The sequence below is a fragment of the Lissotriton helveticus genome, chromosome 2_1 (genome assembly GCF_964261635.1).
Source record: "Lissotriton helveticus chromosome 2_1, aLisHel1.1, whole genome shotgun sequence".
Taxonomy (NCBI): domain Eukaryota; kingdom Metazoa; phylum Chordata; class Amphibia; order Caudata; family Salamandridae; genus Lissotriton; species Lissotriton helveticus.
In genome coordinates, this window is record NC_136059.1 from 52713477 (window position 1) to 52774424 (window position 60948).

At 48.4% G+C, this 60948-nt stretch overlaps 1 protein-coding gene across 1 annotated transcript; it reads left to right on the forward strand.

The window, feature by feature from the left end:
* Positions 1-9702: 9702 nt before the first annotated feature.
* Positions 9703-59866, forward strand: LOC144820057 (uncharacterized). The gene is made up of 3 exons (XM_078677712.1): positions 9703-9848; positions 12771-13303; positions 58491-59866. Exons 1-3 carry the CDS (start codon positions 9703-9705, stop codon positions 59012-59014), a joined length of 1203 nt encoding a protein of 400 aa, XP_078533838.1. The 3' UTR covers positions 59015-59866.
* The last annotated feature ends 1082 nt before the right edge of the window (positions 59867-60948 follow it).

A 60948-nucleotide genomic window follows, 5' to 3' on the forward strand; every position in this document is an offset into this window, starting at 1 on the left:
TGAGGTTCAGTCCAACACACAACGCATCGTAACATTAGAAAAGACTGTCCTCTCTCTGCAGAAACACAGGGAAGATTTGGAAAATCGCAACAGAAGAAACAACCTTCGTATTTACAATCTGCCAGAAAATCTTGAGGGGGACGATCCAGTCTCTTTCTTCACTTCCTTCCTTCGGAAACTTTTGGACTTACCCCCCTCTACGTCCATCAGTCTTCAGAGAGCACATAGACTTGGCGCCAGACAATCTTCATCTGCCAAACCCCGTGGGGTTATTATCCTGTTTTTGAAGTTCACCGACCTTCTTTTGATCCTCTCGGCAGCAAGAACCAAAAAACAATTGACTTTTCAAGGTCAGCGAATTTACTTCTCTCAGGATGTCTCTAATGCTACTGCCTCCAGACGCAAGGAATTTTTGGCAATGCGTCCCTCTTTGCGTTCTCTTGGTGCACGTTATGGCTTATTTCATCCTTGTACCTTCAGAGTCACTCATCGGAATAAGACTTGGACTTTTCAGGAACCTGGTGAACTCCGTAATTTTCTTCTTCTGCAGAATGAGGAAGGAATGGAAGCCTCCTCCTCTCCTTCAGATAGTGGCTGAAATGTTTCTGTTGTATTCATGTTTTGCTCTCTAGCTCTCTTTTCTCTAGCTCTATGTACTCTTCTCGACTTTTTTCTTTTGCTCTTTTTCATTTTTCTCCTCTTGAATTCTTTCTTTTCTTGAGTCTCCTTGACTACGCTCCACATTCCTCTTTTTCCCTTCTCTCTTTTCTGGTTATATTTCTCGTGTATCTTGTTCCGTATGTCCCTAATTAACTTTCTTTTTCCATGCGCAGATCTTCTCGGATGTTCCCTTCACCATCTTGTTCAGTCCTTCGTTCCCCTTTTGTGAGGTCTTGGTGTGGCTCCGCTCCTGTTCCTGGTCCCCCGTCTTGTAACGCATCACCACCTCCCCGCCTTCCCTTTCTGTATTTACCCCTCTCAGGTATGTTTATTACAGTCATCCTTTTGGATTTGTACTGTCTTCTATGCCTTCTCTCTTTTCCTTCTTCACCATCCTTTGCTGACCTTTTTTCCTTTCCCCTCGCCTTTTCCCCTCCCCCCTCTCTTTTTCCTATTCCTCCTACTCTTCTTTCTGCCTTTTCAATGGTTTTAATATTCTTCGATTTTTTGCAGTTTAACCTATTGCTCATACAATATGTTTATTCAGTTTTCCATTCCCTAGTTCTACTAGCTTATATTGTTTCAACTTCACCTTATTACATGTACAGTATGTTTTGGCGCCTACTATTCCTAAATAATGTTATACGGTCTCATGTTTAACGTCATCTCCTGGAATGTTAAAGGCTTTAATCACCCTATTAAGCGGCAGAGAGTACTTTCCCACCTCTCCTCTTATAATCCTGATATTGCTCTTATCCAAGAAACACACCTCTCTGACGTTGAGTCTTTGAAACTCAAAAGACTCTGGGTCGGCGATGTTTTCTTTTCACCTGCTTCTCATAAAAAAAATGGGGTTGCTATTCTGGTTCACAAACGTCTCAAATGTAAACTGCTCCTTGAGGAGAGAGATGAAGAGGGTCGCTGGATCTTAGTTAAATTGCTTGTCAATGCTATCCCGATTACTGTACTGAATGTTTATGGTCCTACATGCCCTGATTCTTCTTTTTGGCCCGTGATCACAGCAAAATGTATCCAATACAAGGACGATGCCTTTTTACTAGGTGGAGACTGTAACCAGATTGTAGACCCCTTTTTAGATCGTAAATCTTCTGTTCGTTTCATTCCTCATAAACCACACAAGCAGTTTCTTGACACTATTTCTCAGGTTCATCTCATAGACTCCTGGAGGATCACACACCCGGACACTTTGGATTTTTCCTTTTTCTCTCCCCCACATTCTTCCTTTTCCCGCTTGGATTACATTTTCCTTTCTTCCTCCTTATCTCAAAACCTTCTTTCCTCTTCCATTGAACCTATTGTCATCTCTGATCATGCCCCTATTCTTACTGTCTTTGATCTTCTCCCCCCTACCCCTAAATCCTCTCGCTGGCGCTTTAACTCTTCTCTTCTCACTGATCCCACTTTTTCTTCAGCATTTCGTTCGTTCAACTCAGAATTTTTCCACCTTAATTCTACTCCTACTACCCCTTTGCACATCCTCTGGGATTCGTTTAAAGCCACGGCCCGGGGTTTCATTATTGACTTTGTCTCTAAGAAAAAGAAAGCATTTCTTCAAAAACGCAAGGTCGCCCTACAACATATTAAGTTACTTGAACACCAATTTTATACCTCTTCTCCAAGTCAGATGTCTTCTGAGCTTCTTCGCTCTAAACTTGCCTTTAATAAGCTTACCACAGATTCGGCCTCTTCTTATCTTCTCCGCAGTAGTGCTCGGTATTACGGGGGTCGCAACAAGTCCGGTAAGCTACTTGCTAATTACCTTAAATCACGGAAGGAGCGGACTGTTATTGATGCTATTTATTCCCCTTCCAATACTCTCCTCCATACGGATAAAGATATTTTGGAGCAATTTCACTCTTTCTATGAAACTTTATATACTCCTGAAAATCCACCTACCCCAGATCTTCTTCAGTCATATTTTGCCCGTCTGCCTACACCTGATACCTCCCAGCTCAATTTCTCGACTCTAGATTCTGACATTAGCCTTTCTGAATTATCCGCTGCATTGACGTCTCTTACCAAAGGCAAAACCCCCGGCCCCGATGGCTTTCCGGTTGAATTTTATCTCCATTTTTCCGACATTCTCTTACCTCGTCTTCTTCTCCTTTTTCAGTCCTTTTGTTCCGAAGGCCTCGCTCAAGGGTCCTTCCAAGATGCTACCATCTGCCTCATCCCTAAAGAAGGTCGTGATCCCAAATTTTGCAAAAACTATCGACCAATATCTTTGGTCAACGTAGATTATAAACTGTTTGCTAAACTTCTCGCTCTCCGCCTTGATCCCCTTCTACCTCATCTCATAGGGAAAGAGCAATGCGGCTTTGTTAAAGGTCGCCTCACCTCGGACAACTCTAGACTATTCCTTAATGTCCTCAGTAAAGCCCCTTCCTTATCCATCCCTCTTGCGGCCATCTCAGTGGATGCTGAAAAAGCTTTCGACCGAGTTGATTGGTCGTTTCTCATGGCATCCCTGAAATGGCATGGTTTTGGCCCAAAATTCATTTCCTATGTCTCCTTAATCTATTCCATGCCCAAAGCCTCTATTTTAGTCAATGGTAAACTCTCCTCATTCTTTACTCTTAAACGCGGTGTCCGCCAGGGTTGCCCTCTTTCCCCTCTTTTGTTCATCCTTGCTCTTGAACCCTTTTTGACCTCTATTCGTAATAATTCTTCTATCTCTGGCTTTCCATATGGACCCAATCACCTTAAACTGTCTGCATATGCTGATGACATCCTTCTTTTTATTTCTGACCCTGCTACTTCAGTTCCCTCCCTATTGGCTGAATTTGAACATTTTTCTTTGGTCTCCGGGTATAAAATCAACTCGGATAAAACGGAGATTCTTCCCCTCACTAAATTCTGTCTTCCGCACTTCTTTTCTTCCACTGGCTTCTTCAGAGTAAGAAACTTAAATACCTAGGTGTACTTTTTTCCAACTCTCCCTCATCATCTGTTCGTCTTAACATGAACGCCGTTATTTCTAGAATAGATTCCCTCCTCTCCTCCTGGAATCCCCTTTTCCTCTCATGGTGGGGTCGTCTCGACTCCATTAAAATGATGATTGCTCCAATATTAATTTATTTACTTTCCATGCTCCCGATCCATATTCCGTCTCTTTATTTTCGTCGTATTGACTCTGTCTTGTCCAAATTCCTCTGGAAACAGAAAAAAGCACGTATCTCACTCTCCTCCCTTCGTAAACCCAAAGTAAATGGTGGTACTAATTTCCCGGATTTCCGTCTCTACCACAAATCCTTTTCCCTCCGTCAAGCTTCTCGTTGGCTGTCACACGACATCTCCTTTCTGTCTCCACTTTGGCTTTCTGTTGAGCGTGATCTGTTGCTTCCACATTCATTTGAGGAAGTTCTCCTATTCACCGCTAAAGCCCAGTGTCTTGTCTCCCCTATATTTCGACATACCACATCTCTTTTGCGACCTTTGCGACCCTTGACCTCATCTGCTCCTATTTCTCGGGAGTCCTTTCTGCTAATGCCCATTTGGTATAACTCGCTTATTCTTATACGGAATAGACCTATTGCTTGGCCTACCTGGAGATCGAGGGGTGTTATTTGGGTCCATCATCTTTTCGATGGCTTGTCCCCTCGCTCCTTTCCTCAATTTCAGTCCTCCTTCCACTGCCCTTCCTCCTTCGCAAAGAAATACTTCATTCTTATGGAAACTGTTCTTGAACGATACTACTCTCTTGATTCTGACACCACACCCCCATCCTCTTCTTCTTTACTTACCCTTCTTTCCACTGTCCCCAGGGCTTCCCTTGTTTACCGATTTTTCTCTGCTTCTGACCCTGATCGCCCCAAATCGAAATTAGAACTCTCCTGGGAGAAAGATCTCGGTTCTATGTGGCCAATTTCTCTTTGGGATACAATTTGGGCTAAATCTCTCAAAACCTCCCGCAATGCCTCTCTAACTCAATCTCTCTTTTTCTTTTATCATAGACTCTATTTTTCTCCACTTTCCTTATCTCGTTTTCTATCCTCTTCTAGTGCTGACTGCTGGACCTGCAATGCTACCAATGCGGATTCCTTCCACCTTTTCTTCCTCTGTCCTTCCGTCCGCCTTTTTTGGTCACAGGTGTGGACCCGTGTTTCTCATATCTTTCACTTCTCTCTCCCTTTCTCAGCTTCCTTGGTGTTTCTAGGCAGTCTGTCTGATTCTCTTGACCTCCCACCACACTCGAGAGGTCTCTTTGACCTCATGCTTGCCCTTGCCCTCCAACACATTTCTTCCAATTGGAAATCTCTACACAAACTTTCCATGGTCTGTTGGTGGAATTTACTATGTCACTCCCATAGGCTTGACGTAGCCATCGCAGCCCTGAGCAAACCCTCTCGTAATGTTGATTTATACTGGTTACCTTTAACTTTACACTTGGATCAATCTGCCAAGACAAAACCATATACATTTTCCTCTGCCAACTTTAAGCCCCCTTGAATAAGTGTACTCCTGTATCTACTCACTTTCCTTACTCTCTCGCTTATGCCGTTTTATACTTCATAATATGTTATTTACTGCCTTTAGACCATATATTTTATCGTTATTTATAGTCATTGGTGCTTTTACTGTACTTTCTTATGCATGTTGTTCATAATTACTGCAATCTTCCGTTTATGACTTATTGCCAGGTTTTCTCTTACTCCCCCCCCCCTTTTTCCCCTCCCTCCTTTCCCCCCCTCCCTTACAAAACAAAACAAAAAACGCTTAAAATGCTTTGTTACTCATTTGTACCATCAGCTTTATTTTTATCCTCTCATCATATTCCCTCTTCCTCATTTATATATGCTGGTGTTACCTTGTTGGATTGATTATTTACTTTAATAAAGCTTTCAAACATAAAAAAAAAAAAGAGTGGGGTTGAGAGGGTCAAGAGTGGGGAGAGTGAGAGGGTCAAGAGTGGGGAGAGTGGGAGGGTCAAGAGTGGGGAGAGTGGGAGGGTCATGAGTGGGGGGTGAGAGGGTCAAGAGTGGGGAGAGTGAGAGGGTCAAGAGTGGGGAGAGTGGGAGGGTCAAGAGTAGGGAGAGTGGGAGGGTCATGAGTGGGGGGTGAGAGGGTCAAGAGTGGGGAGAGTGGGAGGGTCAAGAGTGGGGAGAGTGGGAGGGTCAAGAGTGGGGAGAGTGGGAGGGTCAAGAGTGGGGAGAGTGGGAGGGTCATGAGTGGGGGGTGAGAGGGTCAAGAGTGGGGAGAGTGAGAGGGTCATGAGTGGGGGGTGAGAGGGTCAAGAGTGGGGAGAGTGAGAGGGTCAAGAGTGGGGAGAGTGGGAGGGTCAAGAGTGGGGAGAGTGGGGGGGTCAAGAGTGGGGGGTGAGAGGGTCAAGAGTGGGGAGAGTGAGAGGGTCAAGAGTGGGGAGAGTGGGAGGGTCAAGAGTGGGGAGAGTGGGAGGGTCATGAGTGGGGGGTGAGAGGGTCAAGAGTGGGGAGAGTGAGAGGGTCAAGAGTGGGGAGAGTGGGAGGGTCAAGAGTAGGGAGAGTGGGAGGGTCATGAGTGGGGGGTGAGAGGGTCAAGAGTGGGGAGAGTGGGAGGGTCAAGAGTGGGGAGAGTGGGAGGGTCAAGAGTGGGGAGAGTGGGAGGGTCAAGAGTGGGGAGAGTGGGAGGGTCATGAGTGGGGGGTGAGAGGGTCAAGAGTGGGGAGAGTGAGAGGGTCATGAGTGGGGGGTGAGAGGGTCAAGAGTGGGGAGAGTGAGAGGGTCAAGAGTGGGGAGAATGAGAGGGTCAAGAGTGGGGAGAGTGGGGGGGTCAAGAGTGGGGGGTGAGAGGGTCAAGAGTGGGGAGAGTGAGAGGGTCAAGAGTGGGGAGAGTGGGAGGGTCAAGAGTGGGGGGTGAGAGGGTCAAGAGTGGGGAGAGTGGGAGGGTCAAGAGTGGGGGGTGAGAGGGTCAAGAGTAGGGAGAATGGGAGGGTCAAGAGTGGGGAGAGTGGGAGGGTCAAGAGTGGGGGGTGAGAGGGTCAAGAGTGGGGAGAGTGAGAGGGTCGGGATGGGCTCAGACTGTTGTGAAACATCTGTTACTGTGAATGGAAAGTTGTCAGGAGGAGTGTGGGAGGGTCAGGGGTCAATGAGAGAAGGGTCAGGGTATGGAAGCGTGAGACGGTCAGAGAGGCCAGGCTTCGGAGGGGTCAGGGTTGTGAGGGTGAAAGAGTCACCCAAAGATGTGCAGGAGGGCCAGAGGGTGGAGATGTGAAGTGTGAAGGGAGGTGGTTTGTGAAGGAGTGATGAGGTGTGAAGGGAGGTGACTGTGACGTGTGAAGGGAGGTGACTGTGAAGTGTGAAGGCGATGGAATGGAATCACCCAAGGATGGAGGCGAGGAGGCCTCAGCTGGAGCAGGCATGCAAAGCTCTGGCCTGTGACTGTTCCCTGTTTCTGGGGGGAGGGGCTCAGGTGAGAGGGTGTTGGCCAATGGGCAGCTTCTTCCTCCTGACACGTTACCTTATTTGCCTCTCTGCCCCTATAAACCCCCGGGGCTCCCACTCACCCTCACACGGCGAGGCGGAGGCGAGTCGACACTCACTGCGGCTGCGCGCGCTGAGGTAGGTGGGTGCACGAGCAGGAGTGCGGGGTCTCTTGATAACTTGATATTGACTCTGCCCAGGCCATGCAGGAGCGCGGGCTCGTCAGCGTGTGTGCGCGTGCACGGCCCTCACTTTTATTCTACTTCCCTTAGGTCACAGCTCATTACTTTACTGTACTTTCACTAGAGCCCTGAGCCTCGTCGGGACAGGGCTGTTGCACTCCTATTTGAAGTGCGTCTCTGCGTGTTAGGGCGGGTGGGTGGACACGTCTGGTGGCCTGAGCTGCTGCCGAGGCGCGCGCCCGCCTGCATCTGGAGTCTGTGCCAACTTGGGTGGGATTCTGCACCACAAACGACCTTCACGAGCAAGCGGGGTTTAATGGGTCGATGTCTGGCACACGGGAAGAGACTGGATGCTGAGCGCGATGGATTGTTCACAGGAGCGTTTCCAGGTGACTCGAGTTAAACGTGACACCTGTGCGCGTGCACCCGCAGGAGGTGAGGATGGTTCATGTACATGTTAACACCCCTCTCCTCGCTGGCGTTGCTATCAGGGCGCAGGGCAGAGATCACAGACGTCTGGAAGATGCTGCTGGTATCTCTGGATGTTTCCTGCCAACCAAGGCGCTGTTTATTTACTCACTGTTGCGCGGGTGTAGCATAGCTCACTGAAGCCCCCGTGCGCCACACGCAGGCACCCTCGATAGGGGCACACTTCCCGCAGCTCGGGATGACCCATTTTGGGATCTGCAGGGAGCTGTAATCATCTTTAATAATATTTCATAAATCCCAGCGCATGAATCGTATTTACTGCTTTGCGTGAAAGGGGCAGTGCTGCGCCCTATCTACTAAGATAGCGCACTGACGCGCATATCCCAAGCGCTAGTGCACGAGCAGGGACCCCAGTTCCACGCACACACCTGTTTTGTTGCATTCATTAGTTGTAGCCAGCTCCAGATGCTTTCAGTTGTAGATGTCACTCGGACACATTTATGGAATAACCAAAATATGTTTGCCCATAATATATTTATTAAAACTTTGGGAGAATTTATCAACCCCCATTGCAGTCAAGTGTCTCCATGTCATGCCAGCCTGCTCGGTTTTTCCGAAGAAGCACGCTGCATTCTGGGACCTGTAGTTTTGCAGGTATCACTGGACCAATGGCTCAAAAATAGAAGCATGCAAAGTGCTGTTTGTTTATTAGCCAGGATTGGCTGTAGGGTCCACTTGGCAGCTAGTGACCTCACCTGTGAAAAACACCTTATAAAATATAACTGCGCGGACAATGTTTTAAGTTCTTCAAGACTAGCAGTGAAATAACAGCAGGAGTGTATCCAGAGTGATGGCACAAAAGGCACTCTTCACCTGCCTGCCCCGCTCCTGTGCCCTCTGCGCCCCCCGTGGGCACAGCATCAGCCCGCAGTCATCCAGCAGTGGCAAACGCAATTGCCTGTTGCCGAGGCTTGAGGACTGTATATCTCTCTGCGCTCCAGACTCCAGTAAAGTGAACCATGTGCGCCTACCCCAATGTTTTTCAGGCCTCATTTATTGATCTCATACGGTGCATTCCTGTCCTTTCTGCCTGTGCTGGTACCGCTTTAGCAGCCTAGCACCAACACAGGAAGCCTTACACCAAAGTGCAAAGCTGCCTGTGTTGTTGGCAGGATTGTTTTTGTGCAGAAAGGAGCATCCTTAGAGGCTTTTTCCTCTCTCGAAGTGTTTCTCAGAATGCAGCACACACGAAAAGAGGAAAAAACGAGGAGAAATGATTATATTTCTCCTCGTTAACCCTCACCTCGGTAGGAGTACAGATTTGAAGCCTCCCCAGTTTACATCAATTTATAAATCTGGGGCAGCGTGAAAATCCATGGTTTTGTGTGGAAAAACCTGTGCCGCGCCCATGCAACACCTCCCTGACACAGAGTAAAGTGATTCAGTGATCTGCAATGCGTCGCCCTACTCGTGATCTCAGCCCACTCAAAGCCACACAAGGTGGCTTCGCGTGGCTTCATGAACCTTTATGAGAGCCCCACGTCACTCATGTACCACTTATGTGGTGCAAATGTGGCACAGGGCTTTCACAAATAAGCCCAGAACAGAGATTGGAGTATTTCCTTCATTTCTTGCTGACCTGTGGGTAGAAGTTGTCTGCAAGACTAGGGTTCTACTGCAGCTGGACTGGTTTCTCCAGCAGCCTCGATTGTGGGTATAGGGGGCAGGCATTCTTCCATGAGGGAAGTTGCCCTGGGGCGGATTTCTTTTTGCCCCCGTGAACTCACCCCGCCCCTGCATGGAACCTCTTCATCCATGCAGAGGCACAGCCATTCCAGTTCCCCTGTTTTTGCATAATGAAGTCCACTCTTTGGAGCAGTCACCCTTAGAAGGCCACTAAGGTGTCTGTGTACTAGTTGCAATCCGCGGAGGGGGCGGGTGGAGGGAGTGAGAATGCTACATGGCAGGATCAGGTGGGATTCATAAAGTGAGGCAGCATTTCAAAATTGAAGATGAACAAAATCAGTTTTCTGTTGCTTGTGATTGTGATGGTGATCTTCTTCCAGTCTTCTGCAGGAATCTGTGACCCGTTGGACCCAGAGTTCGTCCGCCATGAATCCCGCGATGCTCCGTTCCTTTGCAGTCTTCGTCATCGCAGGTGAGTCCGCGACTCCGAGGTCCATATTCTAGAGACCCTTCGAAAGACCACATCTAGATAAATCATTTGTGAGGAACCTACTGCTCAGCAGGCTTTGACGTCAGCGGATTCAGAATTAAGATCCTTGCCCTAGAAACAATTTGTGTATTTATTTGTTAGTTCATCAGAAGGTTCTACGCCACCAAGTAGTATTTTACAGCTTACCAGAGTCAATTTTCCTAGCTCAATTTTTCCTCCATTCACCTACATTTTTCCGTAACATCATTTTTCCGATTAAAGGGAATTTTTATTCATCATCTCTGGGCCAGAATTAGCCAAAGTAGTGTGAGCCTGGGCACCAATATATTCAGCTATTGTCTTAAAAATATATCAGAATATTCCCAGGTCAGAAAACTCACTCTGGTTCAAAGTCTGCGTCTGAACAAGCCGGAAATTTGGTAGATCAATGCGTCTTGTGTTGGGCCTGTGGCCATCATGAGCAATGAGCAGGAATAAAGGTCCTGATACTGTGGGAAGATGTCCCAGGACTACCTACATCTCTCTCCTTAACATCCTACTTTCAGATTCACCAAGATATTCCATTAGTAGGCATGTCTTATCCCCTCCCTCTGAGGTGTGGATTGCTCCAAAATTAACAAAGCCTTTCCTATGAGTAAGTGTGATTTCTCCAGTCCTATGGGTGTCCTTCCCATGACCTCCAGCAGTAAGACATGCTTCCTGACAGAATAAAGGTTTTCTGCTATGTGTCCTTGAGTAAACATCTCTTACGTTTCGAAGGTCGCGAGTGGATCCCATGTGAGCCGCAGTAGGACACTACTAACATCAATAAGTGATTTGTGAAACAAGCAGTATGCTTCTGCCAGAGAGGTCTGTCACCCAGATCAACTGCCATATTGACTAGTTCTGCAGAATGTGCGCCTACTTTGCCAGAATTAAACGCAACTGTCCTAAAGCGAGCCATAATTATGGCACATTGTGGCGTTGTATTGCCAGACGTGTCTGGGAATTTCTTGCCACAGCTCCAGAAGGCTGCAGGCCTGTGCCCCCGCTCGAGCCCTGCAGGTTGTCACATAACCACAAAAACGAATCCACTCCACCAAGTTGATGTGCCACACCTGGATCAAAACAACCCATTTGTGTTCCATAGCTGTACTATAATGTACACTTATTGTGGCACTGTGACAAATAGAAGTGGAGCAGAATTCTCCACCTCTGAGCTTGAGTACTCCACCCCTGTGGCAGAGGTAAAACTGGATCAGAATCCCTCACCTCTGGGCTTGAGTACTCCACCACCCCGGCAGAAGTAAAACTGGATCAGAATTCTCCACCTTGAGTACTCCACCACTGTGGCAGAACCCTCTGCATCCTAATGTAGGACCCCCTGCTCAGATGGAGGCATTATGCATTTCTTTGCTGTCAGGGGAGCCCCTTGGTAATCCCGAGCAACAGATGGGTGACAACAGGGCCTTGAAAGTACTATGAACTCCTCCTAATTAGAAATAGGAACTCAGAAATGTGAGAGAAAATGAATGAGAAGAGAAACAGCAGACATCTGCGACCTCCCTCTCACACAGGGAGGGGCCCACTATCCGTGAGTTTATTAGCCCTGCAGTTTGGGAAGTTAGGCCTCATTTATGGGGGTTTGCTGTAGGGAAGCACAGCAGTCACCTGGCTGCACTGCCCTATGCCAAAGTGAAAGGGCAGGAATGCACCATATTTATCCTACATGATGAATCCCCACCCTTTCCCGCTGCGCTGGTGCAGTTTCAGAGGCTTAGTATCATGGCATGCATTGCATGCACCCTTGCACTATGGTAAGCAGGATCGTTGTGTGCAGGAAAGGACAGCTTCCGGCACGAATACAATCCCGAGAGGTGTTTTTCTCCTTCTATGTTTTCTGTAGAATGCAGCACATGTAGAAAGAGGCAAAAAATGGGGGGAAATAAAGATATTTCTTCTCGTTACACCTCATCTCAGAAAGAATAAAGGGGCATATTACCAACAACTAGCGATAATTATCGCTATGTTGGTTTAGCGGCAACATTAACATAGCCGAGCTCCGCTGATTTTTATCGCTTAGGAGCCTTGCTATTATCAAGGTTTATCTCCTAAGCGATAAAAATCGGCCGAAATGCATGAATATCGCTGTAAAGTCAGCGATATTCATGCATTACCGAGCAAATGCTCTTAGCCATGTAATCCACCTACCATTGGATAACATGGCTAAGAACAGCTCTGGGCAGGCGTTAGCTTTTGGAGATAATCGCGCTTAGCGCGATTATTTCCAAAAGTTGGTAATAGGAGATAGCGATGTTAGAACATCTTGGCACGCCCACTTTGCATGTCATCAGTGATAATTATCGCTGACATGCAAAGTGGGCACCTGAATGCCCGCTATCTCCTACTAGCTGTCGCTAACTGGTGTTAGCGACAGCTAGGTAATAGGGCGATACAATTATCGCCGCTTTAGCGGGAAAAATTCCCGCTAAAGCGGCGATAAGGCCCTTGGTAATATGCCCCAAAATGTTAACACATTTCCAGGTTTACAAGTCCTTGCATATCTGGGAATGCATCAAAACCCATGCGAGTTGTGTGGAAACACCCACCGCAACACCTATGGAATGCCTCTCGTTCGCAGAGTACGGCAACGCAGCAATTTGCGCTCCATCTCCTTAATCATGATTTATGATGACATTCAAAGCCACGCAGGGTGGGTCTGCGTGGCTTCATAAATCTGACTCAGAGCCTTGCATCAAACGTGTACTACTTTGCATCGCGAAAGGTGACGACGCAGGGCTCTTATGAATGTGCCCCATGAATTTGGGCAAGGTTGTCCTTCTGCAATGGCCTTGCTTCCCAGTTTGTAACCTCCCCTCATGTGTCCCCTTGAGTTGGATGTGGTGTCTGCCTTTGTTGTCTTAGAGTGATCTGCTTGTTTTTTGTTCTAGGAACCTTTGTGTGTTTTTGTGACCCAACGCTGGCTCCTGTTACTGTTGGAAGCACAGGCTTTAAAGGAGCAGTTCGGGAGACCTTCCTGACAGGAGTCAGTGCCCTGGAGAAGCTGGCAGAGAGCCTGCTCAACACCAACATCACTGGTAGGGTATACAGGAGGATTCAGTCTCACATAGGTGAGGCTCACACCAACCTTCGGAAGGCAGAGATGATGGCCCTGAACAAAGAGACTGCACTGCGCTCCCAACGCGCCACGCTCATGACCGAGCTACGAAGGCTCGCGGAGCAGCAGAACGCGCTAGAGCTGCAGGTCAACGGCACGAGCACTGAGCTGGACGTGCTGAGTGACCTGGAGAACAGGAGCCGCGTTGAGCTTCACAGAGCGGAGCAGAACCTGGAATATTCAAATGTGGACCTGAAGAAGATGAAAAAAGAGAAAGCTGCCCTGGAAGCTGATAGAAAGGAGGGCAAAGGTGTCTTTGCTTCTACCAGCAAGGTTGTGGGTAAGTGTGCCTCATTGCAAACAGGTATGTGTAGACATCAGTGAAGTTCCACACCAGGCCTTTCAGTGGAGATCTTTTCCCTTCTGCCCAATGATTGACATGGTTTTGGTACACAAAGGCGCATACTGTGCTTTGGCCTGAGATGTCACCTGAGGGCCAAGCCTTGGCCAATAACCATCTTATCTGCTAGGGAATGTCATTGGCTCATTCTTACAACATGAACCTGCCATTGGTTCATGAACTACCTGCTCATTACAGTGAGTCCCACTGAGGTGCTCCAATGGGTTCCTATTTCAGGGTCAGTGGTAGCACCTTTAAGAGATCAAAATGTATTTACTGCTGCCACATACGTCCATAATGACCATATATATTGTGTCAGACATTAACACATAGCAGCTGTTGGACTTTGGCCCTTAGGGCAGGTTCACCCCTAGACTTTTTGCTTGAAATGGTGACCTGGAGATGGTGATTGTTGGATTGTGCGCACTTTCACTGTGTCCCAGTGGAAAGTGCGTGCGCACTCTGATGAGTGCATGTGCTGAGCTAGGCCTGCCCGCCCATAGGAATGCATGGGGAATGTATGTGTCCCTGGTAGTTCCTGATGCGTGGGGTGTACAGGCTTGAGTCTGGTATGTGTGAACTCGTGTGAGTGAATGCTGCGCAACGGTGTATGCAGCATGTATGTGTCTAGTAGCGAAGCGCCATTTCTAGACATGGCTGTACGTGTGCTGTGAGGGTGCTGGCGTGTGATTGGCTGGAGCTGGCTGGCATGCCAGGCTCCAGGAAGTCTGGATGGGTCTGCCCGGTGGTGAGTGGGAGATTAGCATGAGTGATGTGTGGGAGGAGTGTACCTGTGTCCTGGATGGGCTGGGTTTTCCCCACACAATGCTGGCTCCGCCCCCCTGTGGTGTGTCTAATGACCCAAGCCCTGCCAGTGAATAGAGAGGGTGGTTGAGGTAAACAGAGTACTCAAGAACCAGCTGCGACTGGTTCCGCCCCCACTCTACACCCTTGAACAAAGGCATGCACTGTATAAAAATGGGGCTGTGTCCCCACAGAAGTTGTTCTCTTCCAGGATCCAGAGGGGGCTGTTGCTGCTGGGCCAGAGGACCGCCACTTGGGGTGTCTCCCTGCCTGGAGACCCAGTGTGCTGGCTCTGGGCCCAGCTTTGCCCCTTACCTGCCTACAAGGACTTTTGCTGGGTCCTTTCCTGATTTATAGCGCTAGGAGCGCTTGGCTTTTCCCTCTAGCGCTTGAGAGCGCTTTGTTTCGTCCTAGCGCTGGGAGCGCTGGGGTTTGTGCCCACTAGCGCTGGAGAGCGCTTTATATTGACCCCGAGGCGCTTGGGAGCGCTTTCGTAAGGCAGGTGCCCACCCTGCATTCTTGCTGCTCTAGCGGCTGCCCACGCCGCATATTTGCGTGATTTATCACCCCCGGATTGCCACTACAAGACGAGCTTCCCTCGGGCCGCCGCTCTGCCCACGGCGACCCGGAAGCACCTCTCTGGCCGGCCAATCAGAAAGCAGGCCGACGGAAGTCCCGCCCCCACAGCCGCGACCCGGAAGTCAGGCAGGCCGGGGGCAGGACAGAGAGGCAGGCGGAAGCTGCTGCCTGCCGGGGCTCCCATGTGAAGGGAGAGCCCCGAGAGAAGTGCTGCAGGGAGCGAGGCTCCTGTGTGAAGAGGAGAGCCCCGCCCGTCCCGAGGAAGCCGAGGAGCGGGAGCCCTCGAGGAGGAGCTGCAGCACCTGTCCACAGAGAGCCGGTGAGTGGAAAACCGGCTGGGGGAGCGGGAGGGGGGAGCGAGGTCGCGCCCCCCCTGTGCTGTGCTAGCTTTATGGCCTTGGGGTGCTAAAGCCCCTGAGAGGCTCCTGGGGCATCTAGATCGTTTTTGAGCCTGTCGAGGCTCCACCAGTCTGGGGGCAGTGTCCTTTAAGTGCAGAGTCCCCCGTGAGGGATTCCAACGAAGCGCTATAGTTGTGTAGAGCCACGAGGCTCCAGGGGCATTTTAGGCACAGCGAGTCTCCCGAGCGGGGCTCCGATCTAGCGTGGGCCATTGTCCTCGAGTCCCCCAGAGGGGGGACTACCACAAAAAGGTGCCACAGTTGTGTTTGAGCCTGAGAGGCTCAGAGGGGACATTTTCTTGCTTTAAGAGCCCAGAGAGGCTCTGAGAGGGCCATTCGTTTTGTGAGCCCAGAGAGGCTCTGCAGTGCCACAGTGGTGGTTCTTGAGCCAGAGAGGCTCCAACGTTGCCCTAATTTCCCTGCACCAGTTGCCCAGCACTTTGTGGGCAACTGCCACGTTTAGGCCCCCCCTGACATTGGACACAGGGCGTCCTAGCCCCAGAGAGGCCAGTTGGCCTAGGGACAGTCACAGGTGGTGACTTACGTGAGTTTGGCGCAGTTGTACTTTCTATGCACCTCTGAATGTATTGTTTATGCGTCATGTGCCTTTACACCTCTGAATGAATGTTGTTATGCATTGCATCATGTGTTTTCCTCTTACACCCCTACAGGTATTGTAATACATAGGTGGTTGTTTTCTCCCTAGTACAGGTGGTGCTAGTGAGATCCTGGTTACCAGTAGATACTGGTTGTGTGCTATTTTGTGCTAAAGATTTTACATGCAAAAGTGCTATTTCTGAAAGTGCTACTTCTGATTCCTGACAGTGGTCCAGGTGGCCCTGTCTTGTAAATAATCCCTTGTAAATTCTGCCCGTGCCTCTGGCACATTGTAAAGTGTGTGTTTTATCTAATGTGTTTTGGTGTAATACAAAGGCTATTTTTTATATAACCTTGTGTGGAGTTTCCTTTGTGGTGGGCCTTTGGTTGTTGTTGCTGGGGTGCGTGCGCAAATACTTAGCCTACATCGCCTCCAAGTTTAGCCTTGCTGCTCGCGCCACGTTACCTAGAGGGTGAGTAGGGGTTATCTTGGCGTGTAACTCCCTTGCCCTGACTTGGGAGTGGTGGTCTCTGACTGACTTTGGCGAAAGCCCTGGCCAGCCGGGGATCCCATTTCCAACATTGGCGGCAAGCGGCGGGATAAGGATTTGTGTTTGCCTTGTACCTTAGTAGCAGCTGGCTGCACCACAAAACTCTGCATTTTAGATGACCACATTTTTAGGGGATTGTATTGTTTTGAAATTCCATTGTTTCTTCTCCTGAAGAGTGTCATTTGATTGTGTTCAGTACATTTGTCCCCCACCCTGCTTCCAGAGTTTGGTACCTGTGTCGCTTTTGGTCAGGTTGAGAAGTCAGGGGTGGTAGAAACTGCCTTACCGATCCGAGGGGAGGGTGTGTGTGGATGAATGGTGTGTTTTCCTGGACGCATGAGTATGAGTTCTCTTTGATAAGGAGATTGTTGAAGTTTTGGAATTGTGTCCTCTTACTTCAGATCGTTCAGTCCCCTGTGTTGCACGTGTCTGTGAGCATCTTGCCAAGATGGAGTCTGCTTTTAATGTCTGGGGTCTGTTTTTGCATGAACTGAGAGAGTTTTGCGAAGAGAGAGACATTGAAGTGAATGAGTCAGACACCCAGTCCCAACTTAGGGGTAACCTGATCCAATGGCAGAAGGATGACTGGGAGCGTGAGCACAGTGAGGAGAGGGCCCGGGTCTCACACCATGAGGGTGGTGGGTCAGAGGGGAGCCCTGAAGAGTCTGAGGAGGAGGGAGAAGATGATAGCACAGGGACGCCAGCAGAGAGTGAGGACCCCATAGATAGGGAGTCCCTTGCTGGGTCCAGTTTAGGAGGCAGCGCCTCATCCCTTTCCCTGTCCCCAGAGGAGCTGGAAGATAGGAGGAGAGAAAGGGAGCACCAGCTGGCTTTAGAAAAGCTCAGGTTGGAGCATGCCCAGGCTATGGCACAGCTGGGCATTAGAAGGCAACAGCTGGAGACCGAGAGGGTCTTAGCGCAGGACAGGATAGAGGAGGCTGAGAGGGCCGCCACCAGAGGCAAAGTAGCTCTGGAGGGTAGACTATCCCCTGCGCGCAGTGTTGAGTGTCTGGATCCCCCAGGGAGGGTTGGGTCCAGTGGTGGCAGCTACTTAAATCACAGTGTAGAAATTCCCAGTTCCCAGAGTATGGTTCCTGTTTCCCCAGAGGAGGAGAATAGGTTGAGGTTTAGGAACCTTAGGAAACCGTCTCACCAGTCTTGGGTAGACTTTGAGGATGACTGTTGTGGAGCACTGTGGGCTTGGGTAGAGGTTCACACTGACTCTGATTTTGAAGTCTTGTTTGATCTTATAGTCAAAGAGCAGGTGCTCAGTGGTTGTTCGCCAGAGTTGCGCCAACACCTGTTGCAAGTTGGATTTACTGATACAGAGTTACTGGCAAGGGAAGCCGACCGCTGGGAAAGGGCCAGAGGTTCTCTAGGGTCATTGGTGAGTGACTCCAAAAGTAGTGGTTCAGGGATCTTCCAGCCCAGCGTGGTGGAAGAGGCTCAGTGTAGCCCAGCTAGGTCCCAGGATAGCGAGGAGGGTGTAGGGGCTCACTGCCTGGCTCAGTGGAGCAGGAGTGAGGGGGAGACCGAGGTTCCCCGGACGCCCGAAGCCCTGCCTCAGGACTTGGATGGTTTCTTGAGGGAACACCAGGTTGGGGACCTAGGCTGTCCTGTTAGTCCACTTGAGGAAGATCTCCTAGTGAGTAGAGGACCTGGAGTGTCTGTAACCAAAGCTCCTGTGGTTCTAGAGTCTGGCAGTACCGCTCCGGTAGGGAGGGTACAGGAGTCCAGAGTGAGGAGTGATTGGGGGAGTTCCCCAGTGGCTGGACCAGTGGGTCAGGGACTACCCAGTTGGGCTAGGTTCCCGTGTAGTGACCATGGTGACACCACTTCTGGTCTGGGGGATCGTCACGCACTGTCAGGTGGACAGAGGGCGGGAGATCTGCGCCAGACAGACAGTCACACGACACATGGGCCATGTGTCAGCCTCAGGGAGATTGTGTGTGAGTCCCCAGAAGTCCTGGAGTGCCAGGCAATTGTTCCACCGAAGGTTTTAGACCAGAGGTTGGAAGGCCAGGTTCAGGATCAGCCTGACCTGAAGGGTAGGACAACTGTAACCAGTGTCCTGACCGGTTCTTCTTCCAGAGGAACTTCTCCAGGTGGGAGAGGGCAGACCTCTGGAAGGGGGTGCAGAGGGTGGGAGAGCCCACCTCTGACCGCGGTGCAACCTGAGTGGATAAGTCCTGGGTTGGAATGGCGTTCTAGGGGTACCCCTCGCAGAGGGAGGAGGAACCCTAGGAGAAGAGGTAGGGGGAGGAGAGCCTTCCCCGAGACTCCTGGTCCGCCTGAGGTTGTAGGCCCTAGGCTGGAGTACCAGTGGCAGTCTAGTCCTGTCTTGCAGACAGGAAGAGTGGAAAATGGCTCCTATTTGCCAGGGTTTACTACCCCCCGCTCTGCGAATTGGCATGGACCAGTGGCACCTGGGTGGCCCAGGGCCTGGCCCTGGCCGCGGACAACTTGGGAGTACCAGTGGGGTAGCCCAGTTGGTCCAGACAGTGTGTTTAGAAGGAATCCCATGGGTTCACCGTGGCGTAGAACAGGAGGGTGTCCCTGCAGTTGTGGGCCCGCGTCCGTGTTCTATCGCCCCAAGCAGGGAAGTCCATCACGGTGGTGATTGGTCTCCCCTGCGTTTTGGCTGGAAGGGGGTTATGTTGGACTTTGGCCCTTAGGGCAGGTTCACCCCTAGACTTTTTGCTTGAAATGGTGACCTGGAGATGGTGATTGTTGGATTGTGCGCACTTTCACTGTGTCCCAGTGGAAAGTGCGTGCGCACTCTGATGAGTGCATGTGCTGAGCTAGGCCTGCCCGCCCATAGGAATGCATGGGGAATGTATGTGTCCCTGGTAGTTCCTGATGCGTGGGGTGTACAGGCTTGAGTCTGGTATGTGTGAACTCGTGTGAGTGAATGCTGCGCAACGGTGTATGCAGCATGTATGTGTCTAGTAGCGAAGCGCCATTTCTAGACATGGCTGTACGTGTGCTGTGAGGGTGCTGGCGTGTGATTGGCTGGAGCTGGCTGGCATGCCAGGCTCCAGGAAGTCTGGATGGGTCTGCCCGGTGGTGAGTGGGAGATTAGCATGAGTGATGTGTGGGAGGAGTGTACCTGTGTCCTGGATGGGCTGGGTTTTCCCCACACAATGCTGGCTCCGCCCCCCTGTGGTGTGTCTAATGACCCAAGCCCTGCCAGTGAATAGAGAGGGTGGTTGAGGTAAACAGAGTACTCAAGAACCAGCTGCGACTGGTTCCGCCCCCACTCTACACCCTTGAACAAAGGCATGCACTGTATAAAAATGGGGCTGTGTCCCCACAGAAGTTGTTCTCTTCCAGGATCCAGAGGGGGCTGTTGCTGCTGGGCCAGAGGACCGCCACTTGGGGTGTCTCCCTGCCTGGAGACCCAGTGTGCTGGCTCTGGGCCCAGCTTTGCCCCTTACCTGCCTACAAGGACTTTTGCTGGGTCCTTTCCTGATTTATAGCGCTAGGAGCGCTTGGCTTTTCCCTCTAGCGCTTGAGAGCGCTTTGTTTCGTCCTAGCGCTGGGAGCGCTGGGGTTTGTGCCCACTAGCGCTGGAGAGCGCTTTATATTGACCCCGAGGCGCTTGGGAGCGCTTTCGTAAGGCAGGTGCCCACCCTGCATTCTTGCTGCTCTAGCGGCTGCCCACGCCGCATATTTGCGTGATTTATCACCCCCGGATTGCCACTACAAGACGAGCTTCCCTCGGGCCGCCGCTCTGCCCACGGCGACCCGGAAGCACCTCTCTGGCCGGCCAATCAGAAAGCAGGCCGACGGAAGTCCCGCCCCCACAGCCGCGACCCGGAAGTCAGGCAGGCCGGGGGCAGGACAGAGAGGCAGGCGGAAGCTGCTGCCTGCCGGGGCTCCCATGTGAAGGGAGAGCCCCGAGAGAAGTGCTGCAGGGAGCGAGGCTCCTGTGTGAAGAGGAGAGCCCCGCCCGTCCCGAGGAAGCCGAGGAGCGGGAGCCCTCGAGGAGGAGCTGCAGCACCTGTCCACAGAGAGCCGGTGAGTGGAAAACCGGCTGGGGGAGCGGGAGGGGGGAGCGAGGTCGCGCCCCCCCTGTGCTGTGCTAGCTTTATGGCCTTGGGGTGCTAAAGCCCCTGAGAGGCTCCTGGGGCATCTAGATCGTTTTTGAGCCTGTCGAGGCTCCACCAGTCTGGGGGCAGTGTCCTTTAAGTGCAGAGTCCCCCGTGAGGGATTCCAACGAAGCGCTATAGTTGTGTAGAGCCACGAGGCTCCAGGGGCATTTTAGGCACAGCGAGTCTCCCGAGCGGGGCTCCGATCTAGCGTGGGCCATTGTCCTCGAGTCCCCCAGAGGGGGGACTACCACAAAAAGGTGCCACAGTTGTGTTTGAGCCTGAGAGGCTCAGAGGGGACATTTTCTTGCTTTAAGAGCCCAGAGAGGCTCTGAGAGGGCCATTCGTTTTGTGAGCCCAGAGAGGCTCTGCAGTGCCACAGTGGTGGTTCTTGAGCCAGAGAGGCTCCAACGTTGCCCTAATTTCCCTGCACCAGTTGCCCAGCACTTTGTGGGCAACTGCCACGTTTAGGCCCCCCCTGACATTGGACACAGGGCGTCCTAGCCCCAGAGAGGCCAGTTGGCCTAGGGACAGTCACAGGTGGTGACTTACGTGAGTTTGGCGCAGTTGTACTTTCTATGCACCTCTGAATGTATTGTTTATGCGTCATGTGCCTTTACACCTCTGAATGAATGTTGTTATGCATTGCATCATGTGTTTTCCTCTTACACCCCTACAGGTATTGTAATACATAGGTGGTTGTTTTCTCCCTAGTACAGGTGGTGCTAGTGAGATCCTGGTTACCAGTAGATACTGGTTGTGTGCTATTTTGTGCTAAAGATTTTACATGCAAAAGTGCTATTTCTGAAAGTGCTACTTCTGATTCCTGACAGTGGTCCAGGTGGCCCTGTCTTGTAAATAATCCCTTGTAAATTCTGCCCGTGCCTCTGGCACATTGTAAAGTGTGTGTTTTATCTAATGTGTTTTGGTGTAATACAAAGGCTATTTTTTATATAACCTTGTGTGGAGTTTCCTTTGTGGTGGGCCTTTGGTTGTTGTTGCTGGGGTGCGTGCGCAAATACTTAGCCTACATCGCCTCCAAGTTTAGCCTTGCTGCTCGCGCCACGTTACCTAGAGGGTGAGTAGGGGTTATCTTGGCGTGTAACTCCCTTGCCCTGACTTGGGAGTGGTGGTCTCTGACTGACTTTGGCGAAAGCCCTGGCCAGCCGGGGATCCCATTTCCAACAGCAGCTATTACTGGCTGCATGAGTACTTCAAACCCAGACCTATGGTAACCCCAGAGGGGTTACCATAGGTTGGCAGTGTCCAGCCATGTGTGGTGATTGAATTACCCCCTGCCCTGAAGAAATTGCCGACCATTTCTGACAGGCAATGAAACATGTTGGCTTCTTATAATTCAAAACGAAGCACAACGGCAAGGTTTTGGTTTTAACAGGAGTAGACACCCGGCATGGAATAAAGTTGTTCAATCAGCCAGGGTTACCTAACTTCATTTTTAAACTTGATCTCACTGAGTAGCAGTGTTGATACAATAGGGGGTAGATGCACAAGAGTGCTATAGGGATACACACCTTTAGGTTGATTAGGATTTAATTTCATGTATCTTGTTTTCCATCTTCTGTTTTTTTGTTTTTTGGTGGGAAGGAGCCGATGATGAGAAAAGGAACAAACTGACGAGAACCGGTCAGCAGTTCCCAGGTGGTTGCTCCCGTGAGGTTCCTACCCACCACCCACACATTTTTCTTTGATCCTATCTGATTAGTTCTCTTATGTGACCGGATGTATGTACTTTGTGCACGGGGTTGCTTGAGTCTGGGACTGATGTTGACACTGTGGATGTAGATGCAGACACATAGAGAAGTGGCGAGGATGTTTTAATGATAGGCACACCTTGTTGTAACTTTTTCAAGTAGGTGTTAGGTTAAGTGTAGCCACACCAACGAGTCAACAAAGGATGGTGTAGAAAGCACAGCCTATAGAGTGAAGAACCAGGTTGGTGTGATTATAATGTTATGAGTGGAGGGTACCTGTGTTCTATTTCCCCTCTAAGCTCCTTTTGTGAGAGAAACCCCAGAGGGGGAACAGCGTTTACAACGCAACTTTTACCACGCAGTACCTACCACGCAACTTTTTCAACGCAAGTGTTACAACGACTTGTGCTGGGGGGCGCTGTAGGATAGGGAATAGTTTAATTTACTATCCAACTCCTTCCCTACTATCCACGGGGAGTGGAGTTGGAATAGTAAATGAAACTATTCACTATCCAGCACCCTCCAACGCAAGTTGTTGTAACGACTTGCGTGGTAAAGGCATACGTTGTAAAAGCATGCGTAGTAACGACATACATCTAACCCAGAGTACTTTAAACTGGTGCTTGACAACACCTAATGCCTCCAGAGTTTGCACTTCGATTTGCTTGAAATGCTGTCCTCCAACACTTATCCAGCCAGAGTTTACATTTCATTTTACATGACATAGTATCCCTACTTCACTTAATATTGTCATAGTCTGCATTTCATGCTACATGGGAAGGTACACTACAGCACTACTGCCAAAGACTACACTTCTTATCACATCACAGAGTAAAGCTACGTCACTGAATACTGCCAGAGCTAACACTTCAGGCCTCATTTATGAGGAAGTCACGCAGTGCTGCACAATAAGACACCTTGCGTGACAGGGATAGGGCAGGAATGGGACATATGTAAGGCAATATGCCATCTTCCTACCCTCTCCCTTGCACTGGCACCCTTTTGGCAGCCTAGCGCCATGCAGGCACCCTTTGTCCCTTGCACCTTGGTGCAAGGATGCCTGTGATGCATGCAGGATTGCTTGTGTGAGGGAAGGGGCACCCTTCTGCACAAAAGCTATCCTGGGAGGCATATTCCTCTTTCTATGTGTGCTGCAGCGTGCAACTCAAACAGGAAGAGGAAGAAACGAGGAGAGATGGAGCTGTTTCTCCTTGTTACACCTCCCTGGGAAGGTATAAGCTTTCGGAACACGTCCAGGTTTACAAGTTCTTGTATATCTGGGGATGCGTCATTATCCATGAGAGTTGCGTGGGAAAATCCACACAACGCCTTTGGAATACCTACACAGGGCAGAGTAGTACAATGCAGTGATTTGCTCTGTGTGGCGTTACTCCCGATTTTTGAAGACACGCAAAGCGGCTTTGCGTTGCTACAAGAATCTGACTTAGAAGTTTGCATCATGCATCTACTACATAGTGTGTTGCAAACGTGACGCAACCCTCTAGTAAATGAGACCGTTCAAGTCGATAAAAACAGTGCCCAACAGCATTTAGTACCAACCAAATTTACATTTGCTGTTATATCACATAGTAACCCTAATACTTTTTATATGTCCAAAGTTTTCATTTCATCATGCTTCACCAGGTGGCCAGACAATGTGTATATTTCATCTTGCACCACAAATAATCACCCAGCAAGTTTACATGTAATATTTGCTCACAAGATAACCGCACAGCAGGTTTACATCTTTTATAACCATCTAATCACACAACAAATTAGCATATCATCATGTGTCCCCAGTTAACCACAGAGCAAGTTTGTATTTAATCTTTCATCACAAGGTAGCCACACAACAAGTTTACATTCCAGCAAGTTTGCATTTCATCTTGATCACAACCTGACCACAGATCAAGTTACATTTCATCTTGCATCACCAGCTAACCTCACACCAAGTTTACATTTCATCTTGTATCAACAGGTAACCTCACACCAATTTTACATTTCATCTTGCATCACAAGGTAACCTCACACCAATTTTACATTTCATCTTGCATCACAAGGTAACCTCACACCAATTTTACATTTCATCTTGCATCACAAGGTATTTACATTTCATCTTGCATCACAAGGTAACCTCACACCAATTTTACATTTCATCTTGCATCACAAGGTAACCTCACACCAATTTTACATTTCAGCTTGCATCACAAGGTAACCTCACACCAATTTTACATTTCATCTTGCATCACAAGGTAACCTCACACCAAGTTTACATTTCATCTTGTATCATAAGGTAACCTCACATCAATTTTACATTTCATCTTGTATCAACAGGTAACCTCACACAAGTTTACATTTTAGCTTGTATCACAAGGTAACTACACAGCAAGTTTACATTTCACCTTGTCTAACCAGATAACCTCACACCAAGTTTACATTTCACCTTGTATCACCAGATAACCTAACACCAAGTTTACATTTCACCTTGTATCACAAGATAGCTTCACACCAAGTCAACATTTCATCTTTCACCACAAAGTAATCACACAGCAATGTAACATTTCATCTTGTATCACAAGGTAATCGCACAGCATGTTTGCATTTCACATTGTACCTCACATCAGTTTACATTTTATCTTATATCAAAAGGTAACCTCACAGCAAGTTTATATTGAATAGTCACAAGATAACTACAGAGCATGTTTACATTTAATCATGTGTCTCACAGCAGTTTACATTTCATCTTGTATCATCAGGTAACTTCACACCAAGTTTGCATTTCATCTTGCATCACAAGGTAACCACAGATCAAGTTTACATTTTATCTTGTATCACCAGTAACCTCTCAGCAAGTTTACACATCACTTTGTACCTCACAGAAGTTTATATTTAATCTTGTATCACAAGGTAACCACACAGCAAGTGCACATTTAATCTTTCTTCACAAGGTAAGACCATAGCATATGTCCATTTTATGTTTACTCGCAAGATAACCACATAGCACGTTTACATTTAAACGTGTATCACAAGGTAACCTCGCACCAAGTTTACATTTAATCTAACAGCACAAGGTAACTCAACATCACATGATACTAACAGTGTTAAGACTTCAGCTTGCCACAAGAAGAAACTTAACTTATGCAAGTTGAAGTTTACTCATGTTTTATATGAAAGTTCATTAAGCCCATATTACTGCCTGAGTTTACACTTCATAGCATAAGCAGGTCAGGGGAAGCGCAGGGGACGATTGGGGAGATAGAAGGATAACCGTTTCCTCAGATAAAAAGGGCCCTGACCGTAGATGGCCCTGTGGGCAAAAGAGTCTTGAAGATAATTTGTTGCGAAACCGGAAGCCAGTGCAGACTGCGCAGATGGTGTCGGACGCTAGTTCGCCCGGAGATGTTAAACCGGAGTCTGGCAGTCGTATTTTGGATTATCTGGAGACGATTGGTCAAATATGCCGGAGAGCCACTGAGCAGGGCGTTAGCATAGTCAAGACGCGAGAGAATAAGCGATCTAGCCACTGTTTCTCTCGCTGTTCTGGGAAGAAGAAAAAACATTTTCGTAGAGCATTAAGAATGCCAAAGCAGACACAGGTAAGTTTCTTAATGTCGGCCTCAAATTTTAGGTCTTCCCCAAACCACACCCCCAGATTTTTAGCCGGGATGTTCACAGAGCTCGGAAATGGGAAGCCAGCAGGCCATAACGGTTCTCTAAAATGTGGTGGAAACTCCCCATAAAGAAGGATTTCAGTTTTGTCTTCATTACATTTTAACTGGGCAGAAGCCAACCAATTAAAAACAGAGGAGAGACAAGTCTGGATGGCAGCAGTGTCCAAATCCGTAGCAGGCCAGGTGAACAACAGTTGTGTGTCGTCAGCATAAGCTATTATTTTAGCACCCAGTTGTTCGGCCAAAACAATCAGAGGGGTCATGTATATATTAAATAACAGCGGGCTCAAAGTTGACCCCTGAGGCACCCCAGTACAAAGAGGCTTAGCTGATGACGAAAAAGGAGGTAGCCAGGCCTGCTGAGACCGAAAGGAAAGGAAAGAAGTCAGCCACTCCAGAGCCAAACCAGTGACGCCAATGGCTGACAGACAGGAAAGAAGGAGCTGACGGGGCACCAATTCGAACGCGGCAGAGAGGCCCAACAATATTAGAGCCGCTCTGCTGCTAGCATCCAAACAGTCCCTAATGGCCTCCGAAATTTCCACCAAAGCTGATTCCGTGCTGTGGGCAGCGCGGAATCCAGCATGGGCAGGGTTGAGAGCATGAGATGTTTCCACAAATGTGTGTAATTGACGGAAGGCTATTTTTTCGCAGATCGTGGCCATCCCAGGTAGTAAAGAGATCGTCCGGTAATTAGCTGGGACTGCCGGGTCAAGACCAACCTTTTTCAGCAGTGGCAAGAGTTTGGCCTGCTTCCAGTCATCCGGAACAGTTGCCGATCTGAAGGAGAGGCTAATAATATCGGTAACCTCCTGACTGACCACCTCTGCCACCCCCCCAAGAATACGCGCTGGACAGGGGTCAATAGGTGATCCTGATTTCAGGGATTTAAGGACTGCTAATGTATCATCTCCAGAAGGTGGAGAAAATTCCTCAAAGGTGTAAGCCCAGGAAGAGGGTAGAGAGGAGGGCACAGGAGCCAGGAATCCCTGGCTAAGACAGGTAGTCGTAGGCTGGCCTGGATCCCTGCTATCTTTTTTATCAAAACATGAGGACAGGCCCTCACACCAGAGCGCAGAAGATGGCACTATTGGTTGCTCGGCGCAAGGGGAAAGAAAGCTATTGACAATGGAAAAAATTTCCCTGCTGTTACTGTTAGCCTTAGCAATCCTATCCGCAAAGATTTCGCTCCTAGCTGCTCTAATACTAACATAATATTCCCTCTGAGTCACCCATAGGGCCTCTTTAGCGATGGGGCAATAGGAGAGACGCCAACGTTTTTCCAGTCTTTTGCAGCTGAGCTTGAGCTCTCTCAAGGACGGCGAGAACCAAGGTTTGGAGGGGGTGGAGCGGATTTTGGGTCTAGCACTCCATTTGGAGGAGGACTTCACCCCCGCGCAGATACAGGTATTAAAGATCTGCACAGCAGCGGCACTGGACAAGGTAGACAAATTGATCTTCTGGGGGCAAATAATAGATTTACAATTGAAGGGAATTTTATCAGAAGACCAGGAAAACCTGATCAACCTATGATCTGACCACGAAAGGATTTCAGGGTCAGATACAGATAGGGGAAAATTCGAGCAGACCACATCCAGGGTATGGCCCCCGGAATGCGTAGGTAGCGTGACCCATTGGGTTGGTTGGGCAAGGCTGAAGGACTCCAACAGATTTTTGAAGTCTGGTAGCTCGGCCACTTCCGTATGAATGTTGATATCACCCAGGAGGAGAAATCTAGGAAACCTCAAGGCGCGGGGCACAATAACACCAGCCAGTTCCTTAAGGAAAGGTCCAGTCGGACCCGGGGGGTGGTAGATCAGTGTGCCCCCCAGGTGTAAAATGTGGTGAAAGGGTGAGAGAAAAGTTAAAAACTTCACCATCCCCCAACTCATCAGAGGAATCACTGTGAAAAGACCATGTGTCTCTAAATGCAATGGCCGCCCCCCCCTCTCCCCAATGCACGATCTCTCCTAATTATTTTAAAGCCTCTGGGATTAGCGTCTGGGAATAGCGAGTTCAATGACAGGGGCACTGGAGTTATTAAGCCACGTTTCTGTTATAAACAGAATATCAAGATGACCATCAGACAAAAGTTCGAATATGTCGGCGGCATGTTTGCTCATAGACCGAGCATTTACGAGAGCCGCCGCAATTACTTGTGAATGATTGGTGGCGTGAGTGGAAGCAACCAAGGTTTGTGCAAGACTAAAATCACACACGGGACAGGGGCTGGAGATGCCGTCGGTAAAAGCCCATGGAACAAAGCCCGAGCACTCAACAGTTTTAAGAGATAAAAGATTCTCTCGAGAATAGTTTATTGGGGCATCAATCAAAGTGGTAGGGTTTTGGGCAGTATGACCAGCGCCTGTGGCGCGGACGGGCCAGACGGGCAGACCTTTGGCTTACCTTCGGCGCACCCGCTGCGTGCGACCGCTGCACGTTCGAAAGAGCATGTTCAATTTATGGCTGCACCTCCCCCCCCCAGCTAGAACGCTGCCACTGGTCCAGCCGGGGTCCGGGACTACACGCAAGATGGCCGCCCACCCTCCACTCAATCGGCACAACAACCGCGGTGGAACGGGGCAGGGAAGGCACATCTCAACACACCAGGTAAGTGTATCACCCCCAAAATAAAATTAACTGAGCGATGCAATCAAGATAAAAAATTAGTCAAGGCATCTCAGCGCAGGACTCGAACACAAAATTATTTAGCAAAATTGATTAAAATGCAGTAAAAGTTAAGAGCTTAAGTATGGCCTCAGAGCGTTAAACGGGTCCGTATGGGAGCTGCCACCACCCACACTAGCCGCCAAGATCTCTCAATGAAGCTCAATTTATGGCTGCACCTCCCTGCAGAACTTAATAAATTGCATCTAATTCTACCTGGCCACGTCTACAACGTTTACTTGTAACTCCTGAACAAGTGGGACCAGTCCACTACAGCCAAGACTGGAGAGCGACCAGTTTCCTCAACTCATTTAGATTATCATCCATCTTTCAAGAGCTCCACAAAGCAATGAATTACGGGTTCTTCCAAGTGCTTACGATTTAAAAAGTCTCACTTAGAACAGCATGGGGGTATCTACAATGATGGAGCTCATTATCAGGCACACTACAGGCACTCCTGACAACCAATTACGGCCTCCGTGGCAAATATGGGTATCCACAATAAAGCAAATTATTGACAATTTTTCTGTTCTTCTCATTCACCATAAGACTAATCACAGAAAAGATGCACCCGGGTTCACCAAATCGCTCTTAGGAAAAAAAGGAAAATAAATAAGGAGATAAGAAAACTCTGGAAACAAGACTCAATGCACAGCTCAGACACAGAACAATAAATCAGAATACTAAGGGGTCTCTATAAAAAGGAAACCTGGTCAGCCAAAAAACACATCAATCAAAGACTTGGATAAAGTTGCTGCATACGATAAAAACTAAGAAAAACAAACCCTTATGTTCAGAAATTAACATCGTAGCAAATGGCAATTTCTGCCACCACAATGCAAACATCTCGGAGGCAGACTGGTCAAAACCCCTGGAATCTTCTAATGCACAAGCACCAAGAACCAAAGATTTCCATGGTCAAAAAACCCAGATAAATATGTATCCTGATTATCAGCTTGAGGGACAATGGCTGAATGAAACACAAGTCTGGAACAACTTATAAAGACAGGGAGCAGACGGGGGTCCTTGCCCAAATCGCCTTCCAAACACTGTATTTAAACTCAACCAACCATTTTGTGCCATGTACCTTACCCATTTGTTCAACCCCTTCTTCATAACTAACAGCATACCAGCATCATAGAGTGTAACATCCGCCACCCAGTCTTCATAGCAGGTAGTAGATCAGATCCTTCGAAATACCAACTGATTGTAATCATTGACTTCAAATCCAAAGTGTAAGCCTCTGATCTTCTTTTAGATCTTGAGACATGGGCCACGGGAAAGAACATCGGGGCATATTATCAAGGGGGTTTATCTCCGCTTTTTTGGCTTTAAAAGCCAAGAAAGCGGAGATAAAATTATCTCCCTATTACCAAGCTGTCGCTAACACCAGTTAGCGACAGCTAATAGGAGATAGCGACCATCTTGGGCCCCGCTTTGTCAGTGATATTTATCACTAATGACATGCAAAGTGGGCGTGCCAAGATGTTAGCGACTGGAAACAGTCGCTAACATCGCTATCTCCTATTACCAACTTTTGGAGATATTCGCGCTAAGTGCGAATATCTCCAAAAGCTAACACCTGCCCTGAGCAGTTCTTAGCCATGTTATCCAATGGGAGGGGGATAACATGGCTAAGAGCATTAGCTCGATAATGCATGAATGTCGCTGACTTTTCAGCGATATTCATGCATTGCGGCCGTTTTTTATCGCATTTGCGATAAACCTTGCTAATAGCAAGGTTTATCTGCGATAAAAATCGCCGATTTGCGGCGATAATTTTTGTCTCTAAATAAGTTAGAGACAAAAATTATCTCTATTGGTTGGTAATATGCCCCATCATTCTAATTACACAAACTGGCTTCAGACTGGGTACCAGCACAATAAGCAACCATTTTTCCCTCACCCTTCTTGTTGAAATAGCTTTCGACTTGGTTCCAAGAGAGTGTCTGTGGTCAAAGATGGGTAAATGGGGTATTCCCCCCAAGCTATTCAATGCCATAGTCAATCTTTATTCATAGTCATGCCTATTTAATATCTACATGGCCGACATAGATACTCAGCTGTCGAACCCTCGAACCCTGTCGGACCCTCATAGAGATCCGCCCAAGCTAGCTTATCATCTACTGAGGGGCCTACAATTTGCGAAAGACATAGTCCTATGCAGACAGACACCAATTGGTCCTGATAGATAAATTACACTATAGTGAGAAGCTTGGTTTCCAATTAAACTATATTAAAACAAGAGTGATCTGGTTTTCTGCAAATTTAAGATGATGGTAGCAAGGAAAAAAACTAGACCTGGTCGAATTGTACAACTATCTAGGGGTGGTCCTGGATCCTATATTGAAATATAAAGTACATCTAGTCCAGAGACGGTCCCAGGAGAAAAAAAAACAGATTTGCACTGATCACATTTTGAACAAAGTAGGGGTGCTTGTCCTAAGCTCACATCATACAAGTAATCACAACCAAATTTCTACCCACTCTCACCTACAGATTAGAACTTTGAAAGGGAATGGCTGTGACGACTTTGAATCAACTGCAATCCACTATGTTTAAATGCATCTTCCGCCTCCTGCGATTCATCTGTCAGGCACGGGTGCGATTGGAATTTGGCCTATTCCACCAATCCTCGGTTAGGATGGCCGCACTTATCGAACTGTGCTGGAGATTGAGAGCAGCACTGCCAGAATCATTGGCAGCCCTATGCTGGACAGAAATAAAGAGTTAGCCGAAATCCAAGAATGACTGGACAACAGGAATTCAACAGACTCTAACCATTCTCTAACTGAATGAAGCATGGGACCTTAAATCTGCTTTTCTGCCATCAAAAAATATCACCACCAAAGCATCTTAAACCCAACCCTGGTTACTTAAGAATGCTGAATTGGCAAGGAAAAATAACAGATGGGTGGTAGAGCATTCATATGAGAGTTGGGGTCCACAACCCAACCTCATAAGTCATAAATCCCCATATATACAGCATTCTCTTCTCCTTCTTCATCTAGGAGCTTTTTCAACAAAAGCCCAGGTCCCATCTTGGAAACAAACATGGCTGAATCTCCTTTTCAGGCTTTGCAGAAATTCTGAAGAAAGTATATTAGATCTTTTGTGCATCTGCCCCGCGATTTGCCCGCTGAGACGAAAATGACTCTTACCAATACTCTGGTCTCTTCCGATAAGATCCAGCGGACCAACTGTAATGACACTTTTCAATAGCCAGTGGCTGCCTTACTTGTGGCCAACAAAGTTTCTCCAGGTAGTAAATAAACAGCTACAAATACAGTGGAAGGAGAGCAAGAAGTCTGACAGTGTCAGTACATCACATGGAAAGGAAATTAAAATTAAACCCGTATTAATTTAAGATTCAATGTCACATCAATAACAACCGGGAACTTGTATCCCCTTAAGTCGTTCAAAAGTGCACAAGGTCAAATCTGATCAGTGGCCATACTCAGAGTAGAGTTGTTGGGTGACCAACCAAGCTACCTGTAATCACACAGCTCATGAAAGGCCACTGACGAAGGCACCGCGGCAAATTGAACTCTGAGTGATTCCCCTGATGTGAGGCATACTCATTTGTGTGGGACAGTTCTACCTTCATCGAACTATTATTCACGTCTCATAAAGCAAAGTGACATGCAATATGAATGGGTTTGGACTTAGCCTTCTGCAGGCCCTTGCATTTTAGTTTACTAAATACATCACCACGGGCAATTTTAATATTTTACCCTTGTTATTAGTATATGTTTTTTATTTTTTTGCTATACCATTTTAAACACTAGCTCTTATGCAAATGTGTTATGTCTTTGTAAAGGTTTTAATTAACCAAACTATGATGATATCGTCTTCACAGACATTGCACATCAGATTAGAGGGCAGGGTCCCTCCACACCACTTTAGATTTCTAAACATTACACTTTTAATTGCCTCATCCAGCATTTAAATTTGTCTTCATATGCACTTAACATTGTGTCTTACTATCATAAAGCAACAATTGGGATGTATTACATTTAACTATTACCTATTACTATTGGAAGGCTGTCTGCCTGTTGTTCATGTTTTCATGTGCTACACTTTGATTTCAGACAGGAGCACAGCACTTTAAGTGACCAGATCTAACACTTCCTGTTCTATTAGAGGGTTATACTAGGAAATGCCATGTAAGAAAATACAGTTAACATTGGATCAATGGTTAACAGACAGCATGTTATGCCCTTATGCTATGCATCGAAGACTAAGGGCCGGATGACTAACCTGTTTGGCAGTCCAGATGATACAATTTGCAAAATAAGTGAATGTGCGGCAGCAAAATAGGTTTAGTCTGTACACTTTACCTGACTTCTACAGTGAGGTGGCAAATAGAATGAATTAACAATTTGAATGGGCTATGTTTAGGTGCCCCTCACAAATTGCAAGTTGATACTATATGTAAAAATGATGCGTGACCAGAATTCTGGACACAAACAATTGAAAGATTGCTTACTCCCAAGTTTGAGTGGCAACACATTGGTGCTCTTCCCCTTTGTAAATTGTGAAGCGTTTACAGCGGGTGGGGGAACAGTCGTCCTCTGCCAGCTCTCAGAGAAGCTTGTGTTGAAAAAAGATAAAAATATATTTATTGAAAAGCAGTCCTGTTTTCTTTAAGGTAAATGGGCTGATATATAAAACAAATACTATATATAAAGCACTCACAAACATGGTGGCCTGCTCAACCTTGCAGGCCATCCTCCATGTGGTCAAGTTGCGATTTCTGATCTACCTCATAAATATTAATTATGTAGGTATGATTGTTCTAGCAAAGTGCATCTTTTTGCATGATCCCCCCCCCCCACATTTTACCTGACCTCTGATACAACCTTACTTGATGTGCCCTGGGTACCAAGCCCTTTGAGAGTGTAAGAATGGATATAGTGGGTCCACTTGAACCTCCCACACCCTCGGAAAACAAGTTCATACTAGTAGTAGTGGATCATGCTACTAGGTATCCTGAAGACATTCCCCTTATGACTACTACAGCCCCTGTGGTAGTCAAGGTCCTCATTAATATCTTCCCCAGGATAAGGTTTCCTAAGGAGGTAGTATAAGAAGAGGTTCCAACTTCATGTCTGTATACTTAAAACACATGTGGGATGAGTGGGGAGTGATCTACAAGTTCACAACACCTTACCACCCACAAACCAAGGGCCGTGTTGAAAGATTCAAGAATATATTAAAAGGCATGCTAATGGGACTCCCTGTAAAACTCAAAAGGAGAAGGGATGTTCTGTTGCCTACAGAGATGTGCCTCGGAAGGGAGTAGAGTTTTCACCCTTTGAACTCCTGTTTGGCGACCCTTTAAGGGGACCACCCTCACTTGTGAGGGAAGGATGGGAGAAACCCAATCATGTACCGAAACAAGATGTGGTGGAATATGCACTTGGCCTTTATTCAGGATGGCAAACACATGCAGGAAGCATCAAAGAATCTTGAGGCAAGCCAGTAGCTCCAGAAGCACTGGTGTGACCAAAAAGTCGCACTAGTTGAATTTCATTCAGTACAACAGGTGTGGGTTTTGGAGCCAGTAGCACCAAGGGTTCTCCAGGACAAATGGAGTGACCCTTACCCTATCCTAGTAAAGAAGAATGAGGTCACCTACTTGGTAGATCTGGGCACTAGCAGATCTCCTTAAAGGCTGATACATGTGAACTGCCTCAAACATTATTATGATAGAGCTGATGGGACCATGCTGAATGGTTACTGATGAGGACCAGAAGACAGAGAGGGAACCACTCCCTGACCTCCTATCTTACAGCTCCCAGGATGGGTCAGTAGATGGAGTTCTCTATTTAGACACCCTCGCTGTCCAATAGCAGACTGATTGCACACAAGATCTGCAACAGTATGCACAGCTCTTTTCCTTAATCCCTGTTCAGACTTCCTGGTGTACCCATGACGTGGACATTAGAGACAGCTTGCCTGTCGAAACCAAAACCTATCGTCAGTCTGATCAAGTTAAGGAAAGCATCAAAGCTGAGGTCAGCAAGATGGTGGAGTTGGTGGTCATTGAGCCTTCCGAGAGTCCGTAGGCCAGCCCAGCGGTCATAGTCCCTAAACTTCATCCACAGAGTGGAAAGAGAGAAATTAGGTTTTGTGTGGACTACAGAGGCCTCAATGCTGTCACCAAGACAGATGCACACCCCATCCCCAGAGCTGATGAATTGATGGATAATTTAGGGCTGCCAGATACCTAAGTACCTTTGACTTAACTACAGGGCACTGGCAGATTGGAATGGCCCCAGGAGCATAAGAAAACACAGCATTCTCCATACCTGACGGGCACTTCCATGCCAATGTGATACCCTTTGGTCTAAAGACTGCACCTGCCACGTTCCAGAGGTCGGTGAATCAAGTCCTTGCTGGGTTGGAAGTGACCCTGGGTGAAGCACTGCGCTACGCTCGCGGAGTTTGTGAAGTTTGCGCAACTTCGCACTACGCGAGCTGCACGTAGCACAGTGCGAGCATGCGTAGTGCAGCGTAGCGTAGTGCAGCGGTCATTTTTTGCTTGTTCGCGGTCCTGAACGTCATGTTCGTGACCGCGAGCAAGCAAAATGACATCCTGGCGAGATTCTCAACGCGGGGAGGTCAGGTTTCTCATTGTGAGTGGTTACGCATGCTCGCGACCGCTCTACTGTTCGCGTTGAGAAAGCTGCCGCTCGAGTAATAATCTACTCGAGCAGCAGAAAACTACAGCTCGCACTGTGCAAGATGCCGTTCTCAATGCTTGCACAGTGCCGGATGCTTGTCCGCACTGTGCAATCATTGAAAACGCATCTTGCACAGTGCGAACATGCTACTACGCAGCTCGCGTAGTGCTACGTGAAGTTCGCGTAGTGCGAAGTGCACTTCGCGTAGCTTCGCGTAGCGCTACTTCGCGAACTACGCCCAGGGTTAGTTGGAAGGCATTAGTGCATCTTATCTAGATAATATTTCTGGATCACCTGGTCCTGCAAGCTACAGGCCTAAGTATCAAGGCATCCAAATGCAAGATAGGGGAGGGAACTGCTGTGTACTTGGGCCACCTTGTAGGCGTAGGCCAAGTCCATCAACTACAACCCAAAATCTATACAATTCTCCAACCCCCCAGATCAAAGTCAGGGCATTCCTTGGCTTCAATGGGTACTATAGGATGTTTGTGCAGGGGTATGGATTCCTTGTGATACCCCTCACAGAGCTCACCTCCAACACGATGCCCAAGAACGTTGGCTGCCAAAAGGCTTTTGACACCCTAAAAGATGTGCTCAGCACTGATTCTCAAGGCTCCAGATTACTCCAAACAATTCATCTGAACTCGGGATAGGAGCAGTTCTAGCACAGTCAAATGATGATGGACAAGACCAACTTGTTGTTTTCTTAAGCAGAAGGCTACTCTCCAGAGAACAGTGTTGGAGTGCCATTGAGAGGGAGGCCTTTGCAATGGTTTGGTCCATGAAGAAGCTGAGAACCTGTCTGTTTGTACTCACTTCCTAGTTCAAACTGACCACAGACCCCTCAGATGCTGATGCAGATGATAGGAGAAAACCCAAAACTTTGAGGTGGTCCATCTCCCTTCAGGGAATGAACTTTACAGTGGAACATAGACCTGGGACTGTCCATGCCGATGCAGACGCCCTTTCCAGATTTTTGCACTTAGACAATGAAGACTCTCTTGGGAAAGGTTAGTCTCATCTTTCGTTTTCGTGGGGCGGGGGGTTGTGTAGGAAAGTGCCCATTTTTGCATGGTTACCTTCCACTTTTTGCCTGACCTCTGATGTAACCTGACTTGATGTGCCCTGGGTCCCTGCCAATCAGGTTCCCTGGGCCTGTGCTTGCTCCTAAAACTGTATATTTGTACCCACAATTGGCACATCTCTTACCACGGGTAAGCCCCTTGTAAAAGGTACCATGGGTACCAAGGGCACTGTGATAAGGGAAGACCTCTAACGGCTGAAGCACCTATTGTACCACCCTTAGGGGCCATGTACCTTAACACCCACACACTGCCATTGTAAGCTGCATGTTTTGGTGCAAAGAAAAGTGAAGAGTCAACATGGCACACATCCCTGTGTGTCATGCGTGCAACCCACTGTCTGAGACCTAGGTAAGCCACCCCTCTAGCAGGGTGCATGCACTAGCCCTAAGGTGAGGGTACAGATTCATGAGCCCTGTACCCCTACATTGTCTAAGTCAATTTTTTCACATTGTAAGTGTAGTAATGCCACAAAAAGTATAGGGTCAGGGAGTTGGTCATTATGAACTCCACATCTCTGTAATGGCTTTACTAAAAGCTGGGAAGTTTGGTATCAAACATCGCAGCACATTAAACCCACACAGATGCAGTGCTGGATTTAATGTAAGATGCACTCAGAGGGCATATTAGAGATGCCCCCTGAAAAATGACCAGCCCTGGAGTGGATGTCACCACCAGACAGGGTTCTGGACACTTGTGGAGAGAGTCTCCTCTCTCTGGGTCTGGAAACAAAGCCCATCCTAGGAAGGGGTGTCATGCCTCCTCCCCCAGGATGGGCTGGGAACACGAAGAGAAAGCTTTAAAGGATTGCAGCCTGTGGAAGCTGTCCCTGCCTTTTGCTGCCACCAGTAACTGGCTCCCACCGATTATGCCCCCCACTTTGGGTGGGAGAATCATCAGCAAAACCAAGCCAGGAAGAGAGGTGTGCCCACCTTTGCCAACCCCACCCCTCAGGTGGGGGAGGCGAGGTGAAGCACACATCTCAGCCCCCTCCAACTGGAAGATGAGGGGACTACACCAATTAGGGAGAGGCTCATGCCCCCTCCCACTGGAGTGTGGCATAATAGGGGGTGTAACCACCCCAAGTGAGGGACTTATTGGTCCTGACCTGCACACCCCTTTTAATGCCCCAAAATTTAGTATTTAGGGGTGACCCTTAACCTTGTTTCCTTAGATTTGAGGAAGAATGAATATGGACGAAAGAGCCGTGCTGACCCAGGAAGAAGAGGACACCTCTAGCTTTGGCCCCACCCTACCAGCCTGTCCCATCTCCTACCTGCACACAGCAAAGAAACCTGCATGTCCAGCAGTCCCCCCATCTTACAGACTCTGTCTCCTGTGAGCACCAGATTTACTCAAACACAGACTCCACAGAATCCGTATCAAGGCGACTTCGCGATTTTGCACCAGTCTACACCCGATGCCCATGGCCCAAGTTTGAGAGGCCAAACACCACAAGGAGGTCTCCCCAGCAATCCTGACCTGGGATATGGGGATTCACAACATCCCTCAAGCTTCAAGTCGACGTCAGCAGCCTCAACCTGAAGGGTCCCCCGACCACCACCGGAGCTGGTAAGAAGACCCGATGCCAGAAGTCACCTCGGCATCCGACGCCCAGCGGCCTTGGGTGTAGAAAATAATTGGGGGGCACTACCAACCAGAATATAAGATCCTTAAGTATTTGCCCGGCGGTGTCGCCTCTTGAACCCACAAAGAAGTTAAACTATTGAAGAGGCAGGCGCTGGAGACTGGAAGGCAGGAAACAAGGTTTTTATTCTCTCCGGAGGAGAACACAACGAAACGGACAGAAGGTATCGTTCTGAGGTGCTCTAACTGCATCCCTGAGGCCTGGCCTCTTATACACAAGTTTATCTTTTTATTGCATGTAACACATTCTCGTCGATACTTTGATGTATTGGAAAGACATCCTCCGAATCCCCCCTTCCCAGCCCGTTCCCACGCAAGGTTACAGTGGAAGTCCCCGCCCCGTTCACAACAGGTGATGATCATCGCGCAGCTGGATATTCCGCCGATCCACGGAGTGTGTGGGTTTCGATCGGATCTCGTGGGATGGGGGGGGCTTTGATCATCTCGGGGGTCCTTTGAGGAGGGAAGCTTTCTATTGTACGGGGAGGGGCAAGGGATTGGTATCGGCAGAGCTGGGTGTCGGCCTGGGAACGGGGAAGACAAACGGGCACACGGGGAAATGGGGTTTGCATCAAAGGGCCGGGGATCATAAATGGGAAGAGGGGAGGTGTCGCGCTGGGAACAGGACGAGGGTCTGGGGCAGAGCAGCGCTGAAGAGGGGTTTTATGATTCGCGGCAGGTGCAGGCAGGGGGGTTGTCAGTATGCGGGGGATGCCGGCGAAGTTAGGAGTGGGAGAGAGGCGCGCTGGCTCTCGGCGGGAGCAGGGAAGCCATGGTGTTCAAAATGGCGGCTGTTTTACGCGCACAAAAAGGTTAAGGAGAGCAAGAGGGCGCCGATAATGTTGACGGTTTCAGCCTACTTTCAACAGTCCTCCCTTTTCAACATATCTAGCCAACTTGCTTACTCAATGTCAATTTTCATCAAATTCCTAACTTCGGTATCATACAATGCTCTCATATGTTCGCTTCCAATGTCCACAGTTTTGGGAAAAATACAACTCGCACATAAAGAACACATAGGTGGCAAACATTGAATTCCTAAGCATAGGCCACATATTACAACTACGGGAATCAGGATAATGGTGAGCAGTCTCCAGCCCCAGCTTTTGACGGTGTCCCAGAACCAACCACCAAGCGACCATTCTTCTTGCTCTTGGTGAACTTCCGAAGAGAGTCTGTGAAGATGTTCGATGGCTTTGTACACTGAGGGTGAGTTGTCCGGTATGTATGTACAACAGCTGGACCCAATAATGCGGCATGCTCCTCCACGGTCCGCCAGAACCACATCTAGAACGAGGCGGTTCTGCAGAGCCACCAAACGGACCGCTTGGAGCTCGGCAGTGTTGTTGGCAAAGATGCCCGCTGTGATGTTCATGGTTGTCTCGACTGCCTGAGTCAAATGTCGGATGGCACGGCTGTTTGCCATCGGGCCCCAGAGGGGGACGAGTCCTTTCATAGCATCGAGGAACTGCGCCCCTGTTGAGTCGGCTTGTTCAATGTCTTTGGCTCGTTTTTGCCGGTGGTGATTCGCTGGGGCCACATAAGTTGGAGGAAGGACGAAGGAGATGTAGCAAGCGCCCCCCCAGCCTTTGGGGAGCCAGGTGTAGGCCTTCGTGCCGCAGATGAAATACATGTTTGGGGATGACACAAAGGAAGGTGGATCCGTGGAATCCAGAGTTCTGGTAAGGCGGCAAGCGCTGCGACCCACCAGCTGTGTCCCAAGTCCTTCTACACACATGTGGCCTGTGACGTTGATGACCGTCAGGGCCACAGTCAGAGTGGCAGCCGTTCGTTTCCGCAGATAGGAGAAGGTGGGTCTGGTTGGATTGTTGAACACCTGCATTTCGATTCGTTCTTTAGCCGGGATGTCCATTTGGTTCGAGTCGCTGGGGGTCAGCGGGCAGAAGTGTGTCTTTGTCTTGTTTCGCCCGGCCCCATGAGAAGAATGTGCTGCAGTTCTGCTGGAGGTGGCATTGCCCGTATAGCTCTCTTGCAGGAGGATCAGCCAGGCAAGGCAGGAGCCGTGGACAGAGAAGGGTGAAGGGATGAATGGTATTGAATGTCCAGTGGCATGGGGTAGCAACCCACAGATCCAGCAGTTGGTGGTATTGGTGGCAAGATTGTGCTGGTGAAGTAGCTGCACGAAAGAGTTGTTCCAAAACTCCTTTCGCCTCTCTCTTAGTTGAGGAGAGAGCGAAATTAGATAATGTTCCTTCATGGTGGTAGGCTGAGCAGTGGTTAGGAATGTTTCGTGAGCAGGTGCGTGTTCTTCCATAATCCAGAGCGTAGTCATGAGGAGAAAACAGAGGAGGATTACGATGAAGAGTGCAATTGTCTTTGAGCTATGGAGTCTGTCTATTCTCGGATTTCTGTAGTGGGTATTTCCTGCTGTCTCCGTCGGCTTCTTATTTGGCGCTTCCATCATCTTCTTATCTGGCGCTTCCATCATCTTCGTCTTCAAGGTGCTCGGTAGTGGGCAGGACCACAGACTTAGTTTTAGCTTCTCTCCAGGTAACCCTTGGTAGTTTGGGTCACCGTTCTGAGATCCTTTAACCTAGTCCGTGGCCTACTTAGCCGAAGCTCCCTCCTTTCGACGCAGGAAATACCCTTCTCGAGATGGCACAGTGGGGTCAGGATGTTTTGAAAGTTCAAGTGTCTCAGTATCAGGGTAGCAGTTCAACGATGGTCGGTCCTGGTTCAGGAGCTCTTCTTGGGTGTTGACGGTGTCTGTCGTGGCCAGGGCTGGAGAGACCCTTTTGCAGTGATGAGCGTGCAGCCAGTGTTTCTTCCCCTCCACTCGAAGTGCGGTCCGAGTGGTGATCAGCACTTGCCAGGGGCCCGTCCACCGGGGTTCCAAACTCTTTGATCGCTGAAAATTTCGGATCAGCACGAAGTCCCCCGGCTGGATGGCGTGACCCGGACCCCTGGAAGCATCGGGGATGGCCTGCTGCACCTGCTGATGAAGGACAGACAAAGTTTCAGTCAATTTGTACAGGTAATCAGACATTAGGACATCCGGAACGTCATGAATGGAAGTTGGTTTCGGGGCAGACCAGACGCTCATGGGTCGACCGAAGACAACTTCATAAGGGGTTAAGTGATGTCGGGTGGGGGTAGAGCGCATCGATAGCAATGCCAATGGGAGGGCGTCTGGCCATTTCAGGCCCGTCGTAGCCACTATTTTGGCCAGTTTAAGCTTTAGTGTGGCATTGTGTCGTTCGACAAGCCCAGCAGATTGAGGGTGGAAGACTGCGTGGAATTTCTGTTTAATACCCAGCCCATTTAGGATGAGCTGGATAACTTTGGCTACAAAGTGGGGGCCATTATCACTCCATAAAACACGACAGAGGCCATAACGGGGGAAAAACTCCTTTAACAGAACCTTTGCAGTGGCCATAGCGGTGTTGTCACGGGTTGGATATGCTTCCACCCACTTGCTAAATGCGCACACCACGACGAGTACATATTTCAGGCCTTGGCATCTGTCTAGCTGGATGTAGTCCATCTGCAGGACTTCAAATGGGTGGTTTGGGACCCCAAATCCCCCCCGGGGTACTACAGTTCCTTTCCCGGGGTTGTGTTGCAGGCATATTAAGCATTGTTGGACCAGGCGTTTGGCGGAATCTGGGATCTTGTCATTGTGCCAAACCCTGGAGACAAGTTCGATCATGGGGGCTGATCCTATGTGGGCAGGGGAGTGTGCCATGGTTAATATGGGAATCAAGTACGAATCAGGTAGCAACCATCTGTTCGTGTCTTTTGTCCGCCAGCAGCCTTCATCGTCTTTCAATCCCACCCGTGTCCATTCAGTCAATTCGTGTTGTGTGCTAGCCCTTTGTATGTCTCTAATTGTGTCCTTGGCGTCAGTCCAGTTTTCTGCTTGTGACCTGGTCACGTACATATGTGTTGTCGTTCTATTTTCAGCTGTCGTTCGGGCGGTGATGTCGGCTAGTGCATTTCCCTGTCCAATAATGTCTGTTACTTTCTTGTGTGCCTGGCATTTGATAACGGCAAGTTTGTTGGGGAGGAGGACAGCTTCGATTAAGGCGGAGACTAAATCCCCGTGCAAAATGGGTGTGCCGTGTGAGGTCAAGTATCCTCTCTCCCTCCAGAGGAGCCCAAAATGGTGAACCACCCCGAAGGCATACTGGCTGTCGGTGTAAATGTTCGCTGTGGCTCCTGTTGCCAGGATGCAGGCTCGCGTCAAAGCGATCAGTTCCGCTGCCTGGGCAGATCGCTGGGTGATGCGGGCTGTTTCTACTACAGTTCGAGCCGTGGTGACTGCATAGGCAGCGGAAGTGGTACCATCAGGGAGTTTGATGCAAGAACCGTCCACCCACAACTCCCCGTCGGGGTCAGGGAAAGCTGTGTCTCTGAGATCGACCCTACTCCTGGTCTGTTCGTCCGTAAGAGTCACGCAGTCATGTACGGGGTGCACATTGGGATCGTTCTCTGGCAAGGGTAACAGAGTTGCTGGGTTCAGTGTGGTGCATCTTTTCAGGGTGATATGGGGGGCAAGCAAGGTCAGTTCGTATCCAGTCAGTCGTGCACTCGTCAGATGTTGCGTCTTGGTTTGGTTCAGGAGGGTGTCGACTGCATGGGGTACCAGTACCGTGAGGGAATTCGAGAGCACAATCCCCTCACTCTGTCGGATAGAGACTGCAGCAGCAGCTACAGCTCGAAGGCAGGCAGGCAAGGCTCTGGCGACAGGGTCAAGAGTGGCAGAGAAGTAAGCGCACGGTCGTTGCTTAGGGCCGATGGCCTGGGTCAGGACAGATAAAGCGCACCCCTCCCTTTCGTGAGTGTAAAGGGAGAAGGGCTTTTTGTAATCAGGGGTACCCAGGACAGGGGCTGAGCAAAGGGCATCTCGCAGTTCTGTGAAGGAAGTTTGACACTCAGGGGTCCAAGGGAGTGGGGAAGGGACGTCTTTGTTTAGCAGAGAAAGCAGTGGTTTTACAACGAGGCTGAAGTTTGGTAACCATTGTCGGCAGAAGGAGGTGAGGCCTAATAGGGAGCGAACCTGCTTCTGGGTTTTAGGGACAGGGGTATCTAGAACGGTTTGGATTCGATCAGGGGTGAGTTTTCTTCCATCTTTGGACAAAAGGTGGCCTAGGTAAGTGACCTGGGGTAGGCAGAATTGCAACTTCTTCTTGGAGACCTTGTGGCCATTTCCCGCAAGGAAGTGCAAGAGTTGAATGGTGGCGGTGACCGCTAGAGGGGTGGTGTCGGCTGCCAAAAGGATGTCATCGACATATTGTACCAGCACCACCCCGTCGGGTAACTGGACTTGGTCTAGTTGTCTTTTGAGGGCCTGGCTGTAGATGCTAGGGCTTTCCGTGTAGCCTTGAGGAGCTCGGCAAAACCTATATGAGCGGGCTTTTAGGGTAAAGCCGAAGAGATATCGGCTGTCCGGGTGGATGGGGATGGAGAAGAATGCGTTCTTGAGGTCGATGACGGAAAAGGTGGTGGCAGTGGATGGAATCAAGGTCAGGATGGTGGTGATGTCTGAGACCACAGGGTACTGGGGTACCACCACTTTGTTGATCTCTCGGAGGTCGATGATGAAACGGTATGCTTTCTCATCTCCCTCTCCCTGCTTCTTGATAATGGGCAAGATAGGGCTGTTGCAAACGTTGCTAACCACTTCCTCTACCACTCCTGCGTCTATCAGTGACTGGATAATCATTACCAATGCCTTCTCGCCCTCTGGCGATATCCGATATTGTGGGAGTTTTGGGAGTGTTGCGTCTGGTCGGACAGTAATGTGCACTGGGTCAATTAACATACGCCCTACGTCCGAATCCGCTTTGGCCCACAGATACGGAGGTAGAGTGTCAAGCAGGGACGCGTCAACGTCGGTGATGGAAAACATGTGTCGGGGAGAGCAATGTCTAAGCAGAACGGGGTTGTCGTAAAGAAACACTCGAACTCCATCTTGAGAACACCTAATCGTCGCTCGGAAGTGTTTCAGTAAGTCAAGTCCCATAATGGCGTCAGGGCTATTGGAGGAAAGCAAGAACGTGGTGTCGGTGGTGTTGTTTTCTACGTCAAAGAGAATCGGGGCAGACAAAGGGTTGGTGGAGGGCGTTCCATCGAAACCTGTCGATGTTATGAGTGAGCCAGACAAGGGTGCCCTTGGAATCAGTCGTTTAGATAACGCACTACGTGTTGCGCCAGTGTCTACCAGAAATGGAGACTTGGTACCCAGGACCTTAGCAGTGACATAAGGGCCCTGCTGGTCAACATAGAGCTCGACTGGATCCCTCCCTCGCCCTTGGCTGTCCTATGCGAAGGTGTGAGTGTCGTCATAGTCAGATTGTTGATATTGGTTCTGTTGGGGTCGATCGAACGTATTTGGTCTGCTTGATCTGTCATTAGTCGCGTCATTTGGGGGCCCTCGTTGTTGTCCCCTAGGTCTCGGTCCGTTTGTTACATCCCTGGGGTCTTTGCTTCTGATCATTTCCAGAAGAACTGGGCACTGGGATTTCCAATGGCCAGTCCCTTTGCAGAAAGCGCACTGGTCTTCTCTAAGGTCTGTGCGTCCACTGTAGGAAGTCAGAGTGCGGTCCTGGGGAAATGTAGTCTTAGGGACGTTTGTCTGGTAGTTTCCTCGGTATTGGTCTCGTCCTATAGTCACCCCCTGCAGTTTGGCAATCATCACCCTCTCTTTTAAGTCTTTCTTCTTTTTCTCTGTCGCCCTATCGTTTTCATTTTTCTGATGCTCATAATATTGGGCCATTTGGAGAATCGCTGTAGGTTTGGAGGCTGCCCAACTACTCTCGCTGGCCTGTAGTTTCTGGGAGATTTCCGATGATAGGCCCTTAACATAATTCTGGACAAACAGATGGTGTCCGGTTGCAGTGGTCATGTCCTGGCCGCTGTAATCGGAGAACACCGTTTCAAACCGGGAGAAGTATTCCGATACATCCTCCTGGGGTTTTTGGCGACAGGCTGTTACTATCGACCAGTCCACTTTCTTTTCTGGGATTAGGGTTTTTAATTTCTCTACGATTTTATCTGGGAGGTCTAGAATGGATTTCAACGGCTTTTGTCCTGGTCCCCGTTGTTTGTCCAGGTCATCGAGTTGTGACCAGGTATGTCCAAACAGCTCAAGGTGGTCGACTTTCCGGATTTGCTTCCACACATCAGCTGGTAGACATAACCCGAAGAACAAGTCGATGTCAGCCAGGGTCATGATCGTTGAACCCAAGGCTGTACCCAATTCAGTATAGAAGGCAGTGGGGTTTTTACGTAGGTCGGGTAGAGATTTCCGGAATGTCAGTATCTCTTGCCGGTCCCATGGCTGGTAGACCCAGTTGTATACTACCCTTCCCTTCGCATCTTGGTTGTTTGCATCATCGTGAGTCCCTGTACCCCGAGGAGGAACCCAGTAAGGGGCAGCCTCACGTATCGGCATCATGGTGTTAGATTGCTCGGTTGGTGGTTCGGTCACTACGGGGGCTGCGGATTTTGCTCCCGGCTTTCGTTCAGTGAGGTGGCGGAAAACCTCAAGCGTACGCGTAAGGAGGTCCGACACATCACACTCGCCCTCATCCCCGATATCGACCTTCCGGTACAGAGTCCTTAGGCTCTCGGGACCTTTGTCTCGATATCGGTCCTCGTATGCATTCAAGACATGATAACACAGTCGTACGGTAAAATGTCGTCTGTGACTCCCTGTATACGAGCTGAACATATCTGTGATGTACTCTTCATCATCCTTCCTTTCTACCAGTGTCCTTGCTATTTTGTCGATCCCCGCTCGCTCATCTTTGTCTAGTCTGTTTGTTCTTGCAGGGCCAGCCCCTCGAGTCTCATGGTCGTCTAACGTTGTTGTTGATGCGGGTTTTAATACAAGGGGTTCGGCTGGCACAGAGGCCATTGGGGCCGATGCTGTGGCGGTACCTTCGTTTGTACCTGGGGGTGGCGCGTGCTGCGCCAAGGGTTGAGAAGGGGCATATGGAGGGGGCATGTAGATGATAGGAGGACCTAACAGCAAGTCCTCGTTGGCTTGTCGTTTCGAGGGTAAATCAGGGTAGAGCATGGAGGGGGTTCTAACCGGACACTGGCTTGGTGTTTCCATTTCTAGTTTCTGTTTAGCTTTCTCTCTTTCCTTTATCTCTTTTTCTAGTTTCTGAGCAGCTAGGTGGGCTGCTTTTCGCAGCTCTTTTTCCAACCTACTCTCAGTTTTCTTTTTACGTTGTTCAGTTTCTTTTCGCCACATGCCGAAGCTGTCAAGCATAGTAGGTGTTGTCTTGTTTTTACCCAGGGCAGTTTCTAGCGTTTTTATTTTATCATCATCGAAGGATCCTATCAGGGGCCATTGACTTTCTTGACCCTTTTTTGTATATTTATGCCATAGTTTACTATAGGCTATAGCGGTCAATCCATGCTTCATGAACATGTCCTTATTAGGGGTGCCTTCCAGTGGGGCTGGATGGTCCATCTCTAATAAGCGGTCCGGGCTAAACAGGCTACTAATCAGTGGGGAGAAGACAGACATGACGGCTCGTAACGAGGGACTAAAAAGTCAGCACTGCCTATCTTATCACTAGGTGCAAAGACGGGACAGAATATTTCTATTCTACGTTGTTTGCAGGCAGTGAATACCTCATGGATCAAAATAACAAAAGACCAATAAATAACAATGGGGAGAATGAGTAGGTCCGCAAAGATCTGCGTTACCTACCCTTTTCACTATCTGCAAAAAGGGTGGTCTCTTCCCTGTTTGCAGACAGGGAATCTCCAGGAAACAATAGTTTGCGAACAACAGTTCAGTTTCAAGTGATTATTGAGTGGGGGAGAAAAAATAAGCACGGCTGCTGCCCTACCTATCCTCCACTGTTTGCAAAGAGAGAGCCCGTTGTTTCTCCGTTTGCAGACAGTGAATCTCCAAATAAATAAAAAAGAGCAATACTAGTATTTTTTAAACAAACAAGCAATCAAGCAATTATTTCGCGACTTGTCGTGGTTACACGACCTTACCCGGACCGCATGGACAGTTTCCTGTCTTCCGAATCCAGCGCCCGATCGTCCTCTCTTCTTCGTTATCCTCGCGGCACTCCTGATGGTTCCCAGTCAGGACCGTAGATCACTCGAGAGAGGTCTGTTCGGAACCAGTGAAGTTCGGATGATCGGCTGTCAGACGAGGGTCTATCGGACAGACGCGTTCCCGATCGTTGCAGTCGTTCACTTTGTCGTCAGGACCTCTCCCACTGGATCCATGGGTCGCTGATGGGCCCCACGCTTGGGACGCCAATTGTAGAAAATAATTGGGGGGCACTACCAACCAGAATATAAGATCCTTAAGTATTTGCCCGGCGGTGTCGCCTCTTGAACCCACAAAGAAGTTAAACTATTGAAGAGGCAGGCGCTGGAGACTGGAAGGCAGGAAACAAGGTTTTTATTCTCTCCGGAGGAGAACACAACGAAACGGACAGAAGGTATCGTTCTGAGGTGCTCTAACTGCATCCCTGAGGCCTGGCCTCTTATACACAAGTTTATCTTTTTATTGCATGTAACACATTCTCGTCGATACTTTGATGTATTGGAAAGACATCCTCCGAATCCCCCCTTCCCAGCCCGTTCCCACGCAAGGTTACAGTGGAAGTCCCCGCCCCGTTCACAACAGGTGATGATCATCGCGCAGCTGGATATTCCGCCGATCCACGGAGTGTGTGGGTTTCGATCGGATCTCGTGGGATGGGGGGGGCTTCGATCATCTCGGGGGTCCTTTGAGGAGGGAAGCTTTCTATTGTACGGGGAGGGGCAAGGGATTGGTATCGGCAGAGCTGGGTGTCGGCCTGGGAACGGGGAAGACAAACGGGCACACGGGGAAATGGGGTTTGCATCAAAGGGCCGGGGATCATAAATGGGAAGAGGGGAGGTGTCGCGCTGGGAACAGGACGAGGGTCTGGGGCAGAGCAGCGCTGAAGAGGGGTTTTATGATTCGCGGCAGGTGCAGGCAGGGGGGTTGTCAGTATGCGGGGGATGCCGGCGAAGTTAGGAGTGGGAGAGAGGCGCGCTGGCTCTCGGCGGGAGCAGGGAAGCCATGGTGTTCAAAATGGCGGCTGTTTTACGCGCACAAAAAGGTTAAGGAGAGCAAGAGGGCGCCGATAATGTTGACGGTTTCAGCCTACTTTCAACATGGGTGGCAGAAACCAATGGTGTCCAGGCACCTCTCAACTACCTCTCCAGCCAGCGGTCACTTTCAGGAACTCTCCATGCCCATGCCTGCAGCCTCTTTGCCAAACTGGAGATCTCCATTGGAATCCACAGGGTACCCGATGTCTTCTTGGCACACTGCCCCTGGCCACCCCAATGCCGCTCGTGGTACAGCTCCTGTGCTAATTGTTGGCCCCTGCAGTGCTGACCGTAACCCCAGGAGCTTTGCTACCATACCCGAGTGGCCTGCTCATAAGAGGTTACTGACAGAAGGTCCCATTGGCTAATGTTGGGCCCCTGCATTCTGCACCCGGCCGCCCCAGTGCCGCTGGGGGTGCAACTTGAGTGCCGACCTAGAACTTAGGGAACCTTGGGCCTAGCCCCCAAAACTCCCACGTGTCAGACATTTACTTACCTGTGAAACTGATAACCCATTTTTCTCCCATAGGAATCCATATTATGAGTTTTTGGGGTTAAAATGTTCTGTGTTGAACTGCTGTTTTGTATGGAGAAAAAATTAACTATAACTTAAACAAAGAAAAGTCCCACTTACCTTGTAATGTGAGCACCTTTGGTGTGGTCTCTAGGCATACCACCCCAAGTAGTTGATGTCAAATGAAAGTAAGCAAAAGTACACTAAAAGTAGTTACTGCTTTTTGAAGTTATACCAATCTGTAACAATTGCAAATAAATTCCCAATTGCATTTCTGTGTAAAGGTTTACAATTTAAAGTACATTTTTCTACCTGTGCCAAGTCCTGCTTGGTTCCAGAAATAAAATACAAGTATGCCTTTTTATACTTACACAATTGGTTTGGCTTCAGCCCCTGAATGAGTGAATACAATAAATGCTTAACACATTCTCTGGATAAGCCTAACTGCTTGCCCACACTACCACAAAGAGAGCTGTTAGTACTTACCTAATTTAGGCTCTTCTATACCCCGGGGGACTCCCTGGACTCTGTACAAACTATACCTTACTTTGGTGTAGTATATACAGAGCCAGCTTCCTTCAATCATGGCTCTATCTGATCGAGAATTTTGTGAATAAACCTTTCATACATGGTCAGTTTGCAAAATTTCACACTAGCCCCCAACATACTGATTGCCAATTGCAACAAGTTTACTAGTGCAATCATACATCTGGCCACACACTCCCAATATTATGCTATCAGTGCCTAATCTCCATACTGTATCAGAGTGGAATCACTGACACAATATTGTGGTGAAAAATATAGTAGACAAAAAAATTGTGTCAACAATATCGTTTACCACAATATTGTGCTTGTATACTTATAGTGGTAGGTAAAAAATATCAGAAAAAAATACAGTTATCACTAATATCCTCGGAAAATAGACACGCATATTGATTGTTTAGTAAAATTGAGTTTAAAGTTGTAAATGTTAATTATTTCAATATATAAATATAATACAATGTAAATTAAATATATTCCTGTAATATTTAATATTATATACACATATGTACTTATATAAACACACAAACACATTTGTGCTTGTTTTTATATAAATAAATATTTCCTGCAACTAAAATATAGGTACAATAAATAAGTATTCCATAAATTCCATAATTAAAAATCAATTGAATAATTAATTAACAATGAATAATTAATTGGTAATTATTATTACATATTTAACTCCTCAACCTATATAGCTACAAAGTCCACAAATAACATATAATGTAAATAAATCAGTATTACATGTTACAAAATAAATATCAATACCATAAATAAATTGAATTTGTTAAATAGTTCCTAATTATGTATACCTAATTAACTTCTCGCCCTAATCCCCTACAAAACCAACAACCCATTATGACACTATTAAAAAGTAATCAGATATTCAAAATCATTTAAAATTACAAGCTATATTTAAAAAACAATTAACAAGAGCTGCGGTGATGTAAATGGGGCTGGGTTGGTTAGTTTTCTGGGCTGGGGGTAGTTTTCTGCACTGCGGGGGTTGTTTTATGGGCTGGGGGTTGGTGGCAGATTACTGGGCTGGGCTTGTGTGAGTAGTTTTCTGGGCTAGTGGGGGTTGGGTAGTTTTCTAGTCTGGTGGGGTCGTAGGTAGTTTTCTGGGATGAGGGGTTATGGGGTTGTATCCTGGGTACAGGGGTAATTTTCTGGGCTGGGGGTTTGAGGCTAGTTTTCAGGACTGGGAGGGTCAGAGGTACTTTTTAGAGCTGGGGGGTCGGGTTAGTATTCAGGGCTGGGGTCAGGGGCAGTATACAGGGCTGGGGGAGGGTTAGAGTAGTTTTCAGGGTTGGGGGAAGGTCTGGGTAGTTTTTTTAATTAGGGGTTAATGTTGTAGGCCAAAGGGCAGAGGAAGGGGCTGGGGTAGTTTTAGGGACAGAGCAGGGGCAGGAGGGGGACGGGATAGTGTTTGGTAATGGATGAGGAGAATGGGGAGTTAGGGTAATTTATAGGGCTTAGGGGAGGGCAAAGTATTTTTTAGTGCTAGGGGATGGGGGAGTCGGGTAGTATTAAAAAATAGGGGTTAGAGTTTTAGGCCTAGTGGCAGTGGAAGGCGTTGTGGTAGTTTTAGGGACAGCGCAAAGAGGTGGGAAGGGGTTGAGGTAGTGGTTGTTAAGGGTTAGGGACAGCATGGGAGTTGTGAGGGAGTTGGGATATTTGAACCTCAGGGTGGGGAGGAGTCTGGGGGGAGTTTGTAGCTTAGGGCAGGGGAGGGTGTCACGACCTTAGCCACGCATACCCCTTTACAATTCACGCCTTTACCACGAAATTAAGTGATAAAGGCATGCATGGTAAAGGAATGCATGGTTAAAACACATTTGTGGTTTAGGCTGCGTAGCAGAGGGACGCGTGGTTTATCCATGCATGCTTTGTCATACAACACAGGTATTCAAATGGCTACGCTAAAGCTCAAGACGCACCATTGCCCAGGCCCTCGTCTCCGGCCTACTGGACTATGGCAAAGCTCTCTTAGCAGGGATCACACTTCACCTCCTCCAACCATTACAAACCACAGAGAATGCAGCAGCTGAACTCATCCTAATTCTACCTATATGAAAATACATCACCCCCTACTCCAGTCAACTCCCCTGGCTTCCGTACAAAAAGGATGCCAGTTTAGCTCCTGGCCCATCTAAACAAGGTCGTACAGAACTGCAGACCCACCTACTTCAACCACCATCTGAATTTCCATCAGCCCACCAGACACCTCTGTTCTGCATCCCTTTCTCTAATCACCAACCCCGCATCAGACATAGCAGATGCTGAGGTTGTTCCTTCTCCTAAGACATAGAATGAGCTATCCTTCATCTACAGATTACACATCCTTTCCAGAGTTTCAAAAGTCAGTAAACACCTGGCTATTCCGCTAATCAACTGGACCCTGCAGTGCCTGGATACTTTCATGGGTCACAAGTAGTGATTTAGGCATCTACTGATTGATTGGTTGTATATAAAGAGAGCAAGGGTGAGCGTGGCGAGGCAACAGAGAACAAACCGATAGAGAGAACGAGGAATAGAGAGAGAGAGAAAAATGTGGTGTACCGAAATTTATAAAGAAATGCTGTTGTTTCCTAGCACCTCTCAAGGCAGTGCTGTTTTGGAACTATTGATGGATGACTTGTTGTGACTATTGTTTCTACGAGGCTCACCGATTGACCTACTATGTTTGAAAAATAAAAATCATGCTTCCACAATGGATTCCAAAAAAAAAGGATTCGCTCATCAGAAACATTTGCAATGAAAACCTCAAAGTCTTCCGGTGTTGAATATAACTCTGGGTGAAATTTAAATGACTCTGGCGTAATTTGCGTCATTTTGGGAAAATCTTGTTACACTTGTTATGCGAAATTTCCAAAATGACACTGTTATTTCATGTTTTGAAATTATGGGCTATAGGTAGTACACATTTACAGTGAGAGTACAGGAAAGACGCAAATATACAGAACATGAATATTTCTGACCCTGCTCCCAGGCAGGTCGCTCCCCACGCTGCTGCACGGCTCTGCCTGCATTGTTTTTGCCTAATCTAGTATTTTTCTAGGGGTGGGCGTAGTTCGCGAAGTAGCGCTATGCGTAGCTAAGCGAAGTGCACTTTGCACTAGGCGAGCTACGCGTAGCCTACGCGAACTGCATAGTAGCATGTTCGCACTGTGCAAGATGTCGTTTTCAATCATTGCACAGTGCGGACAAGCATCTGGCACTGTGCAGTCATTGAAAACAGCATCTTGCACAGTGCAAGCTGTTTTTTTCTGCCGCTCGAGTAGATTTTTACTCGAGCTGCAGCTTTCTCAACGTAGACTGGTAGTTTCTCATCGCGAGTGGTCGCGAACATGCGCGACCACTCACAATGAGAAACCTGACCTCCCAGCGTTGAGAATCTTGCCGGGAGGTTTATTTTCCATGCTCGCGATTGGCATCTTAATGTTGCTGATCGCGAACAAGGAAACAGTCTTGCGAGGATGTCATTTTGCTTGCTCTCGGTCGCCAACTTGATGTTGAGGACCATGAGCAAGCAAAAAATGACCGCTGCACTACGCTACGCTACGAATGTTTGCACTGTGCTACATGCAGTTCGTTTAGTGCGAAGTTGCGCAAACTTCACAAACTACGCAAGTGTATCGGGTGCTTTGCCCAGGGTTATATTTTCCCCTGTGCCTAACTTGCTTTCTTGCCCAGACTTGTGTTTTTCCCCTGTGCCTGTACTTGCTTTCTTGCCCAGACTTGTTTTTATTCCCCTGTGCCTGTGCTTGCTTTCTTGCCCAGACTTGTTTTTATTCCCCTGTGCCTAACTTGCTTTCTTGCCCAGACTTGTTTTTATTCCCCTGTGCCTGTACTTGCCTTCCTGCCCAGATTTGTTTTCATTCCTCTGTGCCTGTACTTGTTTTCTTGCCTATACTTGTTTTTCCTTCCTGTGCCCACTTCTCCCGCGAACCCCGCCTGTTTTTCCCACCGCTGCGTCCCTGCGGCCCCGCCCCCTACAATCCCATTCGCCTCACCGCTCCCACCTCCCAGCTGCTCCTCCCTCCCACATCACTCGTATGGAGGCCGCGCAGCGGACGCGCGCATTGGGCGCGCCAAAGGTGCACCTAAGGCAAGCCCGTCTGTGCCCGTCCATGCCTGAACCGCGCCCAGTGCCAGGACACCTGGACCCTGCAAACGCCACGACGCCCAACACCGCTATGATGCCAGAACCCTCCACGCACTCAACACCGGACAATCACACACCTGCTTCCCGGCAGCCCCGAAGCGCACCCACCAAGCTTTCGCCTGCCAGAACTGCAGCTTCACAAGCATCCGCCCCACCATGCTGCCAACCAGGAAAGAACCCAACCACCTCAGATGCATCCTTCTCAACACCCGCTCTGCCCGCAAACACGACGTTGAACTCTGGGACCTACTCGACTCAATCTCCCCAGACACCCCCTGACAGAGACCTGTCTGAACCTCGCCTCGGCACCCGACATATCCATAACCATCCCGGAAGGCTACAAGATCACCCGCAGGGACCTACCAATGGAGCAGTAGGAGGAATCAACATCGTCCACAGGAACACTCTCAGAGTCTCGACCAACACCGACGACACCCTCAGCACCTCTGAACACCTGCACTTCCAGATCCACACTGACCCCAACACCACCCTCAGAGGAACTCTCATCTAAATACCCCCCTGACCCCGACCACAGTTCAGCGACTCAATCGCCGACTTCGTCAGCACACACGGCCTTGCCTCCACGGACTACATCCTCCTCGGGGACCTGAAATTTAACCTTGAGAACAACAACGACACCAACTCCACCACCCTGATCGACAACCTAGCCAACCTCGGACTCAGATAACTCATCACAACACCCACCCACTCCGCCGGTTACATACTTGACCCCATCTTCTCCGCAAGTCTCCACATCTCCTTCAACTACTCCACCAAACTCCACTGGACCGACCATCGCTGCATCCACTTCACCTTCAAGAAACCCACCACGCAACACCGCACCCAACAGATGCCTCGCCGCTGCTGGCGCGAAGACCAGCACCCTCGCCCAGAGCCCACCTGCCAACCCAACCGACCCCGACACCGCCGCTCGCAACCTCAGACAGTGGATCAACGACTGCGCCAACACCCTCGCCCCGATCAAGTAACCCTCCAACAGTCCCACCAACAAGAAAGCCAGCTGGTTCCCTGAAGACCTCTGGGCTCCAAGCAAACCTGCCAAAAGCTGGAGAAGATCTAGCTCCATGAAAGAACACCGGACAGCCACGCAGCCCACAAGAACGCCACCCGCAGAAAACATCACCTCATCAGATCTGCCAAAAGGGCCTCCTTCAAAGACCGCCTGGACAACAATGCGCACAACAGCAAAGAGGTCTTCAACATCGTGAAGGAACTCTCCAATCCCAGCTCCAACACCAATGACATCCCACCCTCGCAAGACCTGTGCGACTCGCTGGCCACCTTCTTCCACCGCAAGATCGCAGACATCCACGACAACTTCAACGCCACGACTGCCCCGACAACCACTGAGGCCTCCGCCCCCATGACCACCATCCGCAACAACCGCCTGCTCTCCTGTCACCAACATCAATGACGACGACACCATCAAGATCATGAACACCATCCAGTCCGGATACCCGTCAGACCCATGCCCACACCACATTTTCAACAAAGCCAGCACATCCATCGCACCCCATCTCTGGAACGTCATCAACACCTCCTTCTAGACAGCAACCTTCCCGGAGATCTGAAAGCACACAGATATCAATGCCTTACTCAAGAAAGCCAAGGAAGACCCGAAGTCCTCAAGAACTTCCGGCCCATCTCCCTGCTCCTGTTCCCGGCAAAGGTCATCGAGAAGACCGTCAGCCTCATCCTCGGATCCACCCCTTCGACGACTCCTGGTGGCCGACCGCACTGGGAACTGCTTTAACACCCACCGACCACGCACATATCCTCGACTCCACCCTCTCCATGACAGGTCAACGCCGTCTCCTCCTCCTGCTTCAACACCCTGTGCATGCTCCGCAGGATCTACAAATGGATCCCCACTGAAATGAGAAGAACGGTCACCCAGGCCCTCGTCAGCAGCAGGTTGGACTATGGAAACGCCCTCTGCACAGGAGCCTCGGACAAACTCCTGAGACGGCTCCAACGCATCCAGAACGCCTCTGCACGCCTGATCATCGACATCCCTTGCCGCAGCCACATCACACCCTACCTGAGAGACCTGCAAAAGGCTCCCGGTCAACAAGAGGATAACTTTCAAGCTCCTCACCCACGCACACAAGGCACTCCACAACACCGGACCAACGTACCTCAACAGACGACTCAGTTTCTACACCCCCACCCGCCAGCTCCACTCTGCCACCCTCGCCCTTGCCACAGTCCCCCGCTTCTGACGAGCGACCTCAGGCGGCAGATCGTTCTCCCACCTCGCCGCCAAGACCTGGAACAACCTCCCCATCCACCTGCGGCAGACCCAAGACCTGCTGACTTTCAGAAAACTCCTCAAGACCTGGCTTTTCGAGCATTAGCAGCATCCCCCACCCCAGCGCCTTGAGACCCTCATGGGTGAGTAGTGCGCTTTACAAATGATATGATTGAATGATTGATTGTTCACCCCACTTGTGTTTCAAATAGAAAATGAACCCTTGTATCAGAAATTGATGTGAGGAAGCATTTTGTGCTAAAATATAGCACTAAAAGATGGATTTGCATTTCTCAGATTGAAATGTAACTTTGGATAATTTTCCAGAAATTTTACATAATTAAACTAATGCAAATTACACAAGTTTCAAATTTCCTTAGTTATAAAGAATTTCCTCTTCGTTGGCATATAGAGCAAAAGGATGTTCAAGCTCACCCGCACTACACTATCTAGGAGCATATTATCAAGAACGACATTAAAAATGATCACCGGTTTAGCAGCAGAAAACTGCAGCTAAAGCAGTAATAATGGGCTTGATAATATGCCCATGAGAATTCCAGTGGAAGCCCATGTTCACACCAGAACATGGACTTCTATTGGAATTCTCAATGGCATATTATCAAGCCCATTACTGCCATTTTAGCAGCAGTTTTCTGCCGCTAAACCAGGGATCATTTTTAATGCCGTTCTTGATAATATGCCCCTCAGTTTTTCCTAATTCTCTACAAGGGACATTAGTCAAACCCAAAGACCACATAAGGACTGGGAGCTGAAAGCAGTCCTGGCACAAATGTTCAAGCCAGTCCACTCCCTTCCTCACCTCTTTCTCTCCGTCCATCATTTTATTCATCCATTCTCTTTCTCTGCCATTCTCTACATTCTCTATCTTTCCTCTCTCTCTTTGATCTCGCTCCTCTCCACTCTACCTGCCCTCTGGGAAGCCCCCACTGTGCATGCTGCAATTTAATGATTCAATCATCGTATTGATAAAGCGAACAGCGGCCAACAGGTGTCCTGGTGCTAGAACCCAAGGACGGATGTGAGGACCAAAGGATGAATGCAGGTCTTGAGTTGAGACATAAGCAGGCTTTCCTTCTAAAGGAGTGAAGCCCAAAAAGAAGCTTCTTCCAGGGCTTGGCGGCTGACACCCTAAAGGTTCACCCTCTTCTGTTTTTCAATCGATCTAAATGGACCGAATGAGGTTGTGCAACCTCAAAATCAACCTTAATGCCGCATTTTGCACAATCTGAAGCAGATTATGAATATTCGTAGGAAGACCCAGATAGAGAGCATTCACATGAACTAATCTTGCCGGTAAGGCAGCTGGTACAATGGTTTTCCCAACATCTAAAGTGCTATATGCAAGTGTGTTTCTTAATGTACTTAGTGAGGTAAAACAGGACTCTGCAATGGCAGAGATTTGATGGCTGGAGGAGAGAGTGTTATTAAACTTAACTCCTACATTTCTTCCCACCATCCTAGGTGGTGGAGGGGGTCCTAGCTTCTTTGGCCGCCAGTCATTGGGCCAAGAAGAAAAGGAGCCACCAAAGTGTAAGATCTTCATGTTGTAGGTGCTGCACTTTAGGCAATTCCTGTTCACCCATATGAGCTCTTCTAACAGGCATTGTTTGAACTGAACCAGCTCATCTGAAGCTTGCTTCTGAAAAGAGAAGGGTGGCTGAGTGTACTCGGCATCAGAAATTACTTTAATACCATATTTTTCCACAATATAGCTAGAGACGTCATGTACACAATACATAATGTAAGGCACAATGAAGAGCCCTGAGGTACACCACGCTTAATTACTAAAGGCGCAGGGAAAATGGCTACAAATACGCTGCGTGTTCTCCATTAGATAAAAAAGATTGTATCCCATTCAGGACTGACCCACCAATCCCCAGATGTGCTCATCTGAATAGTAATATTCGATGGCAGATGGTGTCAAAAGCCGCAGACAAATCCATCAGGATGAGGGCAGCGGCTGACCTTGATCAATATAATAAAATATTACATTACATTACTCACGTCTGAGCATACCCGTCCCACTCGGAGTGACTAATGCAAAAACAACAGTCGATGGACAGAATGCAGAACAATGTCATACATTCACCCCAGTACAGAGATCTGGGCCTAAATCCATCGTATTTTTGCACTCCACACCACCCCAGTCCAGACATGGCCATATGCAAATCAGCATTGACCCTGTGCCTCATGGGAACAGTCCAGCCCGAACTGCCAAGCCATGTCTTCCCTGGACCAGAATCAAGCATGCTAGGACTGGTTTCTGGCTATCAGCCGTCATCAGCCAGGATAGCTTGACTCCAGTGGTGTGGAGAGCACGGGACTCTGGAGTGCTCTCCAGGCCACTGGAGTCAAGCCAAAGGTTACACTGTAGACACCAAGTTGTTCTACCAAAGGTTACACTGTAGACACCAGGTTGTTCTACCAAAGGTTACACTGTAGACACCAGGTTGTTCTACCAAAGGTTACACTGTAGACACAATGTTGTTCTACCAAAGGTTACCCTGTAGACACCAGGTTGTTCTACCAAAGGTTACACTGTAGACACCAGGTTCTTCTACCAAAGGTCGCACTGATATGTACCTGGTTGCTCTACGAAAGTTTGCACTGTACACACCAGATTGGTCCACCAAAGTTTGCACTGTACACACCAGATTGTTCTACCAAAGGTCGCACTGTACACACCAGATTGTTCCATCAAAGGTGGCGCTGTACACACCAGATTGTTCTACCAAAGGTCGCACTGTACACACCAGATTGTTCCATCAAAGGTGGTGCTGTACACACCATCAAAGGTCATGCTGTACCTAGATAGAAAGTCATTCACCTTGATTGTACCACTGTTTCAGCCATTTCAAAGCACTGTGAATAACAGGTGTCACTGTTAACTTCTTTATTAGTATGAAATGTAGTGACCAGTGAAGGATGCAAGGCGGAGTATGCCCTATCACAGATTTTCTGTATGAATTGAACACCTCACTGTCTCTTTTCAACTGTAGGATTTTCTCATGAATGGATTGTGTAATGTTCTCCTCTTGCAGGTCTTAGTATGATCACCGCCAGCCTGGAGGCTCTGGAATTATCCCAGAAGAAAGCCAATGAGGCCAACAGAAGCTTCCACGCCCAGATAGCCACAGTCGATACCTACTCTGCAAAGGTGAAAAGCTGTCAGAAGAAAATCGCAGACATCCAGAGGAACATCTCCAATATCGAGAGGAAGATGAACGCTATAACCGCAAACATAAGTCAAGAAACTGACTTTGTGACGAGGCTGACCAATTTTCAGCTTCCAGTAGGGCAGTGCAGAACATTTCTATCGGTGATGGTTGGGAGTAACCGTACAGCGAATGTGCGCGCCACATATAGTGCCCTGCTAGATGTCCTGGTCCCAACCTTTGATGAAATGGCACACTTTGTAAGCCCGCTGATTGCAAATAAAGATGATTTCAAAAAGAACCTAACTTCTCGCCTAGGTGCCATCACCAAAACGATGAACGAAGCCAATTGGCAGTTCAAGAATATGTCTTTGTCAAATCAGCCGGATGACATTCAGGACTTCCTCTAGATTCCGCCAGGAACTGCCACATGCTCCCTGAGATCACACAATGCTTTTATTAATTATTAGGACATGTTAGAAGTCATCCCTTTTTCTATTCTCTGATATGTGTTCACCTTTATTTTTGTTAGATGTAAGTGGTTGAGGGATAGAGACATTTTAGAAACATATGCACTAGTCTACCTCCAGGATAGCCTGAGTCAGGGATCTCAGTTAGTTCTTCATTCCCTGCCCTCTTCTGGACCACTCCACTCCCCCTCCAGTTGGTCCTTATCACCTTTCCAACCTTCCAAAAAATGCCTCTGGCCCCTTGGCGTCCCACCTATGCTCAGAACTACCCCCGTAACCCCTGTCTATCTTCACTTCTTGGCCATTGCTTTGTAATTCTGTCTTCTATTGCTTTATTAGGTTGACTCCCACTCCCTTTCACCCTATCTCTTGAAGCCATGATGTTGAATGCCAGCCTGTGACTACTCAACTACTATCACCTGCAAACCTCACAGTCTGCGATTCGCCCCTCTTTGGTGACCTGTATTTACCCCCTTATCTAAGTTTGCTTTGCTGTCCTCTATCTTCATGTCTATACTCACTTCTACTCCCATAAGTCACCTGCCTGTTGCTGCTTCCATGGCATCCAGACACATAATGCCTTCTTGGTCACCAGCGGGTCAATGTGGCCTGTGCTAGTCAGAGTAGTCCATGCTCCCCTCAATCTATGTTGTCCCACACACCTTTCAATGTCTCAAGACTGTTACCCCATGATCCATAGGACAACCAAAGATCCACTGTGTGATTTGTCATCTTTCCTTTTACCTGCCTCTGGTCTGCTGTCTTGGATCAATAAAGTGATCTTAAGCTAAATAGCCTGATTTGTGTGTTAATGTCCTATCTCAATATTTATATTGTTTGTATTGTAGATGTACAGCAGTCTTGTTTCCTTGACCAGCCCATTATTAAATGTACATTCCCTGGATGACTTCAGTTCACACTTTCAGGCATAGTCAAGTTACATGCTTTTTCCTACGGCTGGAAAACTGACAGAACTAATAATGAATGAATATATATAAACTTCTTTATTCGGTTTTTATCACAAGTAAAAACCATAAAAGAGACAATTAAAAAATACAGTTTACATTTTGTAAGCATAGATAGAAGTTCATACAAAAACATTAAAAGGTAAGTTTTCAGTCCGTTTCTTTTCCTCAGGGTGTGATTATGTAGTAGTTTTAATACGATTCTTTTTATAGACTTTTCCTGTGCTTCATGATACATTTTAGGAAGTTAAGAACAAAGTAGCAAACAGACTCAGATTCGAGCATTTGGAGTCTAAGAAATGCCGGCCTGCATTGTCTAAGGCCCCAACTCCTCAGCGTGGGCAGTAGCCAAATTTTCCTGTGTGCATGATGGAATTTGCAAAACAAAATAACGTGTAGGTTAGACTGCATTGATTTCTCGTCACAGGAGCAAAAAGGAAAACTTAAGACCCATCCATTATTCATAGGAAAAGTAACCAATCTAAAGAATGTATCCAACCTTAATCTGGTCAACAGCATTCTGTCATATGTCGTCACCGGCAGTGTTAGATACGGCTGGATGCTGTATGTTGTTTGGACCATATTCGCGTGGATAACCGCATGTTTCAGTGATTCCGAAGCCAATCTCAATGTCTCTAAGTGACAGAGGGCTTGTTGTTTTAGTGCTTTCTTCGGAATGTTGGCGATGGACTCTGGATGAGCATAATATTTCTCAAGACCAAGATCTTTAAAAAAGTTTCTAATATAGGAATGCCATCATACCTTGGAAGACTTGTCAAGAGCCATTGTATCTGTTATGACGGACTGGGACAGGGCGTTATTCGCAGATGTTCAAATACGCCGCCACAGCATCAGCGGTTGGATCTTGATCAAGTCCTCCAGGTAGGGAATTCCTAGTTCTAAATGGCA

What these genes read in the sequence shown, in the direction of transcription:
- LOC144820057 (XM_078677712.1), top strand. Translation starts at nt 9,703, where the DNA reads ATGAACAAAATCAGTTTTCTGTTGCTTGTGATTGTGATGGTGATCTTC. An exon ending in TGCAGTCTTCGTCATCGCAG is followed by an intron (nt 9,849 to 12,770) that starts GTGAGTCCGCGA and finishes TTGTTGTCTTAG; the next exon opens with AGTGATCTGCTTGTTTTTTG. An exon ending in TTCTACCAGCAAGGTTGTGG is followed by an intron (nt 13,304 to 58,490) that starts GTAAGTGTGCCT and finishes CTCCTCTTGCAG; the next exon opens with GTCTTAGTATGATCACCGCC.